Raw genomic sequence first — 72,089 nt, 5'->3', positions numbered from 1 at the left:
AGCAGTTGTGCTGAACGAGAAACTCTTGTTTCTCTTGGGTTCTGGGTCACAAATTTCTCAAAAATCAACAGTTTCAGGCCAAATCAGAAACACAAGCAAGGTATAATCAAAGGGATTCTTTGAAAGCTACTAAGATCTATCACAAGGATCATCAAATCATTTGTGGATCCATTGTTTAGATCATAGACAAGTCCAGCAATTGGATCAAAGCAACAACTTTCTACTTTGCATCCGGGAAAGATGCGGTTCGACTCTTGCTGTCAAGTCTATGATGCAAACAAATGATAGAAACACAAACAAAATGACTAAACAAATTCTCCCCAGTGGAGTCGCCAATTTGTTGTGGGGAAAAATGCCTATGCAGGATGATCCTATCCACCTAAGGTGTGACAGTGCCTTAGCAACAAACGAGTATAGCTATACTGGTTTCTTCCTTTATAAAATGTGAAAGAAGAGAGATCAATAGACTTACCGGTGTCTTCCGTTTGTCCCTCGATCCAATCTCCCTTCTCTTTGGGTGTTCACAGCTACTTGCCTTCTTGCTTATCCAGCTACAACTTCCTGCAAGATCACAAGAGAACACCTACTTGCGACAAGAGAACAGCTACTTGAGACAAGAGAAGAACACTACACAAAGATAGATGTTCACATTCATAACTAGTTTAGGATTAGAAATAAACCAAATACACTAATACATTTATACATCAAAATACATCAGCATATAGGAGAAACCAAGATAGCTTTATTAATGAATAAGAAGGTTCAGGAAGAGATACAACCCAGAGGGCTCCAATCCAGCATCTCCTTCCCAGCAAATGGAATTCCTATCTTCAGCCCCTTCAAAGCATTAAGCACCCAATGATTCCAGTCTCAAACCAACAACAATTCTTTGCAATAATAAAATTCGAGCCCCTAGATCTCATGGAGTAGAGATCCATATATAGATGTTTGGAGAGAGGATGAGTCAGCTTGAGATCTGACTAGTGTCCTCTCCCTCTGTCAGTTCTTGAGTCCACTTGGAGGTTCTTGCTTCCACTTGGAGATTTCGAACCTCTTACTCATCACCAGTCGAATTCCCTGAGGCAAGTGTCATTTTGGAAGCTTCCTGGGTTCTGACACCTTGAGGAATGAGTCTGCCACTTGTCCAATCTCGCTCAGTGCAGGTAGCCAGTGTTGGAGTTGACATTCAGCACAGGTAGCCAGTGGAGCCATTGACATTCAGCGCAGATGGTCAGTGGAGCAGTTGACATGATCCTGAATTGACTTGTTTTTGAGTAGTTTCAGGTGGAGAACTTTTGTGAATTGCTGTGGTTTGTTAGCCTTGTTCCTCTAGGGGTAGGAACAACATGTTTAGGGACTTTGGATCCCTTAGATTATGGACATTTCATGCTCAGTGCTGCAAGGCACAAAAATGTCTATAACAGTTGCCCCCTAAAGTATGAGGCTGTTTATCGAGCGAAATGCTTTATCAGGGGGATCCGAAGTTCATCCAATGCTGGGAGGAGACCTGTACTACAATACAATACAATACATTATTTTTCATACTGCTTTCATGATCTAGCTGAGGCGGGCATTCCCATGCTCAGCTTTATAAATACATTTTTCTGTACATAGAACAAACAATCGTCTGATGGTAGAATGATAATTTTGATGAAATTATCATCCTTTGAGTAGGATGATTATCTGTTGCAATGATGTACATGTCAATGTCTTTATCTTTCCTGAATATATATCGCAGCCCGGATAGATGAAACTAGATCCGGGGTCTTCAAAATCGTTCGATCTTCACTCTAAGTACAAGTCGATCCATGTGAGAATTGTTCTAAAGTCGAACATGGAAAGACATCGCTTGATTACCGGTCAATGATGTAAACCGTTAACAAGCGCGAGAGGAATCAACGATAATGATAATGACCCTACAGGTACTGCAGTACAATTCACGTGGTGTGAATAAAGGACATGGCGTTGAACACCACGCAAAATCTTTCGGTCGAAGGTCATTGATGTATACCTGTCGCCGGAAGTGAGAAAATTGCCATTGTGGCATGCAAGCTTCAAAGTACTGAAGGGGTTGTTCCTAGATCAACTTCTTGGATAATGAGCTGATGTCGACAAGAAGCGATCCGTCAAAGGAGGGCCTTAATGAATCCCACATCAGTGACATGGAACGGAGCTAATGATTTTAATGGAGGTGAAAATGATCTGTGACATATGATTCAGGGTGGCGGTCATGAATGGATGAAGGATAAGGTATGGCAGTGGATGGGACACGGTTGACTCTTTCTGAACGACTTCTCTTGAACATATGGTGACACTGATGCGATGGATCGGTAGCATTACCCCAAATATGGATGGTATGGCGAGACCATGGTGATGTGACCGGTGAATGAAACAACCCAACCCGATTGTGGTATGGAGGAAAAGTGTCATGTTCAAGAGTGATTTGCTACCATCAAATTTTTCTTTAGTTTCTCCCAATTTTTCCCCAGTCATTGCTGACCAGTACCTCTTTATTTTTGTCAAGCTTGAGGAGGATTACATATGCTTGTTCTATAACCTACCCTTCGGGCAAGCCCATCGCTATGTTTTAACGAGCTTAGTGATAGTGAAACTCGTTCTCGTTTAAAGACAAGTTTGTCGCTATTTAATGATTTTAACGAGTCTAACGACAAGGATAACTCGGTCCTTTTCATTTTTAGAGAGTCTGAAAAGGTACATAAAGTCAACTCCAAAATTCCTTTTTCGTCATCTAATCCCTTAAGTCCGAAAAAGTATAAAACAATACAGAAGGGATGAGTTTTCGATAGTTTTAACGAGCCGAACAAAACAAGCGCTCGATCTTTTTGTGCAATAATCCCTCAGGTCCAAAAAGATTAAAATCTAGAGGAGGGATAGCTCTTCCGGTCGCTTTAACGAGCTGGAAGGCCAAAACTCGGCAATCTTTTCATATTTTACGAGTCAGTTGAAAAGAACTTAAAGAAGACTCGTCTTTTGAGGAACGAGTGATAAACAGGGTTAGCAGCTGATTCCAGGTACAGGTTGGAATTTTCCAATCACGGCAGTGTCACAAGGATGGCTAGGTGAACTCACTCTTCGCAGCTGTTCCTCAAAATGGGTAAACAATCATATGGAGGTGAATGATCGGCCAATGGAAAAGTGGAGGTGACGGTGCAAACACGACCAAGGCTTTAATGGCTGATAAGGTTACATTCACAGTGGTTATTTACCGGGTAGGTTCATTTTTTATTTTAAAATGAGCTTAAACGCTGGTGGAAACACTTGCTCATTGCTTATGTTTATTTTTTAACGAGCATGAAGTCCGCGTTAAAACTGCTCGGATCTTGCGTTTATTTTTTAACGAGCATGAACTTTATGCTAAAACTGCTCGATTATACCAGTCATATGATAAGAGTGTCTCATCAAGATTCTATTTTTTATGGAGCTTCATCTCACTAAGCTTTGCTCCGGATCCTTTCTTTATGCAAGTTTGGAAACGACTAATCCTACGAGTTTAAAGGGTTAGAGGTCCTAAAAATTTAAAAAATAAATAGTTGCCCCTTGCTTGCACTCCAAAAGGTTTGCATGCCCCCAGGTATAAAGCACGATTTCAAGGTTACCTCTACTTCACTTCCGCCAAAACATTTGTTTTAACGAGAGAGGCTTACCTCTTTCAGGTTACCCAAAGATTGTCTCGTTCACGGAGCAAACAAAACATTTCTTCGGCGATGTCTACTGAAATAGGCAAAGGTGAGCGACGTAGCCCGCCAACTCACATAACTTTAACAAAAGAATCTTCTTCTAGAACAACCCTCTTCCTAGACGGACGAGGTACGGACTAGTCATATTCTCCCGCGGAAACCTACCCTATACCCAGAGTTTTTCTGCCGAAGCAGACCAAGACGCATGCCCCCTGGGTTTCAGTCATATCCTCCCGGATTACTCGCGCTCATCAGGAGGACGGACCGTGGGTTGAGACACTTCTTGCGTGAATAGACCATTTAGGGATGGTACATGACTATTTGCGATGCGTGATCCGGGAAATGAAAGTTGGTCCACGAGCTTGACCACTCTTCCTTCGTGCGGAAAACACATTACTCTAAAGAGTGAGGAGACGATGGCCCCCATGCAATATATATAGTCTCGTCCAAGGAGTAGGTTATAATCCAAGGGTCCTTGAACGACCATCATGTTCATTTGAACGGTCTTCCCTTTGAATGTTATGGGCACATTGGGGAGGATCCCTAAAGGTCGACTGGTTCCTTTATCAAAGCCTGATAGATTTCTCATTTCAGGCAAAAGCGCAAGAGAACCAAGTGCTTTCCAAGCAATAGAGGAAAGGATACTCACAGATGCCCCTTCATCAATGATAGTGCCAGCCATTACCATTCTGTATATTTGGACAATAATTCTGAATGGTATACTGGCTGGCAACCGGGGTCTGCCTAGTTGGTTCCAGTCGAACGAGACAACTAGGTTGCTTGGTGGTGGGACCGAGTAGACGGCCGGATATCGCTCTGATGAACTTCCTTCCTGCGATAAAGGAATGGTGGCATTGCCCCCTTGTTCATCAGAGTCAGTGCTGATGAAGAGAATTTGGACGGTGTCGTCTTTATTCTCCTCTGTGATGGTATCATCCGAAGATAGAGCTTCTGAAGGCAAAACCAGGTCAACTGTCGTATCAAACTGTTGACTTTCGTCAGGCATGGATCCAGACAGTTCATCTTCAATGACAGGTGCTTCGGCTGACCACCTGGGCGGGTCAGCCGGTTTCTCAACTAGCGAAGGACTTGGCAGGAGTCTTTGATATCCAGGAGGAAGTTGCGCTTGTAAAATCGGGCGATCTTCCAGAACTCTTTTTGCCTCGTCTAAGAAGGGACAACGGTGGATGGCATGATCGCCTTAAAGGAAGAAAAATGAAGGCATAGGTAGCACATGAGCACGTGACGGATGGGGAATTATAGAACTTATTTTCCTATAACTAATTTTTGGTATGTGACAATGAAGTCAGGTTCATTTTTGTATAATTATGACCATCTAGGGTTCTCATTCCCACAATATTGAAGAACTATTTTTATTGCCACAAATGTAGGTGGTAGTCTGTGACATTATTGGTGCTTCCTTTCTGGTATTTTATGTTTAAGTGGAATTGTTGCACACATGTAAAGATAGTCATTAAATAAGTTCACTTATGTCTTCATGAATTACAAAGGCCTATGATCAATGTGGATGATCATCTCCTTCTTAAGAATATAATTATTTCATTATTGACGTGTTAGCATGAAATATACATCTCATTTTCATAGGTGGTGTATATCCAAATAATATTAGAGAGTGTTTCAGAATGACAGGCCATTAGATGTCCTTCATAAGTAAGGAATACATTGATAACATTGTCAAAAGTGTTTGTCTCAGTTTCACATGGTTGTTGCGGGTTTGGTAGGGTGAGGATTGGTTTGGAGTAGAGCTAGTGTTTTAGATCCTCCAATGCTTTATATTGTGACTTAGTCTAGCAAACATTTTCTTTAGCTTCACCATTGGTCAGTTGACTTAAGGGCCAAGAAATGTGAGAGAATTTAACATGAACCTTTAGTAGAAGTTATTAAGGCCCAATAAACTACAAATTTATATCAAAGTCATTTGGGATGGCCAATCCAAAATGAATTGGATCTTTTCTTCATCTACATGCACTCCATGTTCATCCATGGTGTATCCCCAAATGGAATTTTCTACATTTTGAACGATCATTTTTCTATATTGGCATACAACTTGTCTTGTCACATGGTTCTATAGACCTAGTGATTGGCATAAAATGCCCATTCCACATCTCTGATTTTCCAAGGTTTCTATGTTAGTTATATAGTGAAATCTATCTATGGATCTTGATGACTTTTGATAAGTTATTGATGGGTTGATGAATAAATGGACTAAGACTGAGAAAGTTGAGGAGTGTGGAATTTCTTTATCTACACATGTCCAGAAAGGAAAATGGTATGTCGACAGTGGATGCTCTAAGCATATTACTAGAGACAAGAGTAAATTATTGTTTCTAAAATAGAAAATAAAAGGTGATTTCACATTCAGAAATAATCCTCTAACACAAATTAAAGGAAAGGGAATATTCAGTCTAGATGAAAATACAAAGAAAATAATTTCCTATATGTGGTTGGTCTCAAGCACAACCTATTGAGTGTAAGTAAAATGTGTGACAATTGGTATGATATCAATTTTAACTCAAAGGACAATGAGATATAAAAATATGAGAACGGAAAGTTGCTAGGAAAGGAAACCAAAACTCACAACAACATGTATATGCTTGATGATTCTATAGTGAATTTTTACTTAAGAAAAACAAATAAAAAATTGTTGTAGCACAAAAGGTTGGGGCATGTAGATTTCCATAGTCTAGTCAAAATTTGTACGTTAAGGGTAGACAAAGGCTTACCAAGTCTACTAAAGCTCGATAATGGAATCTAGAAGGCTTGTTAATTTCAAAAGTAGATAACGACACAATTCAAAATAAAGGAGTTATCATCTTCTAAACCTTTGGAGTTGGATCACATGAATATCTATGGTCCCACAACAAAAAATAGTCTAAGAGGAGAAATAAACTTTATTTTGTTTATTAATGATTCTACTGGGGTTACCTGTATAATGTTATTGAAAGAAAGGTTAGAAGCCATGAGTAAGTGGAAAATATTTAAGGCTCAGGTTAAGAATGAGAAGGAACTCAATATTAAATTCTTCAAATATGAAAGAGGAGAAGAATTCATATCGAAAGAGTTTGAACATTTCTATGAAAAACATAACATAAAGATGCAGTGTTCAGTAAAAAGAACACCACAATAGAATGGGGTAGTTTAATGGAAAAATAAAACCTTTCAAGAGATGTCCAAAGTAATGATGGAGGAAGGAAAGGTTTCACACACATTCTAGGGAGAAGAAACTCAAACAACTTATTACATAGAAAAGAGAACACAACTCAGGCCTAATAATGACAAAATCCCTTATGGTTTATAGAAAGGAAGACCAACATTTGTAAAATATTTTAAGTTATCGAGAGTAAATTTTAAATCAATGGAAACGATAAATACCTTGGAATGTTTGACTCTCGATAATATAAGGGTATATTACTAATATATTCGGTCAAGAACAAAGGCTACAAGTGCTTCAACAAGAGGACAAAAAGGGTTGAAGATTACATCAATCTCATAGTTGATAAACACTACCTGATCCTATGAATTGTAAAGAAAATCAAAAGTAAAATGATGAGGAGGATTTTGCACTAACATATGTAGCTCAAGAATAAGAAGAAGTTGTAAAATACAAAGAGGAAGAAGATTCGACACAAAGGCACAAGACTCCATAAAAGCATGTGCAATAATAAAACACAAGAAGTAAAATACTTTATGATGGAAGGTTTAGTGTCTAAACTACAAGTAAATTCACTGGAATTTATGGTCATGCCAATCTTACATTGATCTCACAAATCAATCCAAAAAATCTCAGTCAGGCTAGTGAAGACAAGTTTTGGGAAAAAGAATTGAATGAAGAATTGGACCAAATTCAAAAAATTGAAGCTTGGGAGATTGTACCAGACCCAAGGATAAAAATGTTATAGGCGCGAAATGTGTTTTCAAGAATAAGATAAATGAGGAAGGACAAGCTTTAAGAAACAAATAAAGGCTATTCAATAAGGATTATGCACAAACAGAAGGAATACAATTTGAAGAAACGTTTGCACCAATAGTAAGACTAAAAGAGATTAGAAATTTTCTAGCATTTTCTAGTTATACGAACATAAAAGTATATCAAATGGATGTGAAATGGAGATTTTTAAGAAGAAGTGTATGTAGATTAGCCAAAAGGTTTTTTGGTCCCAGAGAATGAAGATTATGTTTTCAGATTGAGAAAGGCTATGTATGGGATGAAACGAGCTCCAATATCATGATATGCCATATTAAACAAATATCTCCAGCTGTAAGGTTTTAAAAGAGGGATTGTTGATATAAATATGTACATTACTGAAGATGGTCACTTGCTAATTATTTTGACTTTTGTAGATGACATTCTCTTTGGAAATGATTTAGAACAAATGTGATAATATTTTGTTGAGGTAACGAGAAAGGAATTTGAAATGTCAGCGATAGAGAGTTGTCCTTCTGCATTAGATTGAAAATTACCCAATCTAAAAAGGGTATATTCATCTCTTAATCCAATTATCTAAATGAAACATTGAAGAAATTTGGGATGGGAGAATGGAAGCCATTTTGTACCCGCATGGTGACTAGTTGTAAACTAAGTAAAGAGAATGAATCTCCTCTTATGAATCAAAAACCTTACAAATCAATGATTGGAATAATTTTGTATCTAGATATTTCAAGGCTAGACATAATGTAAGCAATGGGCTTGGTATCCAGATTTCAATAAAGTCCTAGATAAATTAATGTCAATGCAATGAAGAGAATTTTCAAATATTTCCAAGGCGCAATATTCTATGGCTTGTGGTATGCAAGAGGTAAATATTTCAATTTGAAATATTATGCTAATCTTGATTGGGCTGGTAGCATTAATGACATGAAAAGTACCTCGAGGGAAGATTTTTTCTTATGGAACTTTATTATATCATGGGTGAGCAAAAAGAAGGACTCAATCTCTCTATCCATTTTAGAAACTGAAGACATAGTTGTAGCCACCTACTGAACTCGAATTATCTAGATGAAGTAGATCCTTAGAGACATCAATGTTGAATGCACCTATTCCAATCTTGTGTGACAACACTAGTTCTATCAACATCTCCAAGAATCATGTTATGCACTCAAGGACAAAACATATTTTGATCAAATATCATTTCTTGAGAGAATGGGTTATTTCTAAGGTTGTCTGTCTTGATTATGTGGGCACTAGTGAGTAGCTTATAGACATATTCACAAAGTCCCTATTACAACAGCTATTTGAATATCACAAGAAAAAAGTTGAAGTAGTATCTCCAACAGAAAATTGACTCAATTCAAGAAACAATTTGTAGCTACTTAAATAGTGATTAATTTAATAAATAGGTTGTAGGAGATGGCCATTAGATTTGGACATGGCTTGAAGGGAATATGACACTACCCTTTAAGATTGATGTTAAAGGGGGAGATGAACTGTTGGGGGTAGTGGCCCAAACAATGTGACATGAAAAATACCAAGGGGGAGCTATCGATGAAGAACATATGAACGTTTGATAGTTTAGGGGGAGTGTTTTTTTAAGGAGAAGAGTCTGAAAAATGTCTAGGGGAGTCTTCATATTTATTAGATCCATCAATATTATAACAATGTTTTCCAGTGTTTCCATCAATGGAAAAAGGGGAGATTTTTGCACCAAATGTTGACGTTGATGTCAAAAACAGTGCTTCCATGGAACCTTGTGGGGGAGTCCTTTAGTAGCTCCAGTTTTTAGTAGAGACCCATCATAGTAGCACGATTAATCAGGAAGCTAAAAATATTATGACTATGATGGTTTGGTGGCTTAGTTTTCAAGGAACTTATATCTTAGGAATTCTACTCATTTTCCTTTATAATGTGCTCAGATTAATAAACCTTGTAAATACCTTTCCAATGGCATAAGGCTACCTAAAAAACTCCAAAGGATGATGGATTTATTACCAGTTGAAGTCTTTTGCAGAGTTGTAGGCCTCAAGTTTCTGGATAGACCTTGTGTTTTGAAGAAATTTCTTTGTTAAAGAAGTTTCATGATTATAAGCATTTATGAAGAAGTCATGTTAGTGAGGTCTTTGGCCTAGTTAGGAGGTAGTCTTATCGAGGTAGCTACTAGAACATGGCATAAGACAATGTGGACCAATGATGATATGACACATTGTACACTTCCATTGACCGATGATGATGACTAAAATAATGAAGTGACAATAATGGTGGCAAGATGATGTCAACATAGTCTAACAAGGTATCCAATATTTGGGACACGTAACATGCAAATTTGGATTGTTTTAGGTGTTAAAGTGGCCTAGTTTCAGCTGACACATGGTACTATCAGCAAGTGACATGTTGCATAGATGGTCGCAACATGATGGTGTGGAAAAAAACTTAAATATTTTCCTATTGAGGTCATTTTGTTGAGTAATTCTCTCTATTTTATTTTTTTTAGAAATTCAACATTGAACAAGTTGCCTGCAGAAAATCAAAGGAAAAGGCATTTAGTCTAAGTATTCATACTGGTTGGGGCATGAATCAAAATTTTTGTTAACCTGGCTAGTAGGTGATTTGGAAATCAAACTATCCTCCCACTAAAAGATCTCCTCACCCATGAGTTATGGTTTTAAGCACTCTGCAATTAGGACATTGGTTTGAGCCCTTTGGGAATATGATGCCAAATCTTTCAGTATCACATAATGACATGTTTGGCATCATTCATTGAAACTAGAAGCTATACAATTTTAGAGATATAGCTATATCCATTGTTAGAAACCTCTCATACACCAAAATTTCTAAACTAAGTGGAGTAATTGTAATTCGACCCCAGAACAAAAAATACGACATAATTGAACTACACTTAATAAAGGTAGAAAATCCAAATTAATGCAATTGATGTAGCACATTTGTTTAAGTAATGGGCTTCCTCAAGTCTCGGACAAATTATATTGGAGGACAAGTTTCATACATTTCAGATTAAGAATGTAGTTTTTATTGAAATACTTTGATCATGTATTATGGTAATTTAATTGACAAAAGAAGCCATACTAAGAAATTAAAAATCAATTGTAACATGTAATAAAATTATCTATATGATTATGAGTATCGGTTTCATGCTCTAGTATTTAATTTCTTGCAAGCTCTAATGCATTTAATGTGGTTCTCTAGCTATGTGATAAAATGGGAGGAAACCCTATGTATAATGTTGTAGTGAAAATTGTATAAAGTGAGGAAAGTATGGTGTGTGTGTGCTAAGTGTTAGTGTCAGTATATGCATACTTCCATCAGGGATCACATTTTCTCTTTGCATTTTCATTTTAGGGGTCCCATACTGAAATTTTTTACATCATTTCATTAGGTCATGTCAAACTAATCCACTGATGGTTGTCTTCTCTTCAGAAAATCTAATTTCTCCCTCCTAGAGTATACTTTCTGACCCTTCCTCAGGTTGTTTTCAGTTTTTGTTTCATGGTTGATTTGTAATCATGCTTTCATTAGGTCATAGGGCATGTTTCATTAGGTCTCAGGGTTTCATTTCCAAGGTCAGGAGCATGATTTAAAGTGTAAATAAAGGGCAGCAAGGGTATGAGGATGATAAATAATTCAAGCATGATGGCTTGTAGGTCATAGTCACTATATATTTATCTTTTAAACTAATGTAATTTTCAACTCAAAAACATGTTTTTGAGGTGAAAACATAGTATTTTGACTTAATTTGTATTTCTTGTGTAGTTTTAAGTCACTTTATGTAATAAATGATTCTGGCTGCACCAAAGCATCTCTCCTTGCTGCAAGACAAAGAAACACTGAAAAATCAATTCAAGTTAAGCATTATCTTCCTGAAAAGAAACAAGGAAGGAAAGGAATTAAAAAACAGAGTTTTGAGAAAGGTCAAGAAACATTAGAAAGTGGGTTTTTCAACTGATAAATCAAAATTTACTCTTATATAAGGCCACACATTTCATTTTCAAGCTCATCATTCTCATTTTGCAAGCAAGGAGTCAAAAAGAGAGGGAAAGAGGAAAGGTTGAGTGAGTTTTTGGCAATGGAGAAGTGGCGTTACACTTCTCGAGGGTGGCGTTGTGCGTTTGGAGTAGTGGTTAAGTGGTGTTGTGTTTCTATAGTCTGGCGCTACACGTTTCAGGAAGGAGAGTTAGCGTTGCATGTTGAGAGGTTGGAATTGCATGTTTGGGCCCAGCGCTGCACGTCTGGGGGTTTCCACAGTCTAATTTTACACTGCATTGCGCATTGAGGGGTGGTGCTACACATCTGTGGATTGGCATTGCACATTGAAAAGAAGGGCCAGAAAGGCCTCAAACTTCATGAAAACTTCCCAAGGTGTCCTCTCCTCCTTCATACAAGTAAGTTGTTCTCCCATACTACATTGTTGGTTTACAATCAAACTTTTAAACATAATTCCCCATGGCAAATGTGAAACCATAAATTCTCCCTTGGTTATGCCTAAACCCTAAACCCCAATTATTCCTTCTATCACCTATCACTAAAACTCTGAACTCTTTCCCTATGTCATTCCATAAGATCCACATCCCTTTATCTATCTTCCAAAATAAAAATATCTCAAACAAACCAAGCCCTCCCTCTCATTTTTATGATTCCTACTCCCTCATTCATTTTCTAGCCCATAAGGTCACCTCCCATCCCATCACTCCTAAATCACTCTTGCTCATTCCCTTTCTCCCTTTTCTTGGAGTGTACAACCTTAAACCTTGTAAACATGGACAAAGAAGACAGAGACTATGAGGAGGAGGAAAACACTGGCAGTGACACTTCAGTAGATAGACCTAGGCATTAGAGAAAACCACATAAGGGAGGTAGAATTATTAGGGAGGAGACATCAAACCTGAGAGAATTGCAGGCCTCTTAGTTAGTTTTCACTTGTTTTAGACATCTAGGGTGCTATGAGTTCTGTGAGTAGGTGGAAAGAGTTCAACACCACCCTGAGCTCACCAGGCTTTTTGTGGCTCATCTTTAGGACAACAAGGTGACTCTTGTTGGGGCAACATTCATAGTCTCATCTTCCATTGTTGCGAATGCCACCAGGATTCCGAATGTAGCGGAGAAGTGGTACAAGGCATAAGACTTTGATGAACACTATTATGAGCCTTATATCAAACCTAGGTACAGAAATGACGCAAAAAGACTTTTTCCTTTCAGATTCCTTGTGGACAAGTATGCCACTATGATGAAAATCATCATGAAGTATTTCACTTATGAGGGTAGATTTTCCAGGCTATACACCTATCACATCAGGCTTCTCATGCATTTAACGAGGGTGAGGTTGTTAAACCTCCCTTGTTTCCTGTTCAGGAATATTTAGAAGATGGCCCGTTTTGTGCAGAAAATGCCATACCCTCAGTACATGAGCAGTCTTTATCATTATTCCCTAATCAAGATGATTGTGCTTCATCAAATTAGCCTCCTAAACATCTCTTGGGACACTTTTATTGCTCATGACATCTTCAGGGGTCCTCAAATTCCTTCACTAGTGTCTCAAGAAGTATGGAGACCTTCTAGTAGTGCTCAAGTGAAAACAGATGAGGAGGCCAAAGAGACTAGAGCTACTGAGGTGCTCGAGACTTACACGAAATATCAGAGGGGCACACGAAGATTGATTTTAGGTGATAGGCAAGTGTTTTCTCCATGGGATGTGGAAAGGACTTGCCTTCTTCATCAACCCATAACAAAATGCTTGCTCCATAGGATGTGGAAGGGGCTTTGCCTTCTTCATCAACACAGCAGGTATAGGTATAGCAGTTGCACAAAGGGAAGGAAAAGACACTAGAGGAAAGTCTTGATGATGAGGAGGAAGACAGGGACTTTGATTTGATAGAGCATGATGAGCCAGAGCAGTGTTATATGCATCATGGCATGGAAATAATTGACTTAGAGGCTCAGGATGAAAAAACAATGAAGCACATCATCATACAGGAAAAGGAGGATCAAGTCCAATTGTTGATGGAAAATTTGGAGAGAGCCAAGTATGTCATCACATATTTGGAACAAGAGAACAAGAAGTTGAGTGAAAAGCAGGTCCTCATGGAGCTGGAACTTCTCAAGGTAAAACAACAAAGTGACAAAGAGACACATGTCACTTTGACTCCTATTGAGAAGGAAATTGAAGATGATAGAGAGACTTGGTTTGAGAGAGTCAATTTGCACCTAGAGAAGTTGTTGTAGAAGGCCAATAGGGATAACTAGATGATCAAGCACATGGCCAACATTACAGGACGTGAAACAAAATTTGCAACATGAGGGTCAGAAAGATGAAATCTAGGCTAAGGCGAGCTCTAAAAGGAAAAAAAGAGGAGGATAGGCTTAGGTTGCTTGCTGAAGCTTCCTTGGCTCATCAAGATGCTTGATGGTGGTGCTACTTATCAATTTTGGTCAAGTTTGGAGAATATTTTCTTCTTTGCAAATTTTGGAAATTGCACACATAGAAAATCTGGCTCAATGTCCAGCAGCACTGGCGTCGTGCTTTTTGTAGGGGCACCGAATGGACAAATGGCTTGAATTTTTATATTCAAAGAAATTAGTACATTCACCATATGGATTTGCTAAGTGTTTGGGGCGGAACGGGTCCACCAAAAGGTCAAAAAACACCCTCAAAATGACCTTTCTGCCACTTTTTGGACACACAGAAGCAATCTTGGGAGAATCATGGTTTGAGGGGTCAAATTAGATTCAAATGAATAAATTCTAGATGTTTTGAAAAGTAGACATGAAGACCTTTCCAATGATGTATCATGAGATAAATTTGGATGCCGGGAAGATCTCCAAAAGGGATCTGAAAGTGGCATTGTGTGTTGGGCCAGTGGCACTGCGTGTAGGGAAAATTCTCATAGGAATGGCTATTTTTCTATTTTTTTACCCTGTTCATGGAGTTTCTCTCATGGAGGATGTTTAAATATGGTAAATGATGACTTGGCTTGTAAATATGATAGATAATTAGTTGTAGAGGATAAATTCATTACATTAAAAGTCAATTTGAGCTCAAATGAATCAGCTTTTCACTTTTAGAGGCAAGTTGTTAAGATGCCTATATTCCTGTTTCTTGTTCACTATTGGTTAGATTAGATCCTCATCTTAGGGATTTGACCCCTGAGGATGGGAGGAGGTTGAAACAATGCCCATATCTTGTTCTTCTTTCTCATTGTAAAGGGTTGGACTCAACTTGATGCTCAGACCTTGATTGCACATCATTTTTGTAGATGTTTAGTAGGAGATTAATAAGAATTGCAGCTATTTTTATGGGATCCATGTCGTATGGAGTTTTAGTACAGTTTCTTCTCTTGTGATCATATTTTAGTATGTTTGTGTATTTCGTTAATCACTTCATTACTTCTAAGTGAATGTTTTCAAGTTGATAAGCATAATTCATTACATCACTGCTCTTCTTTGCGAAAATATTCACCATTACATGTTTTCTACAGTTTGGGAAGGATCCATGATAATCACATGCTCTTCCTAGCCTCTCACCGGTCTTAAACACCTCACACATCAAGCCCTTGAGTGCTAAAACTTATGACTACCTTGCCCTATTGAACACCCTGCAATTCTGACCTAATTCCCTAGCCCTAAACTGTCCAGCTCCTCCTGATCTAGCAAAACCCCTTCAAAATCCAATAAAAATTTTGTGCTACTATACATAGCCTAAAATCCTTTTCCTGATCCAGTCATCTTGGCTAATATCCTTATGGAGAGAGCCCTCTCCCGGCCTAGTAGGGCTAGCTACTTGGCTAAGCGTGGTTTGTGGTTACCCTCGCATTACCTTCCTTCAGTCTGAGGTTCAATCCATGTGATAACACTATGTTTGTGAGAACTAGATGAGATGAAATAGAGCGCAACATCAAAGTGAGCTACACACAAGAATATGTATGGTTGTGCACCAATACTATATATGCTTAGTGAAGTGTCGAGAGTGTAGGAGACTAGAAGTAGATGTGGCAGGGACAACTGAATGTGTGTGGAGAGCAAAGGAGAGGGAATTGTAGAAATACAATAGTTCAAAGTTATAATTTGATTTCCTAATACTGAGGCAGGTTATTTTTTTAGTTTAAAAATTGTATCAAAAGTAGAACACTTGTCTAAAGAAGGTAGGGGCCTGAAATTATAAAAGGTTGGAGCCTCTAGTGATCCAGATGGATGTTGGTGGCCACCCACCTATCACATCTGGATCCCCACAACTGTTCCTTTCAGTTTTTCAGTTTCCTTAATTGTAGCGCAGTTTACTATTTTTAGCAGTTTTTCGGGTCCTAAACTTCAGGAGCTGTTTTAAGGCCCTAAACGACGTTTTTTGGGAAATCTATAGCCAACAATTTTTCTGTCAAAAAATCATCCTTTCCATCATAGTCCTCGGAGATATCTTTCCAACGGGCTATCATGCACGTCAAACGGAGATAATACGACCAATTCGTGACCCCGGGAAGTTGATTTACCAACTTACCCAAAAACGGGGCCCACAATTTGGCGTTTCATCTTCTAGGGTTATGTTTTGGAATGTGAAGGGTTTTCCATTGTTCTTCAACAATAAATAGGCCTTTGAGCCTCATTGTAACACAATTCAGAATAGTTTAGAGGCATGTAGCCACACATCTCTTCTCAGAGATAAGCTACCATTGCCCTAGTTGGTTTATTTCCATTTCTAGTTGTGAGCATATTTCAGTATTAATGAAATGAAGTATTATTTCCACTGCGTCTTTGTGTATATGGTTATCTCTATAATTTGTTGTGTTCCTGTGTAAATCCGGATCATCTAGGACAGTTGTGGATCTCTTCTATGATGGGGGTGTGGTCCTATTGTGAGTAGGTTCTCACAAACATATGATGTAATCAAATTTGGTTCCTTGATTATCATCATAATACAAAACAATCTTTGGTGGTTTCTATTGTCGAGGGGTTTGAACGTTAATCATTTTGTTTAGATGTATGTGAATGGTGGTATCTCATGTGTTCATTGTATGCAATTCAACATTTAAGTGCTCAACATAAAAAAGAAAAATGAAAAATTGTCAAATATTGATTCAACCCCACTATTGATAATTCATGGTTCCCAATAATTGGTGTCATAGCTAAGGGTCTTGAGTTTGAAACACCCTATCTCATGATGGGGAGGGGGGGCTGGGGGGGTGTTATTGGGCTTAGAAGTGCTCCACGTATGTTTCACAAGATGTGCTTAACCGCCTCTCGAGGATTTGTTAACTCTGATGATGCATTTGTTTACTAACCCCTCTGGGTTTTGGTGTAATTACAACAATAACCTCAATCGTTAATAAGGATTCATTGTTTTAGGGTGAAGAAGAAACTTAGACACTCACTCCTTTAAATGATGCCATGTAGACTACTCTAGTATTAGTAGTGCTTGAATTTAAACAAATTGTAGTCTTTGAATGTGATGCCTGAACTAGAGGTATATGGTAGCATTGATGTAAGCAGGGTTCCCCATAGTATCCACCAATAATCCATTTTGTGACTGCAATTTGGAAAAATTCACATACAAGGAGGAAATTATGGCTATCCTTCATGCATTTGACACTTGGTGACCATATCTCATAGGGGTTGTTTTCATCTTAGGATTTTCTATCATAGTCTAAAGCATTTTCTTGAACAATTGTTAAATTCACCACAAAATTATAAATGGGTCAATAAGATCTTGGGCTATGATAATAATATCATATATAAGAAGGGCAAAGAGAATTTTGTGGTTGATGCTTTATCTATTTAATTTGAGAAGGATAGGTCACTTCTTTCCTTATCATTGCCAAGCTTATTATGACTCGAGACATCCTATAGGAAATGGATATGAAAAAATTAATTTAAGGTAGCTCATCAAACAAATTTAGATATATCCCAACCCACCTAAAAGTTATGGCATGGAAACAATATATATTGTAGTAGAAAGGGCACACTGTTTTAGCACAATACTTGATCACATAAAAATGGTTCTTATAGGACATACATTCATGACCAACAACATGTCATTTTAACTTTTAGAAGAACTATGAAATAAGTATGGTTTCTTTCTTTTGAGAGTACATGGAAACATATATCTATAACAACATACTAGAACTTCCCTTCCTCATATATGGAAATAAAAATGAAAAATCAAATGACTTCATTCAATTCCAAATTTTAAGAGTTGGCATATGTCCTGATCACCCTTCAAGGTCAAAGATATGTTGCAAAGGGAGGGTTCCCGATCTGTAAAATACTATGGATATTACACTGGAATAGTTCATCACAATAGATATGACAAAAGTAGTCAAATATTTATTGTGAAGGTTAATCACATCTACATGCCATATTCTTAGAGTTCCTATTTTTTGGTTAAACCTATGAGATAGCTAAAATGTAAAAAATACAAAACAGATAAATAGACACACAACATCCACCAATAGACATAATATCTTACCTTGGGAAACCCTTACATGAGAAAATCAAACTAGAATATGAAGCTATTATGTTCTCTATTTTCTAGTATGCAAACATGTGAATAAAAAGAAAGATATACTCTCTATGGAGTTACCTGAGACATGCTTTGTATAAGTTTGTTATAGAATCCTAACCCCATGTTTTCTTATCTCTAAATTCTCACTCTTAGTTGTTGTGCTCATGTATGGAACAAATATAATAACATAGAATGCAACCCTTTCTCCTCCTAGTGTCATGCCACATTGCGTGATAGCAATATAGGGGTAATATTTTGACCACCTCAACCCTTAATTAATGTTACCATTTTAGATATTATTGAACCTTCTTGATATCCCATGTGTAGCTAACACCACATACATGAGTGATGGGTACTACGATTGCAGCCTCTCTTACCATGGCAGTCAACATGATAGGTTAGAATGTAGAAGAAATAATCTTTGCATACAAGCTTTGATTGATGTGATTCTTGCACCAATGGAAAGGTATTTGAGGGTGGATTACTGTTAGAGGATCTTGGTGTAAGTGGTAAGAGTTTTGACCCCTAAAAATTATATTTGATGCCTCACAATGGCTCTATAAGGTTTTAAACCACAATATTTCAATTTGGGACTTGTAATGAAAATTACCCTGAAAGCTAATCCTTGTGAGTTCTTCCTCTCTAAATACATTGAGATGGATGATAAATACTATAGTGATAGAATCCATATTAGTTCCTCAAATGGACTTCAATCAATAGGACGGGTAGATGAAATGATTTCTATAGGTAGGCTGATATGGGTCATAAATTTTCCAGCCAACTACAACAAACACATAAACCTTATTTTGAACTCCAAGTGCTTCTTGCAATAAAACCCCATGAATGCTTCAACATCTTTTCTCCATTCCTAAATTTTCAACATGTGCTTCACCATATCCATTAAATAAGGACACCTAGTCCATTGCTTATCTTTAATATGTTTTTTGTATTATTCCTTCCACTTATCCCGACAAATGGTAAGATTCGTCACAATACATTATGACTTTATTATCTCCTTTGAACATCACTTTACTGTCAAGCAAACACCAAACCACCTTACTTTATCTATCACTTGCACTAGGGGCTAAAGTTTGGAACAAAGATAGATAACCTAGACATATCCCCAACATTAGCCAAATAATCCCACACAGATGTCTTTTGTTATTGGATAAAAAACATGAATGTAGAAGAGAGTTAATAATGTAGGTTTTATCATAATTCCAAACCAAATAAACCCACCTGCATCTGCCATTAAACCAATTTGTCTATCATAACATTCTTAATCATAGACACCAAAAATATGAAGAAAAAAAAAATAATACTAATATATTAAATTAATATTAATTCAACTTTACAAAAAAAAATTGAACTAATAAGAACAATAAATAACTAACCCAATTTATTCCCCACATACCCATACCTTTTGCACTATCCCTATGTCTTTAAAAGTATTTAAACTTTATGTTACTGCTTTCAAACCAATAGAAATTTAACCAATGTAAATTATTTTTTTTAAATTACAAGTTACAGTTATAAAACATTAAAATTTTGGGTGCACACAATTTTTGGTGATGCTTATTGATTTCTGCCTGATCCATTTCTACTATCAAGAAAATGAGTTAAACCCCCCCACAATAAGATTTCTTGAAAATTTCTCCCCAATTCCAGCAAGAAATTGACAGTCCATACAAAAATTTTGGCCTTCTGACGAACTTGAAAAATTTCTGACCAATTCCGGCAAGAAATTGACAGTCCATACAAAATTTTGGCCTTCTAACGCCCTTTTAAATGTTTATTAGCTAATTAATATCCCTACTCTATATGGACATTCAAAACCTTAACCGTCTTTAGTCCTTTAAGATAGAAAACAAACCGACCTACCACCAGTTATGGTAGCCCTCATGCGAAAAGGATACACGAGAATGGAAATTACTCATAACTTGATTTACACCACGTTGAAACGTAATGCTGGTTGAATGAACTCTACCGTCTCCAATAGTGATGGTGATGTCCTCTTACTATTTGATGAACTCTACCGTCTCCGATAGCTGGAAACGCGTTATACAAGTGCGGTTGTTCGAGGATCTTACACGTCTCAATTTTTATCCAACCACGTGGAAACATTGTCCAAGGAAGAGAAACCTCGACTTGGCTAAGCGTTTACCGTTCAATGAATGCCGCTAGATTTTTCCATATGGCCTCCGCACCCTTATATATCTCACAATAACCAGCCCTGGAGTCTCATAACAGATCAATAGTGGCTACTCTTCTTTAGTTATTTCATCTGTTCATTATCTTCTTGTTCTCGATAGCGGCTATTCTTCTTTAGTTATTTCATCTGTTCATTATCTTCTTGTGATTCGTTCTCATACATAGTGTTCATTATTATATTGCGATCATGGCTGCTGTAAATGCATCAGTAATGGCGATGGATGGAACACCGCTCCTGCAACGCAGGCCAGCGGAGAGGTCAACAACCAGCAGGCAGCTTCGAGTAAAATGCATGGCAGGGGTTAGTAATTCTGTCACTGTTTCCGTATCCACGAATAGAAGGTTTTATGTTATTCTATAAGGTTTTATGTTATTCTATATATAACTTAATTTGGGTCATGTGGATCCACAGCCGAAGGAGTCAAGGAAAGCACCTTTTACCCCTCCTGAGACGGTAAGGGATTATGCAAGCGCCGCCAATTTTTGCATTAACATGCACTGCACTGCCCATGCACTGAACTAAATTGAATTGACATAAACAATAATGCAGGTGAGCACAAACTTTCAAGACGTGTTTGCTTTCAGCGGGCCAGCCCCAGAGACCATCAATGGGAGGCTCGCCATGCTCGGATTCGTCTCAGCTGTCGGGGTGGAGATAGCGAGCGGGAGAGACCTCAACTCCCAACTGGCCAGCGGAGGAGTTGCATTGTTTATTGGAAGTTCCCTTCTCCTCACGCTTGCTTCTGTGATACCCATGTTCAAGGGAGTGTCCAAAGAGAGCAAATCGCAGGAAATAATGTCTTCTTGGGCAGAGATGTGGAATGGTCGTTTCGCGATGGTTGGCCTCGTTGCGCTGGCCTTGACTGAATACCTCAAGGGAGGTCCTCTCATCTCATGATCATCATCAGCTCTATACCAAACCTCATGATCATCATCAGCTCTATACCAAACTTCATACCCCTCTTAGTGTATGATGTAATCCAACCCAACTTGTATTCACTCTGCTATCACGAGATGGCACTTGTTTTGGTAGTTTATGCTGTATTTGACACGTTCATCCACAATCTGTGTCATTTTGAGTAGAATATTTACAGAATCAACCATATGAATATATTTATGAGTACAACTTTGACAGAAACTGTGATAACAATTTGGCATTGTAACAAATTGTTTTGGAAGTTTATGCCATATTTGACACTTTCATCCACAATCTGTGTCATTTTCATTAGAGTATTTACGGAATCAACCATATAAATATATTTCTGAGTACATCTTTGGCAATAACTCTGATTATAATTTGGCATGCTAATCTTGAATGGATCTTAATTGACACCAACCATATCAAGTTTCTAACAGGCTGTGCCAACTTTGAAGGATAAAAATAAGCATAAAGATCTGTAACAAAAACAAACCTGTATTCATTTGGTAATTGTGAATTTCTAAATTCCATACTAACTAAATATAAAGCAATGTTGTCAACTAATAAACAAAATTGTCTTTTCCAATTTTTCTCAATTTTGTCTCAAATTTGATAGAGATTTTTAAGAAGCATAAGTTTAGGTTGCTTAATTTGTGAAGTTGAAATGCTTCATGGGTTTTGCAGGGCTAAATACAACATCTTAAACAACAAATATTCAAAACCTCCCTAAGAATTGTATTGACCATCCAAAAAACTCATTTCTTCTATTAGTTAGACTACCATATAACAAATATATTCTTAATAATAAATATATCCTCCACATACTTTGAATTTACATATCACAATAACAATATTTGGGTGACCATCAATATGGACCTAGATCATTCCTCCCCCTTAGGAAGCAATGATATTAGTTGCATTAAGTTTCATCAACATATGGGTAAACTTCTCCTAAATTTTGATTTTAGTAAACCACTTTCCTTGGTGACGATGTTGCCCTGCTTTAACAACATAGTAGAGTTGTGTGTGATATGTGAAGGTATTGTGTTGGTGTCTATGATATGATCTACTTTAGCTTGTTTAATGTAGTTAGGATTATGTTCTATTGGGGCTAATTGCTTGGTTACTTTTAAGGTGTCTAATAGAGGTGGAAAATATGGTTGAAACAACTACATATTAAAGACTAGATGTAAGCTAAGGAAAGAGGTAATATTGAATTCAAAATAACTTTCACCCGCAACCTTTTTGATTTTGTAACCCCCATGTTATAGTGGTATAATATTCTTGTGGTGCTATCAATGAAATCATAGCTTATCATCAACCTAAAACTTATGTGGATCATTTTGTTGGTGATGTCCCTATTGTACTTGGCATTAGCTTTTCGCAAGATATCATGAACCTATTTTTGGAGATGTTATATCAATTCAACAATTTTGAATTCTCTAGTTGTCTCAACTTGAGTATAGGAGGACTCTCCTCATGAAGATGGAAAGGGAATAACTATATCAATTAGGGCCAATGGTTGGAACCCTAGGCACACTTGAAAAAGATTGTAGCTAATAGAGCTTTGGAGGACTATGTTATGGTTATGCTTGATATATGGAATGATTTTATAACATGTACATGGATGGTTGGAGTTGTGGATATGCAAAATCATCACGTTGACCACTTTTATTTTTCCATTTGTTTGGGTAAGAAAGGTAGTCAATTTGGCCAACTTAGTATCCATGAAAGAGAACAAACTAAACTATAAGGTATTGAGGAACATGTTATCCCTATTTGAAATAATGGTTTGAGGTAGTCCAAAAATTAACCCAAAAATAGTTAAAGAAGAGTTTAGTAGTAGCTTTGACAATGATAATCATCTTGCAATGTGTCAAAATGGCCATCTTAGAGAATTGGTAAAAAAACACAAACACACAATGATTACTATGCTTGATCGAGGGCAAGCTTCACATGTAATCCATGTAAACTAATTCCCAAGGATTTATTGGGTTACATAGACGAGTCTACACCCACTTATTCTTGATGGTTGGTTTAGCATTCGTATAAGCAGTGCATGATCTCATACATCAATGGACATTATATCAAATCTTTGGAGAGTTAAAATACTTCTAAAGAAATGCTACTATCTTCTTCATACCAAAGTCCCTTGAAATTGACTTTAATGTTCCTCTTAGATCAACTAGAGACACTCAATTGAAGGAAAAAAATGGGGTGTAGGTAGCACTGGAGCACATTCTAGAGGTGGAATTATAGAACTTATTTTCATATAACCAATGTTTGGTATGTAACAATGAAGTCACATTCATTCCTTTATAATTATGGCCACCTAGGGATATCATTCCCACAGGATTTAAGAACTATTATTAGTGCCACAAGTGGGGGTGGTTGAGGTAGTCTCTGACATTATTGGTGCTTCCTTTCTGGTATTTGATGTTTAAGGGGAATTATAACACTTATTTGGAGGTAGTCATCACAAAAAATTTCTTATGTATGCATGAATTACAAAGGCCTATGGTCAATGTGGATGACCATCTCCTTCATAAGAATATAGTGATTCCATTGTTGACATGCTTGCATGACACACTACATCTCCTTGTCATAGGTGGTGTATATCCAAGTAATATCAAAGAGTGTTTCATGTGATAGGCCATTAGATGTCCTTCATATGTAAGGACTACATTGATAGCATAGTCAAAAAGAATTTGTCTCAATCTAGAACGGTTGTTGTGGGTTTGGTAGGGTGAGGACTGGTTTGGATTAGAGGTAGTGCTTTAGATCCTCCAAATATTTCTATTTTGATTTAGTCTAGGAAAAAATTTCTTTATCTTCACCCTTGGTCACTTGACTTAAGGGCCAAACAATATGAGAGAATCTCACATGAACCTTTAGTAGAAGTTAGTAAGGCCCAATAAACTACAAAGCTCTGTCAAAGTCATTTCGGATGGGCAATCCCAAATGAATTAGATCATTTTTGCATCTACATGCATCCCATGTTCATCCATGGTGTATCCCCAAATGAATTTCTCTATATTTTGAATGATCATTTTCCTAGATTGGCATACAACTTGTCTTGTCACATGGTGCTCTATACCTAGTGAATGTGTCGTAAATGTTTTTCCATGGCCTTATTAGTTTATCTTCCACCTTTATCATTGGAAAAAAAACCTACCTTTAGCTCACACTAGATGAGGGTTGACATGTCTCTCCCATATCCTTTTAAAAATTCATTTTGAAGCCTCATTACTCTCTATTCTTGGAAACTTAGTATTGCATTGCTACTTTCGAGTAACAATGGAATGATGCAACTCATTACATAACAAGTTGACTTCAACAAAGGGGAAATGAAGGGTCGAGACTTATAAAATTTGGTTTCCAAGGATGATCAACTTGAATTGGGATAAGATTACCTAGAAATGGATAAAAAATTGAATTCTTTATGCTAATTTCTCTTGCCCCTAGGTGTCTAGGTTCATCCTCCAGGAACTTTGAGAAGCTTATATAATGAGACTTTTCCATGGGTGGGAGGGAGATAAAAAATATAAATAGTGTTACACTTATGTTGGTGGAATTATGAGTGTTACTTCCCTATATTTTTGTGATGAGATTTATCATAGAAAGTAATACAAAGAGGATAAGGAATATAGGAAAGGGGTGTGCACAATTCAAATGTATATATAACCGATTCTTTCATTAATGAATATGTCATGAAGGATTTTCCCAAATGTTTGTCTCTTTATGTGTGATTTAATATTGCATTTTATTATTATATCAATTTACATACCACTAACATTAACAATTCCTTCTTTGGGAAAATGAATTTATTTATTTTCTCTATGATGTGTGTAGGTTATGAAGGTGAGAAATGGAAATTGGATCTCTTCGATCTAAAGCAGAATTTTCTAAAACATGGTCTAATTATATATCACATCCATTAGAGAAATTTTGAGGTCTAAAATGAGCCTCAAAACAAAAACGTACAAACAAAATCAAATTTATCAGAACCAATAGGATTCAATCTGATGATGTGAACGATGCAGGCCGATTTACCATTTTTGGAGTAAAAAAGTAAAAAGAATAAAAGATAAAAAATAAGAAACTACATTTTCAACCTGAATTCTCAACTTATCTCCTTGCGGTTTTGCTCAAAATTTAAGTGGGAGCACTCATTTTATGCATAATTAATTCCTCAACCAAGGAGTACCCATGTTGCATACTTTTAATGGAAATTGCTATAGGAAAAATGAGAAATACATGAAAAATGTGATTGCAATGACATTTTTCATGTATTTCTCATTTTTCATGTAGAAGAGTCCGTAAAAAATATGCAACATGGGTACTCCCTGGATGAGGAATTATATTTTTCATCCAACAAGTGCTCATACTCAAATTTTGTGTAAAAACTTAGGGAGATAAGTTGAAAATACAAGTTCAAAAATAAGTTTTTTCTTTTTACCTATAAAATTTGATGATGTAATCTAGTCTTCTTTTATTATTTCCACTATCATTTTATATATTCCATATGAGACCCATTTTAGACCTCAAAATTTCTCTAATGAGCAAGATAATGGAAAAAGGTACACACATTATTCTACTCTTTTCATCTATGTAATGTATCTTATGTGGTAGATGTAGGAGAATATTGTATGCTAGTTACACCATTCTCTAGCAAATCTAAGGGTAAGATTTGTGGAACAATACATTTATTGCTAAAGGGAAAGTTTTGGAAAAGTTTAACTTGTCACTCCACTAAGGAAAAAATATTTAATTTCCACTTCTCTTTCTTTGATTTAATTGTTCTCTTGATGTATTGGGAATTCTATGGTAATTGCTATCCCGTTTTTGCCATCTTGGGGCCAAATACCTCTGTGATTATTCATATATGAGCTCAAGTCCTTGAGAAATACCGGTTAGGAGCTCCATCACTCTCACTCCTTATACATAGAGAATTTTTATATCGTCATTAGATCCTACACACAACAAGGGAGGGACATGAAACTTGTCATTAAGAATCATCCACCTTGAACTAGTGATGAGTTCTATAGATGATTTTTTTGTTGATATATGAATTTGTAATTTCTTGTTTGAGTTTGTGTCTATATTCTCCCAGTGTTAGAAAGATATATCTTGTTGGGGACGTTTATTGTCTTGTTAAAAGTATTAATTCCACTTAACATAAATTATCAACCATGGAAAATCTTTTGTTTCAAGTCTATCTTGCACAATCTGTGTAAAAAACTAGTGAAGAACTAGCAGCACTAGACATCAAAGGAATTTTGTGGGCTAACATCAGTAAATCCATTACTGATATATGGAGATCTATTCAAACTATTTATGAGGAGATTGACTTGATAGCAGTAGCCCAAGTGGAAATTCAAAGGGCCAGAACTCTATTGGGACATATGCCCGAACAGGCCAACAGGCTAATCCATTTTTTGAACACTAAGACCAGTGAAGAACTAGCAGCACTGGACATCAAAGATAGGACATGCACTATCCTAACAATCAAAAGAGTTCTGACCAAGAGAACCCTAATGTAGAATCTGGAAAGGAGGTGCCAAGATATGCAAGTGGAGATAGACTCTTTTATAGAAAGATTTGCAGTTTTGCATGAAAGGGGCTTGCCAAGTCTATTGGGAAACAATGAACACCTCTTGAGACAAGCTGAGTATACACACAGGTTGAATAAACATGTTGTTGATCAAGTAAATGCATCATCAAGTACTTCAGCAGAGAAGGCCCTTCCATTTGGCCAAACTCTCTACAAAAACTTGGAAAATCTATTTTATATTGAACATGAAGTGAAACATCTTTTTACAATTCAGCCTAACTTCTTCAGGTACACAGACGCTGATGAGACTTTGAGAAAGCTACAAAGACATAACTTACCAGAAGAACAATGGTGGCAGATCATGTTGGAAATCCTGTAGGCGTGTTTCAAACTTTTATTTTTCCCAGGTTACAACAGATATCATAAAGCGAAGAATAGGAACGGATAAGAGCCTGGCGGGGCAACAATCTATCAAATCAAAATTAATACACCAGAGAAAGCTAAGGCAGCCACACGGAATATCAGTGGAAGCAGCCACCAGTGGACTCACAGAGCTTACAGTCAACACATCTCACCAACTGAGCAGCCAGCACAACAACATTTACTTCTTCATTTATTTCTCCCTATTTTCAAGATCATTTACTTCTCCTGTAAAAGTAGGTAGAATGAGTTATTACTAGATATTATCTCTTTGAGATATTTTGTAAACACTTTTGTATAAATACCTCCCCAAGCAAAGTATTTGGGGTTGGTGATACATTTATTAGACTGCGTTGTAACTCTGAAAAACTTCTGAATACAAAAGCTGCCGGAATCCATTGTTGCTGGACTCTCTGGATGTGGAATTGATAGCAGAGGACTATGTTACAAAATTCATGAATCATTTTATGGCTCAATAAGTCTCTCTTACTTGTGCTTTCAATTTCTGTGTTTACTATATCATATATGTTTCATGATCTGAATAATAGGGAAAAAGAATAACACAGAATTTTTTTGCATGCACTCTAAGTTCAATCTCTGCTATTATTAATGTTTTCTTCAGAATTAGCATAAAAAAAATTCTTAACTGCTCCGTAGCAATAAGCATCCACTTTCCCTCTGTCAACATGATGAAGGATTCTTAATTGCTCTTCACCCACTGACTCCATCCCACCTGATTCGAGCTTATAAATTGTTCCATGATTGATTACCTTTCTCTGTAGTACTACCGTCTATCAAAAAAACCATATTCAGCAGTTCATCCTCATAGACTCCATTAGCCTAATGGACTGAACTTCTCAAATTTATACCCCTGTTCTATTGAATATCACCATCCAAAAACCAAAGAAACCCTTTTGCTTCATAACTAGCCTAATATACCTTAAAACAAAGCTAAATTATAAAGAGAGAGCCCTCTCTGGATGCAGATTGGCTAGAACCTGCATCTAAGAGATTGGTCTATGGTTACCTCGGCCGTATTCCTTTTCTAAAACTTCTGGGAACAACCTGAGTGATAATATGTACAACCACTTATTCTTGATTGTTAGTTTAGCATTGGCATAAGCAATGCATGTTCTCATACATCGTTGGACATTATATCAAATCTTTGGTGAGTCAAAATCATTCTAAAGCGATGCTACTACCCTCTGCATACGAAATACCCTTGCCACTTGAATTTAATGTTCCTCCTAGATCAAATAAAGACACTCAATTAAAGGAAGAAAAATGAGGCATAGGTAGCAGATGAGCACATGACGGAGGGGGAATTATAGAAATTATTTTCCTATAACTAATTTTTGGTATGTGACAATGAAGTCAGGTTCATTTTTGTATAATTATGACCACCTAGGGTTCTCATTCCCACAATATTGAAGAACTATTTTTATTGCCACAAATCTAGGTGGTAGTCTGTGACATTATTGCTGTTTCCTTTCTGGTATTTGATGTTTAAGTGGAATTGTTGCACACATGTAAAGATAGTCATTATAGAAGTTTACTTATGTCTTCATGAATTACAAAGGCCTATGATCAATGTGGATGATCATCTCCTTCTTAAGAATATAATTATTTCATTATTGACGTGTTAGCATGAAATATACATCTCCTTTTCATAGGTGGTGTATATCCAAATAATATTAGAGAGCGTTTCAGATTGAGAGGCCATTAGATGTCCTTCATAAGTAATGAATACATTGATAACATTGTCAAAAGTGTTTGTCTCAATCTCACATGGTTGTTGCGGGTTTGCTAGGGTGAGGATTGGTTTGGAGTAGAGGTAGTGCTTTAGATCCTCCAATGCTTTATATTGTGACTTAGTCTAGGAAACGTTTTCTTTAGCTTCACCATTGGTCACTTGACTTAAGGGCCAAGAAATGTGAGAGAACCTAACATGAACCTTTAGTAGAAGTTATTAAGGCACAATAAACTAAAAAACTATATCAAATTCATTCGGGATGGCCAATCCCAAATGAATTGGATCTTTTCTTCATCTACATGCACTCCATGTTCATCCATGGTGTATCCCCAAATGGAATTTTCTACATTTTGAACGATAATTTTTCTAGATTGGCATACAGCTTGTCTTGTCACAAGGTTCTCTAGACCTAGTGATTGGCATAAAATGCCCATTCCACATCTCTGATTTTCCAAGGTTTCTATGTTAGTTATATAGTGAAATCTATCTATGGATCTTGATGACTTTTGATAAGTTATCGATGGGTTGATGAATAAATGGACTAAGACTGAGAAAGTTGAGGAGTGTGGAATTTCTTTATCTACACATGTCCAGAAAGGAAAATGGTATGTCGACAGTGGATGCTCTAAGCATATTACTAGAGACAAGAGTAAATTATTGTTTCTAAAATAGAAAAGAAAAGGTGATCTCACATTCAGAAATAATCCTCTCACACAAATTAAAGGAAAGGGAATAGTTAGTCCGGATGAAAATACAAAGAAAATAATTTCCTATATGTGGTTGGTCTCAAGCACAACCTATTGAGTGTAAGTAAAATGTGTGACAATTGGTATGATATCAATTTTCACTCAAAGGAAAATGAGATATAAAAATATGAGAATGGAAAGTTGCTAGGAAAGGAAACCAAAACTCACAACAACATGTATATGCTTGATGATTCTATAGTGAATTGCTACTTAAGAAAAACAAATAAAAAATGTTTGTAGCACAAAAGGTTGGTGCATGTAAATTTCCATAGTCTAGTAAAAATTAGTACGTTAAGGGTAGCCAAAGGCTTACCAAGTCTACTAAAGCTCGATAATGGAATCTAGAAGACTTGTTAATTTCAAAATAGATAAGCACACAATTCAAAATAAGGGAGTTATCATCTTCTAAACCTTTGGAGTTGGATCACATGAATATCTATGGTCCCACAACAACAAATAGTCTAAGAGGAGAAAGAAACTTTATTTTGTTTATTATGATTCTACTGGGGTTACCTGTATAATGTTATTGAAAGAAAGGTTAGAAGCCATGAGTAAGTGGAAAATATTTGAGGCTCAGGTTGAGAATGAGAATGAACTCAATATTAAATGCTTCAAATATGAAAGAGGAGAAGAATTCATATCGAAAGAGTTTGAACATTTCTATGAAAAACATAACATAAAGAGGCACTATTCAGTAAAGAATGGGGTAGTTTAAAGGAAAAATAAAACCTTTCAAGAGATGGCCAAAGTAATGATGGAGGAAGGAAAGGTTTCACACACATTCTAGGGAGAAGAAACTCAAACAACTCTTTACTTAGAAAAGAGAACACAACTCAGGCATAATAATGACAAAATCCCTTATGATTTATAGAAAGGAAGACCAACATTTGTAAAATATTTTAAGTTATTGAGAGTAAATTTTAAATCAGTGGAAATGATAAATACCTTGGAATGTTTGACTCTTGATAATATGAGGGTATATTACTAATATATTCAGTCAAGAACAAAGGCTACAAGTGCTTCAACAAGAGGACAAAAAGGGTTGAAGATTACATCAATCTCATAGTTGATAAACGCTACCTGATCCTATGAATTGTAACGAGAGTCAAAAGTAAAATGATGACGAGGATTATGCACTAACATATGTAGGTCAAGAATAACAAGAAGTTGTAAAATACAAAGAGGAAGAAGATTCGACACGAAGGGACAAGACTCCATAAAAGCATGTGCAATAATAAAACACGAAAAATAAAATACTCTATGATGGAAGGTTTAGTGTCTAAACTACAATTAAATTCACTGGAATTTATGACCATGCAAATCTTACATTGATCTCACAAATCAATCCCAAATTTCTCAGTCAGGCTAGTGAAGACAAGTTTTGGGAAAAAGAATTGAATGAAGAATTGGACCAAATTCAGAAAATTGAAGCTTGGGAGATTGTACCCAGACCCAAGGATAAAAATGTTATAGGCATGAAATGTGTTTTCAAGAATAAGATAAATGAGGAAGGACAAGCTTTAAGAAACAAAGAAAGGCTAGTCAATAAGGATTATGCACAAACAGAAGGAATACAATTTGAAGAAACATTTGCACCAATAGTAAGACTAAAAGAGATTAGAATTTTTCTAGCATTTTCCAGTTATAAGAACAAAAAAGTATATGAAATGGATGTGAAATGCAGATTTTGAACAAGAAGTGTATATAGAATAGCCAGAAGGTTTTTTGGTCCTAGAGAATGAAGATTATGTTTTTAAATTGAGAAAGGCTATGTATGGGATGAAACGAGCTCCAATATCATGATATGCCATATTAAACAAATATCTCCAGCTGTAAGGTTTTAGAAAAGGGATTGTTGATAGAAATATGTGCATTACTGCAGATGATCACATGCTAATTATTTTGATTTATGTAAATGACATTCTCTTTGGAAATGATTTAGAACAAATGTTATAATAGTTTGTTAAGGTAACGAGAAAGGAATTTGAAATGTCAGTGATAGAGAGTTGTCCTTCTGCATTAGATTGAAAACTACCCAATCTAAAAAGGGTATATTCATCTCTTAATCCAATTATCTAAATGAAACATTGAAGAAATTTGGGATGGGAGAATGGAAGCCATTTTGTACCCCCATGTTGACTAGTTGTAAACTAAGTAAAGAGCATGAATCTAATCTTATGAATCAAAAACCTTAGAAACCAATGATTGGAATAATTTGTATCTAGATATTTCATGGACAGACATAATGTAAGAAATGGGCTTGGTATCTAGATTTCAATAAAGTCCTAGATAAATTAATGTCAATGCAATGAAGAGAATTTTCAAATATTTCCAAGGCACAATATTCTATGGGTTGTGGTATGCAAGAGGTAAATATTTCAATTTGAAATATTATGCTAATGTTGATTGGGCTGGTAGCATTGATGACATGGAAAGTACCTCGAGAGAAGATTTTTTCTTAGGGAACTTTATTATATCATGGGTGAGCAAAAAGAAGGACTCAATCTCTCTATCCATTTTGGAAACTGAAGACATAATTGTAGCCACCTACTGAACTTGAACTATCTAGATGAAGTAGATCCTTAGTGACATCAATGTTCAATGCACCTATTCCAATCTTGTGTGACAACACTAGTTCTATCAGCATCTCCAAGAATCATGTTATGCACTCAAGGACAAAACATATTTTGATCAGATATCATTTCTTGAGAGAATGGGTTATTTCTAAGGTTGTCTGTCTTGATTATGTGGCCGCTAGTGAGTAGCTTATAGAAATATTCGCAAAGTACCTATTACAACAGCTATTTGAATATCACAAGAAAAAACTTGAAGTAGTATCTCCAACAGAAAATTGACTCAATTCAAGAAACAATTCGTAGCTACTTAAATAGTGATTAATTTAATAAATAGGTTGTAGGAGATGGCCATTAGATTTGGACATGGCTTGAAGGGAATATGACATTACCCTTTACAATTGATGTTAAAGGGGGAGATGAACTGTTGGGGGTAGTGGCCCAAACAATGTGACATGAAAAATCCCAAGGGGGAGCTATCGATGAAGAACATATGAATGTTTGATAGTTTAGGGGGAGTGTTTTTTTAAGGAGAAGAGTCTGAAAAATGTCTAGGGGAGTCTTCATATTTATTAGATCCATCAATATTATAAAAATGTTTTCCAGTGTTTCCATCAATGGAAAAAGAGGAGATTTTTGCACCAAATGTTGTTGTTGATGTCAAAAACGGTGCTTCCATGGAACCTAACCAGAAAATTCAAGTTGTGGGGGAGTCCTTTAGTAGCTCCAGCTTTTAGTAGAGACCCATCATAGTAGCAGGATTAATAAGGAAGCTAAAAATATTATGACTATGATGGTTTGGTGGCTTAGTATTTCAAGGAACTTATATCTTAGGCATTCTACTCATTTTCCTTTATAATGTGCTCAGATTGATAAACCTTGTAAATACCTTTCCAATGGCATAAGGCTACCTAAAAACTCCAAAGGATGATGGATTTATTACCAGTTGAAGTCTTTTGCAGAGTTGTAGGCCTCAAGTTTCTGGATAGACCTTGTGTTTTGTAAGAAATTTCTTTGTTAAAGAAGTTTCATGATTATAAGCATTTATGAAGATGATCCAGGTGGATATTGGTGGCCACCTACCAAGTCCACCTGGACCCCCACCATTGTCTTTCTCAGCATTTTCAGTTTCCTTACTTGTAGCACAACTTACTATTTTTAGCAGCTTTTCGGGTCCTGAACTTCCGGAGCCGTTTTGAGGCCCTAAACGACGTTTTTTTGGGAATCTGGGGCAACATGGGTCCATGGACCGATGTTGCCTCCCAAAGTGGCAGTGCTCGGATAGATCTTTCTAACGAGCTATTGTATGCGTCAAACGAAGATCGTATGCCAAAGTTACGACCATGGGAAGTTGGTGTACCAATTTACCCAAACGGGGCCCACAGTTTGGCGTTTCATCTTCTAGGGTTAGGTTTTGGAATGTTAAGGGTTTTCCATTGTTTCTCAACAATAAATAGGCCTTTGAGCCTCATTGTAACACAGTTCAGAGGCATGTAGCCATCACATCTCTTCTCAGAGATAAGCTACCATCGCCCTAGCTAGTTTATTTCCATTTCTGATTGTAAGCATATTTCAGTATTTCCTATTAATGAAATGAAGTATTATTTCCGCTGCATCTTTGTGTATATGGTTATCTCTGTAATTTGTTGCGTTCCTGTTTAAATCCGGATCAGTGGTATCAGAGCGGTCTGCTTTTTCTCTGTTTTTTCTTTGCATGTCCCCAACAAGGTCGGGATATAAGGAGTTAGGGCTCGAACTGGTTGAACCTTTGCAAGACCAGCCTCGCAAATCCCGACGGCCTCCCATGGCGGACGAGAAGAAAGACGAGGGGGCAGGAGATCCCATCAAAATCTTGCTCGAAGAAGCGCTCGAGCGACAACGAAACGCGATGATGGACAGCTTTGCGCAGATCCTTCAGCGGCTACCCAGAAGCGGCGCATCGGCTTCCAGCAGCTCCTCTGGAAACGCCACACCCTTTAAGGTACAAGTTAATTTTGAAATCCCCATATTCGAGGGTTAGATAGACGCCGATGCCGTAGATAAATGGTTAAATATGCTAGAGGGTTATTTTTCTGTTCATGAATTTTCGAGTCGGGAAAAGATTGTTTTTGCTCTTCTCAAAGCAGCCCCCCACGTCAAGGACTGGTGGGAAACCTACTGCGAGCAGAAGGATGAAAGTACTGGCTCACTATTTTCAGCCGCACCCACCTGGGATTCGTTCCGGGATGCCATCAAGGAGCAGTACTACCCTGTCGGGAGCTATGAGGATGAATACATAAAGTGGACCACGCTGCGGCAGGGAAGGGACCAAGACGTGCCGGAGTTCACCAATCTTTTCCATACCCTTCGCACAAAGTTGGGTATCAAGGATTCGGAGCAACATTTGATACTCAAATACCGTGGCTGCCTGCACAAGTACATTCAGGAAGAAATACAGTTCCTAAACATCCCCTCGCTCGGCGCAGCATACCGGTATGCCGTCAAGTTCGAGCAGAAGTTTAAACAAAAGAAGCGAGACTTTGGATCTGTGAATCCAAAGCAGGGGAAAGGTGCCCCTAAACCACAGAACAAAGGACAAAGCCAAGGCGGGACAGCCCAAGACAACCAGCCGAAGCTGCAAGCAAAGAACAGCGCCGCGAAGCCGAGAAAGGACACTGGAAAATGGTGCGAGTTCCATAAGAGCTCCACTCACAACACAAGTGAGTGTTGGGCCAAGCAGTCACTGGTGGCTGAGCTAAAGGTTTCAGAATCAGATGCATGTTCCGACTCTGAGTCAGAACCCGATAAGGGGTATGAAAAAGGGAAGCAGATCATTGATGCGGACCCCAGCGCCACTGTTGCTACCGCAAAGATCCAGAAAAATGAACCCGAAGATCCAGAGGAGGAGGAGCGTCTCTTTCACTCCCAGATGTGGGTAAAGGGCTCCCCGATACAGTTCATTGTTGATAGCGGGAGTCAAAAGAACCTCATTTCGGCAGAGGTCGTGAAGCGGTTGGGCTTACCGACCACAGCGCATCCACAGCCATACACCATTGGGTGGCTTCACCAAGGACGAGATCTTCGCGTGAGCCAGCAGTGTCGCCTTCCGTACAACATCAAGCCCTTCACGGATGAGGTATTGTGTGACATTTCTCCCCTTGAAGTTTGTGATGTATTACTAGGACAACCATACTTGTGGAAGCGACATGCTGTGTATGAATCAAGGCCCCGTGCTGTTATTATCACATTGGGAAATAAGTTGTTCAGGATACCAGAGGTAGCACCACCTGCCGCCATCTCTTTGATTACTGCAAAACAATGCAGTAAGATCATTTCCAAAACCAGGAAATTTGTTTTCCTGATGATACGCCCTCAAGGGAAGAAGAAGACAGTGGCCGCGGCCTCCAAACGGGGTCCCTCTGCACGGCAGCTGCAGATGGACAAGATTGTGGAGGAGTACGAAGACATCTTCACCTCCCCGGCAGGGGTTCCTCTGCACTGTCAGGTCGAGCACTCCATCGATCCGACCCCAGGTGCGCCGCTACCCAATGGACCAATTTATCGGCGCTCCGTTCTGGAGAACAATGAAATCAAGAGGCAGATTCAAGAGCTCCTGCAGAAAGGTCACATCCGTCCGAGTTCTTCGCCCTGTGGGAGCCCGATAGTGTTGGTACAGAAGAAGGATGGGACGTGGAGACTCTGTATTGACTATCGGGCACTGAACAAGATCACTGTCCGTAATAGGTACCCGATCCCGCGGATTGATGACCTCCTAGACCAACTAAAGGGGGCGAAATATTTCAGCAAGATCGATCTGAAGTCAGGATATCACCAGGTACCAATTGAACCCTCAGATGTGTGGAAGACTGCCTTCAAATCCAAGGAGGGCCTCTTCGAATGGTTGGTCATGCCTTTCGGATTGACGAATGCTCCTGCAACCTTTATGAGGCTAATGGATGACATCTTGCGGCCATTCACCAACTCCTTTGTAGTAGTATACTTGGATGACATTCTGATCTTCAACCAGAGTTGGGAAGAGCACCTCCACCACATCCGACAGGTTCTCCAAACACTACGGCAACACAAGCTATGTGCCAATTTGGAGAAATGCACTTTTGGCATGACCGAGGTTCAGTATCTGGGATACATCATTGATGAACAGGGGGTGCATGTCGATCCAACCAAGGTCCAAGTCATTCGGGATTGGCCCTCTCCAACCACTCTAACAGAGCTCCGCAGCTTTCTAGGTCTTGCCAACTTCTACCGCAGGTTCGTGTTGGGGTTTTCTCATATTTCTTGCCCCTTGAGTCAAGTCACCAAGGGCGGGGTGAAAGCAAAATTATTTTGGTCTGAATCTCAACAGAAGGCATTCAGGGAGCTGAAGGATCGCCTCTGCACGGCACCAGTGCTCGCGTTACCAGATTTACAACAACCATTTGAGGTCGAGACAGATGCCTCTGACTATGCTATTGGGGCAGTCCTTACTCAACATGGACATCCAGTGGCATATCACAGTGAAACACTTTCAGACACAGTCCGGAAGTACCCCACTTATGATAAAGAGATGTATTCCATTGTACAGGCCTGCCGACAATGGAAGCATTACATTTTGGGGAAGGAAACGGTCATCCACACAGACCACCGACCTTTGCAGTTCATACAGACCCAAGGGAAATTGCAGAATGATCGCCATCAGAAGTGGTCTACATACCTGCAACAGTTTCACTTGAATATCAAGTATAAAAAGGGCAGCACCAATAATGTTGCAGATTGCCTCAGTCGACCACCGATCATGGCGCTAACCACCGTGCTCAACTCTTGCGGGCACGAGACTTCTGATTGGCCACTTCTCTACAAAAGCAACCCAGAATTCGGCCACACATACCAGACACTCTGGGAGGGTCGGCAGGTTGCAGATTTTCACCTCCAGGATGCCCTATTATGCCACCTCGGTCACCTTTGTGTTCCTTCAAGCGAGCGTGCCAAGATGATTTGGGAAGCACACTACAGTCGGGCTGCTGGGCATTTCGGGGTTGAGAAAACAGTGGCAGTACTGCAAAATTACTTCTATTGGCCGAATCTTCGACAGGATGTTGGGAAGTACATCCAATCATGTACTGCCTGTGCCATTGCCAAACCGACCATTAAGAAGCAAGGCCTCTATACCCCGTTGCCTACCCCTAGTCGACCTTGGGAATCCATCTCCATGGATTACATGTCAGGCCTTCCTTCCACTAAGCATGGAAATGACTGTGTTTTTGTGGTCGTCGACAGGTTCTCAAAGATGGCCATTATGATGGCCTGCAAGAAGAATATCACAGCAGAAGCCACTGCTAAACTCTTCTTCGAACGAGTGTGGGTGCACTTTGGGATCCCACAGTCTATCATCTCAGATCAGGACAGTTGGTTTCTCAGCACATTTTGGTCTAGTCTCTGGTCAATGCTGGACACCAAACTCACAAAGTCCACAGCCTTCCATCCTCAAACTGATGGCCAGACAGAGGTTGTCAATAGGATGATTGTGCACATTCTGCGCATGTATAATTCAAAGCATCCACGCACATGGGACGAGAGCCTCCCCTATGTTCAGCACAGCTACAACCGAGCTCTTCACAGCTCCACTGGCCATAGCCCTTTTCAGGTGGGTTTGGGATTCCAGCCACTATGTCCCATTGATGTGGCCATGCCACTTGCAGCCACTCACATGAATTCAGCTCATGTCCAGTCCGAAACAGATAAGGCCACCAGCTTCATTGAGCGCATCCAACATATTCGCCAGCAGGTCCATGACATTCTTGAGAAATCAAATGCCAAGTACAAGCAACGACATGATCAACATCGGGTGCCACACAAGTTTCAGGTGGGCGACAAAGTCTGGTTGCATTTGCAAAAGGAACGCCTTACTGGAGCCTATCAGAAATTGAGACCACTCTGATATGGTCCTTACACCATTACTAAGGCTATGGGAGATAATGCATTTGAGCTCAGCATTCCCCCATTCCTTGGCCTGCACCCAGTGTTCAATGTGGACCGCCTTCGGCCATACTTTCCACCATTGCTAGACACATCCGACATTGCAGAACAACTCAAACCCACAGAATTAAATCCAGATTGCATGGAACAAGTTGCAACTGATCGGATCATGGACACACAGATCAAGAACACTCGCCAACAGAATATCCAACTGTATCGAGTTGTCAAAGCAGGCCAACTCCTTCAGCAGGGCAAGTGGCTCACCAGGGAACAAGTTCAGCAGAAGTTTCCTCATCTCATGGAGGAGCTCAACGCAATGGGGACCATTGCTTCCTAACGGGGGAGGAATGATCCAGGTGGATATTGGTGGCCACCTGCCAAGTCCACCTGGACCCCCACCATTGTCTTTCTCAGCATTTTCAGTTTCCTTACTTGTAGCACAACTTACTATTTTTAGCAGTTTTTCGGGTCCTGAACTTCTGGAGCCGTTTTGAGGCCCTAAACGACGTTTTTTTGGGAATCTGGGGCAACATGGGTCCATGGACCGATGTTGCCTCCCAAAGTGGCAGTGCTCGGATAGATCTTTCTAACGAGCTATTGTACGCGTCAAACGAAGATCGTATGCCAAAGTTACGACCCTGGGAAGTTGGTGTACCAATTTACCCAAACGGGGCCCACAGTTTGGCGTTTCATCTTCTAGGGTTAGGTTTTGGAATGTTAAGGGTTTTCCATTGTTTCTCAACAATAAATAGGCCTTTGAGCCTCATTGTAACACAGTTTAGAGGCATGTAGCCATCACATCTCTTCTCAGAGATAAGCTACCATCGCCCTAGCTAGTTTATTTCCATTTCTGATTGTAAGCATATTTCAGTATTTCCTATTAATGAAATGAAGTATTTTTTCCGCTGCATCTTTCTGTATATGGTTATCTCTGTAATTTGTTGCGTTCCTGTTTAAATCCGGATCAGCAGAAGTCATGTTAGTGAGGTCTTTGGCCTAGTTAGGAGGTAGTCTTATCTAGGTAGCTACTAGAACATGGCATAAGACAATGTGGACCAATGATGATATGACACATTGTACACTTCCATTGACCGATGATGATAACCAAGATAATGAAGTGACAATCATGGTGGCAAGATGATGTCAACATAGTCGAACAAGGTATCCAATATTTGGGACACGTAACATGCAAATTTGGATTTTTTACGTGTTAAAGTGGCCTAGTTTCAAGTGACACATGGTACTATCAGCAAGTGACATGTTGCATAGATGGTCGCAACATGATGGTGTGGAAAAAAACTTAAATATTTTCCTATGAGGTCATTTTGTTGAGTAATTCTCTCTATTTTATTTATTTTAGAAATTCGACTTTGAACAAGTTGCCTGCAGAAAATCAAAGGAAAAGGCATTTAGTCTAACTATTCATACTGGTTGGGGCATGAATCAAAATTTTTGTTAAGCTGGCTAGTAGGTGATTTGGAAATCAAACTATCCTCCCACTAAAAGATCTCCTCACCCATGAGTTATGGTTTTAAGCACTCTGCAATTAGGACATTGGTTTGAGCCCTTTGGGAATATGATGCCAAATCTTTCAGTATCACATAATGGCATATTTGGCATCATTCACTGAAACTAGAAGCTATACAATTTTATAGATATAGCTATATCCATTGTTAGAAACCTCTCATACACCAAAATTTCTAAACTAAGTAGAGTAATTGTAATTCGACCCCAGAACAAAAAATACGACATAATTGAACTACACTTAATAAAGGTAGAAAATCCAAATTAATGCAATTGATGTAGCATATTTGTTTAAGTAATGGGCTTCCTGAAGTCTCGGACAAATTATATTGGAGGACAAGTTTCATACATTTCAGATTAAGAATGTAGTTTTTATTGAAAGACTTTGATCATGTATTATGGTAATTTAATTGACAATAGAAGCCATACTAAGAAATTAAAAATCAATAGTAACATGTAATAAAATTATCTATATGATTATGAGTATTGGTTTCATGCTCTAGTATTTAATTTCTTGCAAGCTCTAATGCATTTAATGTGGTTCTCTAGCTATGTGGTAAAGTGGGAGGAAACCCTATGTATAATGTTGTAGTGAAAATTTTAAAAAGTGAGGAAAGTATGGTGTGTGTGTGTGCTAAGTGTTAGTGTCATTATATGCATACTTCCATCAGGGATCACATTTTCTCTTTGCATTTTCATTTTAGGGGTCCCATACTGAATTTTTTTACATCATTTCATTAGGCCATGTCAAACTAATCCAGTGACGGTTGTCTTCTCTTCAAAAAATCTAATTTCTCCCTCATAGAGTATACTTTCTGACCCTTCCTCAGGTTGTTTTCAGTTATCGTTTCATGATCGATTTGTAATCATGCTTTCATTAGGTCGTAGGGCATGTTTCGTTAGGTCTCAGGGTTTCATTTCCAAGGTCAAGAGCATGATTTAAAGTGTAAATAAAGACCAACAAGGGTATGAGGATGATAAATAAGTCAAGCATGATGGCTTGTAGGTCATAGTCACTATATAATTATCTTCTAAACTAATGTAATTTTCACCTCAAAAACATGTTTTTGAGGTGAAAACAGAGTATTTTGACTTAATTTGTATTTCTTGTGTAATTTTAAGTCACTTTATGTAATAAACGATTCGCGCTGCACCAAAGCATCTCTCCTTGCTGCAAGACAAAGAAAAACTGAAAAATCAGTTCAAGTTAAGCATTATCCACCTGAAAAGAAACAAGGAAGGAAAGGCATTAAAAACAGAGTTTTGAGAAAGGTCAAGAAACATTAGAAAGTGGGTTTTTCAAGTGATAAATCAAAATTTACTCCTATATAATGCCACACATTTCATTTTCAAGCTCATCATTCTCATTTGGCAAGCTAGGAGTCAAAAAGTGACGAAAAGAGGAAAGGTTGAGTGAGTCTTTGGCAAAGGAGAAGTGGCGTTGCGCTTCTCGAGGGTGGCGCTATGCATTTGGAGTAGTGGTTAAGTGGCGTTGTTTTCCTATAGTCGGGCGCTACACGTTTCAGGCAGGAGAGTTAGTGTTTCATGTTGAGAGGTTGGCGTTGCATGTTTGGGCCCGGTGCTGCACGTCTAGAGGTTTCCACAGTCTAATTTTACACTGCACTGCGCATTGAGGGGTGGCACTGCACATTTGTGGATTGGCATTGCACATTGAAAAGAAGGGCCAGAAAGGCCTCAAACTTCATGATAACTTCCCAAGGTGTCATCTCCTCCTTCATACAAATACGTTGTCCTCCCATACTACATTGTTTGTTTGCAATCAAACTTTTAAACATAATTCCCCATGGCAAATGTGAAACCATAAATTCTCCCTTAGTTATGCCTAAACCCTAAACCCAAATTATTCGTTCTATCACCTATCACTAAAACTCTAAACTCTTTCCCTATGTCATTCCATAACATCCACATCCCTTTATCTATATTTCAAAACAAAAATATCTCAAACAAACCAAGCCCTCCCTATCATTTTTATGATTCCTACTCCCTCATTCATTTTCTAGCCCATAAGGTCACCTCCCATCCCATCACTCCTAAATCACTCTTTCTCATTCCATTTCTCCCTTTTCTTGGAGTATACAACCTTAAACCTTGTAAACATGGACAAAGAAGACAGAGACTATGAGGAGGAGGAAAACACTGGTAGTGACACTTCAGCAGATAGACCTAGGCATCAGAGAAAACCACATAAGGGAGGTAGAATTATTAGGGAGGAGCCATCAAACCCGAGAGAATTGTAGGCCTCTTAGTTAGCTGTCACTTGTTTTAGACATCTAGGGTGCTATGAGTTCTGTGAGCAGGTGGAAAGAGTTCAACACCACCCCGAGCTCACCAGGTTTGTTGTGGCTCATCTTCAAGACAACAAGGTGACTCTTGTTGGGGTGACATTCACAGTCTCACCTTCTATTATTTCGGATGCCACCAGGATTCCGAATGTAAGGGAGAAGTGGTACAAGGAATAAGACTTTGATGAACACTATTATGAGCCTTATATCAAACCCAGGTATAGAAATGAGGCAAAAATACTTTTTCCTTTCAGATTCCTTGAGGACACGTTTTCCCCCATGATGAAAATCATCATGAAGTATTTCACTTGTGATGGTAGATTTTCTAGGCTATACACCTATCACATCAGGCTTCTCATGCATTTAACCAGGGTGAGGTTGTTAAACCTCCCTTATTTCCTATTCAGGAATATAGATAAGATGGCCCACTTTCTGCAAAAAACGCCATACCCTCAGCAGATGAGTAGTCTCTATCATTATTCCTAATCAAGATGATTTTACTTCATTAACTTAGCCTCCTAAACATCTCTTGGGGCACTTTTATTGCTCATGACATCTTCAGAGGTCCTCAAATTCCTCCACTAGTGTCTCAAGAAGTATGGAGACCTTCTAGTAGTGCTCAGGTGAAAACAGATGAGGAGGCCAAAGAGACTAGAGGTACTGAGGTGCCCGAGACTTACACGAAATATCAGAGGGGCACACGGAGATTGATTGCAGGTGATAGGAAAGTGTTTGCTCCATGGGATGTGGAAGGGACTTGCCTTCTTCATCAACCCATAACAAAATGCTTGCTCCATAGGATGTGGAAGGGGCTTTGCCTTCTTCAACAACACAGCAGGTATAGATATAGCAGTTGCACAAAGGGAAGGAAAAGACACTAGAGGAAAGTCTTGATAATGAGGAGGAAGACAGGGACTTTGATTTGATAGAGCATGATGAGCCAGAGCAGCGTTATACGCATCATGGCATGGAAATAATTGACTTAGAGGCTCAGGATGAAGAAACAATGAAAGACATCATCATACAGGAAAAGGACGATCAAGTCCAATTGTTGATGGAAAATTTGGAGAGAGCCAAGTATGTCATCACATATTTGGAACAAGAGAACAAGCAGTTGAGTGACAAGCAGGTCCTCATGGAGCTGGAACTTCTCAAGGTAAAATAACAAAGTGACAAAGAGACACATGTCACTTTGACTCCTATTGAGAAGAAAATTGAAGATGATAGAGAGACTTGGTTTGAGAGAATCAATTTGCACCTAGAGAAGTTGTTGTAGAAGGCCAATAGGGATAACTAGATGATCAAGCACATGACCTACTATTATAGGACCTGAAACAAAATTTGCAACATGAGGGTCAAAAAGATGAAAGTTAGGCTAAGGCGAGCTCTAAAAGGAACAAAAGAGGAGGATAGGCTTAGGTTTCTTGCTGAAGCTTCCTTGGCTCATCAAGATGCTTGATGGTGGTGTTGTTCATCAATTTTGGTCAAGTTTGGAGAATATTTTCTTCTTTGCAAATTTTGGAAATTGCACACATAGAAAATTTGGCTCAATGTGCAGCGGCACTAGCGCCGCGCTTTTTGTAGTGGCACCCAATGGACAAATGGCTTTAATTTTTGGATTCAAAGTAATGAGTACATGCACCATATGGATTTTCTAAGTGTTTGGGGTAGAACTGGTCCACCAAGAGGTCAAAAAACACCCTAAAAATGACCTTTCTGGCACTTTTTGGACACACAAAAGCAATCTTGGGAGAATCATGTTTTGAGGGGTCAAATGAGATTCAAATGAATAAATTATAGATGTTTTGAAAAGTAGACATGAAGACCTTTCCAATGAGCTATCATTAGATCAATTTGGATGTCGGAAAGATCTCCAAAAGGAATCTGAAAGTGGCATTGTGCATTGGGCCAGTGGCACTGCGCATAGGGCAAATTTGCATAGGAATGGCTATTTTTCTATTTTTTTACCATGTTCATGGAATTTCTCTCATTGAGGATGCTTAACTATGGTAAATGATGAATTGGCTTGTAAATATGATAGATAATTAGTAGTAGAGGATAAATTCATTACATTAAAAGTCAATTTGAGCTCAAATGAATCAGTTTTTCACTTTTAGAGGCAAGTTGTTAAGATGCCTATATTCCTGTTTCGTGTTCACTCTTGGTTAGATTGGCTCCTCATCTTAGGGATTTGACCCCTGATGATGGGAGGAGGTTGAAACAATGCCCATTTCTTCTTCTTCTTTCTCATTGTAAAGGGTTGGACTCAGCTTCATGCTCTGACCTTGATTGGACATCATTTTTTCACAGTTTAGTAGGAGATTAAAAAGAATTGCAGCTATTTTTATGGGATCCATGTCGTATGGAGTTTTAGTACAGTTTCTTCTCTTGTGATCATATGTTTGTATGTTTTGTGTATTTTTTTAATCACTTCATTACTTCTAAGTGAACGTTTTCAAGTTGATAGGCATAATTCATTACATCACTGCTCTTCTTTGCAAAAATATTCAACATTACATGTTTTCTACAGTTTGGGAAGGATCCATGACAATCACATGCTCTTCCTAGCCTCTCATCAGTCTTAAACACCTCACACATCAAGCCCTTGAGTGCTAAAGCTTACGACTACCTTGCCCTATTGAACACCCTACAATTTTGACCTAATTCCCTAACCCTAAACTGTCCAGCTCCTCCTGATCCAGGAAAACCCCTTCAAAATCCAATCAAAATTTTGTGCTACTATACCTAGCCTAAAATCCTTTTCCTCATCCAGTCATCTTGGCTAATATCCTTACGGAGAGAGCCCTCTCCTGGCCTAGTAGGGCTAGCTACTTGGATAAGCGTGGTTTCTGGTTACCCTCGCATTACCTTCCTTCAGTCTGAGGTTCAATCCATGTGATAAAACTATGTGTGTGAGAACTTGATGAGATGAAATAGAGTGGAACATCAAAGTGAGCTACACACAAGAATATGTATGGTTGTGCACTAATACTATATATGCTTAGTGAAGTGTCGAGAGTGCAGGAGACTAGAAGTAGATGTGGCAGGGACAACTAAATGTATGTGGAGAGCGAAGGAGAGGGAATTGTAGAAAGACAATAGTTCAAATTTATAATTTGATTTCCTAATACAGAGGGAGGTTATTTTTTTTAGTTTAAAAATTGTATCAAAAGTAGAACACTTGACTAAAGAAGGTAGGGGCCTGCAATTATAAAAGGTTGGAGCCTCTAGTGATCCAAATGGATGTTGGTGGCCACCCACCTATCACATCTGGATCCCCACAACTGTCCCTTTCAGTTTTTCAGTTTCCTTAATTATAGCGCAGTTTATTATTTTTAGTAGTTTTTTGGGTCCTAAACTTCAAGCGCTGTTTTGAGGCCCTAAACGACGTTTTTTGGGAAATCTATAGCCACCGATTTTTTTGTCTAAAAATCGTCCTTTCCATCATAGTCCTAGGAGATATCTTTCCAATGGGCTATCATGCACGTCAAACGGAGATAATACGACCAATTCGCGACCCCGGGAAAGTTGATTTAGCAACTTACCCAAAAACTGGGCCCACAATTTGGCGTTTCATCTTCTAGAGTTAGGTTTTGGAATGTGAAGGGTTTTCCATTGTTTCTCAACAACAAATAGGCCTTCGAGCCTCATTGTAACACAATTTAGAACAGTTCATAGGCATGTAGCTACACATCTCTTCTCAGAGATAAGCTACCATTGCCCAAGCTGGTTTATTTCGATTTCTAGTTGTAAGCATATTTCAGTATTAATGAAATGAAGTATTAATTCCGCTGCATCTTTGTGTATATGGTTATCTCTATAATTTGTTGCGTTCCTGTTTAAATCTGGATCATCTAAGAAAGTTGTGGATCTCTTCTATGATGGGGGTGTGGTCCTATTGTGAGTAGGTTCTCACAAACATATGATGTAATCAAATTTGGTTCCTTGATTATCATCATAATACAAAACAATCTTTGGTGGTTTTTATCGTTGAGGGGTTTGCATGTTAATCATTTGGTTTAGATGTATGTGAATGGTGGTATCTCATGTGTGCATTTTATGCAATTCAACATTTAAGTGCTTAGCATAAAAAAGAAAAAGGAAAAATTGTTAAATATTGATTCACCCCCACTCTTGGTAATTCATGGTTCCCAATAATTGGTATCATAGCTAAGGGTCTTGAGTTTGAAACACCCCTATCTCATGATGGGGTGGGGGGGCTGGGGGGCGTTATTGGGCTTAGAAGTGCTCGACGTATGTTTCACAACATGTGCTTAACCGCCTCTCGAGGATTTGTTAACTCTGATGATGCATTTGTTTACTAACCCCTCTGGGTTTTGGTGTAATTACAACCATAACCTCAATCCTTAATAAGGATTCATTGTTTTAGGGTGAAGAAGAAACATAGACACTCACTCCTTTAAATGATGCCATGTAGACTACTCTAGTATTAGTAGTGATTGAATTTAAACAAATTGTAGTCTTTGAATGTGATGCCTGAAGTAGAGGTATATGGTAGCATTGATGCAAGAAGGGTTCCCCATAGTATCCACCAATAATCCATTTTGTGACTACAATTTGGAAAAATTCACATACGAGGAGGAAGTTATGACTATTCTTCATGCATTTGACACTTGGTGACCATATCTCACAGGGGTTGTTTTCATCTTAGGATTTTCCATCATAGTCTAAAGCATTTTCTTGAACAATTGTTAAATTCACCACAAAATTATAAATGGGTCAATAAGATCTTGGGCTATGATAATAAGATCATATATAAGAAGGGCAAAGAGAATTTTGTGGTTGATGGTGTATCTATTTAATTTGAGAAGGATAGGTCACTTCTTTCCTTATCATTACCAAGCTTATTATGACTCGAGACATCCTATAGGAAATGGATATGAAAAAAATATTTTAAGGTAGCTCATCAAACAAATTTAGATATATCCCAACCCACCTAAAAGTTATGGCATGGAAACAATATATATTGTAGTATAAAGGGCACATTGTTTTAGCACAATACTTGATCACATAACAATGGTTCTTATAGGACATACATTCATGACCAGCAACATGTCATTTTAACTTTTAGAAGAACTATGAAATAAGTATAGTTTCTTTCTCTTGAGAGTACATGGAAACATATATCTATAACAACATACTAGAACTTCCCTTCCTCGTATATGGAAATAAAAATGAAAAATCAAATGACTTCATTCAATTCCAAATTTTAAGAGTTGGCATATGTCTTGATCACCCTTCAAGGTCAAAGATATGTTGCAAAGGGAGGGTTCCTGATCTGTAAAATACTATGGATATTACATTGGAATAGTTCATCACAATAGATATGACAAAAGTAGTCAAATATTTATTGTGAAGGTTAATCACATTTACATCCCATATTCTTAGAGTTACTATTTTTTGGTTAAACCTATGAGATAGCTAAAATGTAAAAAATACAAAACAGGTAGATAGACACACAACATCCACCAATAGACATAATATCTTAACTTGGGAAACCCTTACATGAGAAAACCAAACTAGAATGTGAGGCTATTATGTTCTATATTTTCTACTATGCAAACATGTAAATAGAAAGAAAGATATACTCTCTATGGAGTTACCTGAGACATGCGTTGTATAAGGTTGTTATAGAATCCTAACCCCATGTTTTCTTGTCTCTAAATTCTCACTCTTAGTTGTTGTGCTCATGTATGGAATAAATATAATAACAAAGAATGCAACCCTTTCTCCTCCTAGTGTCATGCCACATTTCGTGATAGCAATATAGGGGTAATATTTTGACTACCTCAACCCTTAATTAACGTTACCATTTTAGATATTATTGAACCTTCTTGATATCCCATATGTAGCTAACACCATATACATGAGTGATGGGTACTAAGATTGCAGCCTCTCTTACCATGGCGGTCAACATGATAGGTTAACATGTAGAAGAAATAATCTTTGCATACAAGCTTTGATTGATGTGATTCTTGCACCAATGGAAAGGTATTTGAGGGTCAATTACTGTTAGAGGATCTTGGTGTAAGTGGTAAGAGTTTTGAACCCTAAAAATTATATTTGATGCCTCACAATGGCTCTAGAAGGTTTTAAACCACAATCTTTCAATTTGGGACGTGTAATGAAAATTGCCCTGAAAGCTAATCCTTGTGAGTTCTTCCTATCTAAATAAATTGAGATGGATGATAAATACTATAGTGATACAATCCATATTAGCTCCTCAAATGGACTTCAATCAATAGGACGGGTAGATGAAATGACTTCCATAGGTAGGCTGAAATGGGTCATAAATTTTCCAACCAACTACAACAAACACGTAAACCTTATTTTGAACTCCAAGTGCTTCTTGCAATAAAACCCCATGAATGCTTCAACGTCTTTTTCCCATTCCTAAATTTTCAACATGTGCTTCACTATATCCATTAAATAAGGACACCTAGTCCATTGCTTATCTTTAATATGTTTTTTATATCATTCCTTCCACTTATCCCGACAAATGGTAAGATTCATCACAATACATTATGACTTTATTATCTCCTTTGAACATCACTTTACTGTCAAGCAAACACCAAACCACCATACTTTATCTATCACTTGCACTAGAAGCTAAAGTTTGGAACAAAGATAGATAACCTAGGCATATCCCCAACATTAGCCAAATAATCCCACACCCATGTCTTTTGTTATTGGATAAGAAACATGAAAGTAGAAGAGAGTTAATAATGTAGTTTTCATCATAATTCCAAACCAAATAAACCCACATGCATCTCCCATTAAACCAATTTGTCTATCATAACATTCTTAATCATATACACCAAAAATATGAAAAAAAACAAAAATAATACTAATATATTAAATTAATATTAATTCAACTTTACACAAAAAATATTCAAATAATAAAAACAATAAATAACTAACCCAATTTATTCCCCACATACCCATACTTGTTTGCACTATCCCTATGTCTTTAATAATATTTAGACTTTATGTTACTGCTTTCAAAGCAATAGAAATTTAACTAATGTAAATTATTTTTTTTAAATTACAAGTTACAGTTATAAAACTTTAAAATTTTGGGTGCACACAATTTTTTGTGATGTTTATTGGTTTCTACTTGATTGTAATAGTCCAAAGTAAATATAAAGTTAATTTCCTAATTAAAATCAGAATCAACAAATAAGTACATACCTATATTATCTGTGATCAATGTCTGCCAGATGACAACAAGGTTTTGGGGACGACTCTCCACCCAACCGTAGGATCAATTGGGCAACGTCTTGCTACAACTGGCCACCCCCGAGCCCTCAATCAACGTACTACTGCCAGTGACTCCTAGGTCTTAGTATACCATTCTCCCAAGAGAATGAAAGACAAAATCTCGAAAAGATGGAATGCAGGAATGCCTGTCATCTTCCTCACCATCTATTAAATAGAACAACATTGGAAGAGGAACCACATGCACACGCTCCATGTGTCTCATGCAACTTTCTTTTGATTTTTTTCTTTTTGATAGTTTTCTTTTCTTGTTTTATTTCCTTCTTTTTGATAGTTTCCTTTTCTTGTTTTATTTCCTTCTTTTTGATAGTTTCCTTATTCTTATCTAGAGCTTTAGTATGGTTATTACTATATTTATTTATTTTCTTTGTATATATTTTAATCTTATTTATTATTTAACATTGATGATTTATTATTTTTATTATTATTAAGTGATTTATTTATTATTTATAATTTATATTATTAATTATTAATTTTTTATTATTTATTATTTTTATTTATTATTTTTATTATTTTTATTTATTATTAAGGGGAGGGATATTACATACTCTCCCACTTTAAGGAACATTGTCCCGAAGTTAAGTTGAATTATTTATTATTTATTATTATTTATTATTTAATTTACTTCATGTTGCCAACACCCTCTGCTGAACTAGTATAACCAACAGGGATCGAAAGTCCCCAACACCCCAGGAAATCTCAAGGAATCTCTGTCCTTTTTCCCACTTTCGGCACCAAGCTAAGTCTGATCCGGTCTGTATCCTAGTCCAAGGCTGGCCCCAAGGCTCGCGCTTGACTCAGACCTCATCTGCCCCAAGGTAGGCATCCGGTCCGGTACTCAATGACCCCGGGCATCTCGCAAGGCTGGCCCACTCCCTCCATAACTACTAAGGCACACAGCCCCAGGCATCGAAGTCCTTTACATCCCTTCCAGACTTTGGCATCCCAATCCAATAATAGGCACCTAGCCTAGGACATCAGGCACTTGGCCTCCTCAAGATGATCCCATAGCTCTTCAAGAGCTATCCATCAAGAGCTATACACAAGACAAAGGAACCACTGGCATATGTAGTGTTGATTGAGATTTTCCCCAGCCCATATGGTGTTACTTATTCTATCTCATGCGTATGGGCTAGAACGAGATCATCGAATAAACCGGCCCTTTCGGCCCATTTGTGGAGTCCTGTGAATCATCACACCTCAACATGCAACCAATGCATTAGCTATACAATCATAGTATCATAGAAAATAATCCACATGCCAAGTATTGCATGTCATCATGAGAACATTCATCATTGTTAATCGCAAAAATAACGAACTGCATGCCCATGGATGTCATAAATTTGTATGCAGCTATCACATGCTTCACCTCATGAAATACCATCATAAGTTATAACATCAACATATTTGCATCAAAGATATATCATGACTTCACGTAATAAATGAAACACATGTTAGTATACATCTTATCATAAGATCATGATCTCTATGATTATCATACCCATTATGAGCATTCAACATCATTATATAACAGATAAATAAAGAAGCATCACATATACCCTTATACCATCACATCATGAAACATCATTAATATGATAGCCATCTCAATACTTATCAAATATAGAACAACAATGCACTTTAAGCATTATTATCATCAACTGATTTCATTTAATTATATAAACAATGAATACTAACTATGAATTAAGATTATTCAACATCCCTCTAAGATCTATGTTATCTCATAAATATTATTATTGTCATGTTTTCATCAAGATACCAATTGCTTTCCAATATTCATTTTCACTTCTTTCAACTAGGAAGTTGACAATTCATTAAGTACATCGTGAGCCTCATCAGCTTTGAAATTTAATCTCTCGTCATATTTTCTTCCTTCCTCAATATATTACTAGCCTTACAACATTCCTTAACTTATTAATATTGGAGTTTACATCAATTTACACCTTTGCCTTACTATCTCATTATATTCATCCTTAGTTCATCATTTGACATTCTCATCAATTACAAGTATTCTCAACTTCCAATTTAAACACTTTTAAATCTACCAATTTTGCATCTACTTGCAAAGTTATCCAATTCCCATCATACAAATATTCATGCAGTTATTACTTCTGTAACCCAATGTTACCATAATTTTATTATCGCCTTTATTAAAAAAAAAAATTGTGCATGCTATAGGGAGCATAAAAAAAATGTCATCATTCCTTGGCTTCTTCTTAACATATGGAATTTCTTAATGACATGAATTGCGTATTATAACCTTTTGATCTAACCACTAGGATGCCTACAAACTCTAACAAAAGATATTGAAAGAATTGTTTACAACTTTTGACCAATACAAAAAAAAAAGACGCAACCATAACTATCATTATAAACAAATTGGACAAGAAAATAATCTTCACCAAGACAAGAACTTGCATCCACTACAACTTAAACCATATTTCACCAAATTCATTATTAATGATTCTTATGAGATTTATGTATAACTTGATCTTTTTTTTTATTTTTCTTTTTTTTCTTTCTACCATATCCATATAAATTGTATTCAAATTCTGAAATAATACTTATTTGTAACCATATTGAATATCGTAATTCACTACTAAAATATAATAACTTATGGAATTTGACAAAATATTATGATTAATAACAAAATGCATGATTGGATTTTAAAATAGATCAGTAAAAAATCACTTAGTTTTAGAAAATATGGCTACTATTAAATTCCCTAACATATATATATATATATATATATATATATATATATATATATATATATATATATATATATATATATATATATATATATATATATATATATATAGATAATATAAACCATAATTAAAATATTATAATTTCTTATTAACTTATAATTCAAGTTCACCATATATATATAAAGTTATATATTGAATTTCACGCCTTTATGTTATAGACATTTTTGTGCCTTACAGCATGAAGCATGAAATGTCCATAATCTAAGGGATCCAAAGTCCCTAAACATGTTGTTCCTACCCCTAGAGGAACAAGGTCAGCAAACCACAGCACTGAATAACAATTCTCCACCTGAAAACACTCAAAAACAAGGCAATTCTGGATCATGTCAACTGCTCCACTGAGCATCTGCGCTGAATGTCAAGTGCTCCACTGTCTACCTGCGCTGAATGTCAACTGCAAAGAAGGCTACCTGCGCTGGGCGAGTTTGGACATGTGGCACAGTCATTCCTCAAGGTGTCAATGCCCAGGAAGCTTCCAAAATGACACTTGGATCAAGGACTTCGACTGGTGATGAGTAAGAGGGTCTAGATCTCCAAGTGGACTCAAGAACTGAAGAATAACTGAAGTGAGAGAGGACACTAGTCAACTTCATGCCAGCCTCAAGCTGACTCATCCTTTCTCCAAAACTCCTATATATAGATCTCTCTCATGAGGTCTAGGCAGGTTGGAATCTTGTGAATGTAAAGAATTGCTGTTGGTTTGAGTTTAGAACTATTGGGTGATTTGCTTTGAAGGAGGTGAAGAGGAGATTTCTCTCTGCTGGAAAGGTGATGTTGGATTGGGTCCCTTATGGTTGTATCACTTCCTGAACCTTACTTCTTCCATTAATAAAGCATTTGAGGTTCTTCTATATGCATGTGCTTCAATGGTGTATTGTTATACTTGTGTATTTGATTTATTCTAATCCTTGAATCAATTATGAATGTATGCTTCTTGTAGTTTCCCTCTCTTGTCTTTTTGCAGGATCTTGGTGTAGCTGGGCCAGTGAAAGAGCAAGGAGCTGGGAGCAAGCAGCAAGGAGAGAAGATTAGATCAACCATTAGTGAAAGACATCGGTTAGTGGACCTCTTTCTCCCCTATCTTACTTTCATAAAGAAGAAATCTTAGATAGCTTTGCTTTGATTGTTGCTGAGGTACTATCACCCTTAGAGTGGGATAGGGTCATTCTGTATTGGATATTTTTCCCAACAACAAATTGGCGACTCCGCTGGGGATCGTATCTTGTTGGTTGTTTGTGTTTTTGCTATTCATTTCCTAAACACAGGGAGTACCGAATCGAACTGCATTTGGATCTTTCAAATGCAAAGTAGAGGGCAGCTACTCTAGCTCAGTTTCTGGGCATGTTTATGATTTGAAGAGCTGATCCACAATGACTCTGAACAGCTCTTAGTGATAGCTTTTCATCCTCCTAATTACCCTTTAGTGTGTACTTGATTGATAGCTTTTGATTTGGCCAAAAACTGTGGATTTTTGAGCAATCTGTAACCCGGAAACCAAGAGAAACGCGAGTTTCTCTGTTCATTGCAGGCACTGTGAATGCATTCTGCATTTCATCGCAGGTCCCGAAGGGGCTACCTGCGCTGAATGTCAAACTGACAGTGTACTACCTGCGCTGAACCAATTTTGCCTTGTGCAACTGGGGTTCCCTGCTGTTTGTTGCCCTGTTTTCATCCCTGTTTTTGCAGCCTGTTATCAGTCAATGTACCTATCTGAAACCACTTTTCTTTGCCACTATTCCGCCTCGGTTGTATAAAGAAACTGTGTTTGTTCTTTGTGTATTTCTTATATCATTTGCAGTTTCCCATAACGAAAGTAAACTAGTCTTTCTGTGACCTCTTAGATCTAGACCTGTGATAAGTGTCGTTCTGATCTTAAGAGTTAGTTTGTTTGTTGCTCATAGCTGATTGAGCTTTTTCTTTCGTCATATGGTTTGAATTTATGTATTTCTAGTATTGAAACAAGTAAATCTTAAGGTGTCTTTTGATTTTGGACAAAAGCTTGTTTGCTTTCACTTGAAATTGAATTCAAAGTTATACAATAGCTTTCTTTTTGTAATACATCAACATTAAGAAAGAGAAAAGAAATACCTCCATTGTGCATGTGCATTTTGACAGCTTGCATGTTGATTTAAGAAAAAGTGCATTAGTGTGTGCTCTATGATCTGTGTGAAAAGATGATGTCTTTCTTTTCCCTCAGTAGTTAAGATTTTCAAAGTTGAAAGATTGAAAAGCTTTCTTATCATCTTAGACTGCATTTAGGAGTTGTACCATACATCTCATGGTGATCCATAAAGGCAAACTGCTAAACAAGATCAACCTAAAATGAATTGAATTTACATAACAACGCTTTGAAACATAACACAAACACATAGAGGTCTAAGCTAGAGACGTGTTCCGGCGTCGTTAAACGTGATATCTTAGCGTTGAGTGGTTGGGTGATTCCTCCACGGTGAAGCGATAAGTATCAATACGGACTTGTGCTCCCACGTACCGTCGTGTATATATTGGGAGACCCCTATAGGAACAAAGCCTTTATCCATAGGAAGCCGTGTCGGCCGCCCTACTGATCGCAATGCAGTGAACACAGCATTCACGAAGATTGACCACCCGTACCGTAAAACGTATTCTGTGGTTTTGCGAAAATTTTAGCACACCCTCTGCCTAGAACTCCAGAGTAGTTTCTTTTGGCCCTTTTCAAACTCTATAACTGAAGAAGTCCATCCGAGCATTTGTCACTTCGGGCTCGTTAAAACATCGAAGGAGACTAGAGTCATCTTTAGCTTTTTCTCGACTCTTAAAAAATGAAAAAGCAAGTTGTGTCTAAAGCGTCGCTATAAAATTTATTTTAAATGGAACATAATCACCTCCTATTCCTGCGTTGATCTGTAGGTTGATACCATGGAACGCCCCAACCAAGGAATTCCCCTTGATGGAAATCCTAGTCCTTTCTCCTCTTGGGGAGAAGTTGGTGCGCCCCACATGGCCACATTGTCGCTTCCAGGACTGACAATTGGCCTGCCAATTTGGCTATTCTCAACCAATGTAGTTCAGAACACCATGGTTCCTGAATAGTCGAGTCAACAGTTAGATCAGTCTAGAGCTGCCCACCAGCCTTCTACTTCCTATAACTCTTCCTCCGATCCTTCATCTTCGCAAGGTAGAGCCGGCAAAAGCCAAGCTCCCATGGAGAAGAAGGAGAAGAAGAAGAGAGAGAAGAAGAAGAAGGAGCCTAAGGCGACTGGGGGCAAGCAAAAGACATCTGACAAAAATCCACACACAGCACAGACCGGGCCTAAATCGCCATGTGTCATATGTAGAGGAGACCACATCCATAGAGATTGTCCCTGTATTCCCCGGATACTAAGGGACTGGTCCCCTCGTTTGCACAATTCGGGAGCATCAACCTCTGATAGCCATGTTGAATGCTTACCGTCAACCAGCAAAAGTGAAGGTTCAAGACAAAGAGGGGGAGCAAGATCCCCCTGCATACTGTGTGCAGGCGATCACGCCATCCACCGTTGTCCCTTCTTAGACAAAGCGAAGAGAGTTTTGGAAGATCGTCCGGTTTCACCGTTGAGACTTCCTCCTGGATACAAAAAACTCGTGCCAAGTCCTTCGTTGGTTGAGAATACAGCTGGCCCGCTCAAGTGGTCAGCTGAAGCATTAGTCATTGAAAATGAACCTACTGAATCTAGACCGGACGAAAGTCCAAAGGTCGACACGGTAGTTGACCCGGTTCTTCCTTCAGAAGTTTCATCTTCAAATGACACCCTCACCGAAGAGAATAAGGATGACACCATCCAGATTCTTTTCATCAACACAGACTCTGATGAGCATCAGGGCAATGTGCCCATTCCTTTATCGCAGGAAGGAACATCGTCAGGGTCATATCCGGCCGTGTATTCGGTCCCACCACCAAGCAACCTGGTTGTGTCCTTTGATTGGAACCAACTAGGCAGACCCCGGTTGCTAGCCAGTATACCATTCAGAATCATGGTCCAAATATACAGAATGGTAATGGCTGGAACTATCATTGATGAAGGGGCATCTGTGAGTATCCTTTCCTCTGTTGCTTGGAAAGCACTGGGTTCCCCGGCGCTTTTGCCTGAGATAAGAAATCTCTCGGGTTTCGATAAAGGAACCAGTCGACCATTAGGGATCCTCCCCAATGTGCCTGTTACATTGAAAGGGAAGACCGTTCAAATGAACATGATGGTCGTCCAAGGACCCTTGGATTATAACCTACTCCTTGGACGAGACTATTTATATTGCATGGGAGCAATAGTCTCCTCACTCTTTAGAGTAATGTGTTTTCCACACGAAGGAAGAATGGTCAAGCTCGTAAACCAACTTTCATTTCCGGGATCACGCATCGCAAATAGTCACATACCAACCCTGAATGGTCTATTCAATCAAGAAATGTCTCCACCCCCAGTCCTTCTTCCTGATGAGTGCGAGTGATTCGGAAAGATGGGACTGGAACCCAGGGGGCATGCATCCTGGTCTGCTTCGGGCAGAGAAAACCTTGGGTATAAGATAGAATTTCCGCGAGAGAATATGACTAGTCCGTACCCCGTCCGTGGATGGAAGAGGGGTTGTTCTGGAATAGGATTCTTTTGTCAAAGTTACGTGTTTGACAAGGGTCATCCACCGTTGTCTATTTAGGTAGACATCGCCGAAGAAGTGTTCAGTTTGAAAGATTAACAGAACAATCTTTGGGTAGCCTGAAAGAGGCAAGCCTCACCCTTTAAAACAAATGTTTTGACGGATAAGTAGGGGCAGCCTTGAAATTGTATTTTATACCTGGGGGCATGCAAACCTTTTGGAGTGCAAGCTAAGAGCGGTTATTTATCTATTTTTTGGGTTAGCCGTTTCCGAACTTGCATAAAGAAAGGATATGGAGTAAAGCTTAGTGAAAATGAAACTCCTTAAAAAATAGAGATCTCACGGGGGACATTTCTTATCTTATGACTGGTATATCGAGCAGTTTTAGCATAAAGTTCATGCTCGTTAAAAAATAAACGCAAGATCCGAGCAGTTTTAACGCGGTCTTCATGCTCGTTAAAAAATAAATAAAAGCAGTGAGCAATGTTTCCTCCAGAGTTTAAGCTCATTTTTGTCTAAAAAATGAACCTATCCTGGTAAATAACGGTTGTGATCGTAAATTTATCAGCCATAAAAGCCTTGGTCGTATGTGCACCTACCACCTTCACTTTCATTTGGCCGATCGTTCACCTCCATATGATTGTTTACCCATTTTGAGGAACAGCTGCGAAGAGTGATTTCACCTAGCCATCCTTGTGACACTGTCGTGATTGGAAAAATCCAACCTGTACTCGGAATCTGTTGCTATCCCTGTTTATCACTTGTTCCTCAAAAGACGAGCCTTCTTTGAGCTCTTTTCAACTGACTCGTAAAATATGAAAATTTTGCTGAGTTTTGGCCTTCCAGCTCATTAAAAGACCGGAAGAGCTATCCCTCCTCTAGATTTTAATCTTTTTGGACCTGAGGGATTATTGCACAAAAATGTTGAGCGCTTGTTTTATTCGGCTCGTTAAAATTATCGAAAATTCATCCCTTCTGTATTGTTTTATACTTTTTCGGACTTAAGGGATTAGATGATGAAAAAGGAATTTTGGAGTCAGCTTTCTGTACCTTTTCAGACTCTCTAAAAATGAAAAGGACCGAGTTTTCCTTGTCATTAGACTCGTTAAAATGATTAAATAGCGACAAACTTGTCTTTAGACGAGAACGAGTTTCCCTATCGCTAGGCTCGTTAAAACATAGCGATGGGCTTGCCCGAAGGGTAGGTTATAGAACAAGCATATGTTATCCTCCTCAAGCTTGACAAAAATAAAGAGGTACTGGTTAGAAATGACTGGGGAAAAATTGGGAGAACCTCATAGCTTTAATGGTAGCAAGTCGCTCTTGAACATGACTCTTTTTCTCCGTATCACATCGGGTTAGGTTGTTTCATTCACCGGTCTCATCACCATGGTCTCGCCAAACCATCCACATTTGGGGTAATGCTACCGATCCATCGCATCAGTGTCGTTATATGTTCAAGAGATGTCGTTTAGAAAGAGTCAACCGTGTCCCATCCACTGCCATACATTATCCTTCATCCATCCATGATCGCCACCCTGAATCATATGTCACAGATTGTTTTCACCTCCATTAAAATCATTAGCTCCGTTCTGTGTCACTGATGTGGGATTCATTAAGTCCCTCCTTTGACGGATCGCTTCTTGTCGACTTCAGCTCATTATCCAAGAAGTTGATCTAGGAACAACCCCCTCAGTACTTTGAAGCTTGCATGCCTCAATGGCAAGTTTCTCACTTCCGGCGACAGGTATACATCAATGACCTTCGACCGAAAGATTTTGCGTGGTGTTCGACGCCAAGTCCTTTATTCACACCACGTGAATTGTACTGCAGTACCTTGAGGGTCATTATCATTATCAGTGATTCCTCTCGCGCTTGTTAACGATTTACATCATTGACCGGTAATCAAGCGATGTCTTTCCATGTTCGACTTCAGTGCAATTCTCACATGGATCGATTTGTACTTAGAGTGAAGATTGAACGAGTTTGAACACCCCGGATCTAGTTTCATCCATCCGGTCTGCGATAAATATTCAGGAAATATAAAGACATTTGACATGTACATCATTTCAGCAGATGATCATCCTACTCAAAGGATGATAATTTCAGCAGAGAATTATCAGTCTACCATTAGACGATCGTCTGTTCTATGTACCAAAATGAATTTATAAAGCTGAGCATGGGAAGGCCCGCCTCAGCTAGATCATGAAAGCAGAATGAAAAATAATGTATTGTATTGTATTTTATTACAGGTCACCTCTCAGCGGTTGAATGAACTTCGGATCCTCCTCATAAAGCATTTCACCCAATAAACGACCTCATACTTTAGGGGGCAACTGTTATAGACATTTTTGTGCCTTACAGCATGAAGCATGAAATGTCCATAATCTAAGGGATCCAAAGTCCCTAAACATGTTGTTCCTACCCCTAGAGGAACAAGGTCAACAAACCACAGCACTGAATAACAGTTCTCCACCTGAAAACACTCAAAAACAAGGCAATTCTGGATCATGTCAACTGCTCCACTGAGCATCTGCGCTGAATCTCAAGTGCTCCACTGTCTACCTGTGCTGAATGTCAACTGCAAAGAAGGCTACCTGCGCTGGGCGAGTTTGGACATGTGGCACAGTCATTCCTCAAGGTGTCAATGCCCAGGAAGCTTCCAAAATGACACTTGGATCAAGGAATTCGACTAGTGATGAGTAAGAGGGTCTAGATCTCCAAGTGGAAGCAAGAACCTCCAAGTGGACTCAAGAACTGAAGAATAACTGAAGTGAGAGAGGACACTAGTCAGCTTCATGCCAGCCTCAAGCTGACTCATCCTTTCTCCAAAACTCCTATATATAGATCTCTCTCATGAGGTCTAGGCAGGCTGGAATCTTGTGAATGTAAAGAATTGATGTTGGTTTGAGTTTAGAACTATTGGGTGATTTGCTTTGAAGGAGGTGAAGAGGAGATTTCTTTCTGCTGGGAAGGTGATGCTGGATTGGGCCTCTTATGGTTGTATCACTTCCTGAACCTTACTTCTTCCATTAATAAAGCATTTGAGGTTCTTCTATATACATGTGTCTCAATGATGTATTGTTATACTTGTGTATTTGATTTATTCTAATCCTTGAATCAATTATGAATGTACGCTTCTTGTAGTTTCCCTCTCTTGTCTTTTGCAGGATCTTGGTGTAGCTAGGCCAGTGAAAGAGCAAGGAGCTGGGGGCAAGCAGCAAGGAGAGAAGATTGGATCAATCATTAGCGAAAGACATCGGTTAGTGGATCTCTTTCTCCCCTCTTTTACATCTCATAAAGAAGTAATCTCAGATAGCTTTGCTTTGAGTGTCGCTAAGGAACTATCACCCTTAGAGTGGGATAGGGTCATTCCGTATTGGATACTTTTCCCAAAAACACTTTAAACCTGTTCACAGATTCCAATTTTAATTTTCAATGGGAGTATTCTTTAAGCGCAGTTATTTTTTAGAGTTTTTATAAGTTGAATCTCCCGTTTCCTATAGACAGGATGGGCCATTAATTTTGTTCGTTACGGTGAGTATATTTCTTTGTTGATATTATTTCAATCAATCTTGTTGGCGTTTTCTTGATATAAATACATTTCAAACGATTTTCATTGAAACATTTAATTGCCTGCGCTTGGCATTCTTCTTTTCTCCAACACCTGGGGCCATTACTATGTTAGAAACATCAATTTATAACAAAGTCCGATTCCAGCGGTTCCCTAGAAGAAATTGGTTTATTGTTGTGCCCGTCACGACACCACATGAAGTAACTACACTAAGATAATGCGATGCATTACACGTGCATTAGTTTTTCAAGTTGAATACCTATTTTGGGACATTGTGTGGGTGCGCCCTGATCCAGGTATGCTTGGAATCTTATTTCGGGAAGTGTCATGTGCCTTAGAGCGGGAGGTAGCCTCACCCGGTGCCCGTTCCTTTAATGTTTTTGCAGTAAATGATTCCCGGGCACTTAACATTGTTACTTCTTTTCATTTACATTTGCTTTCCTGTCATGAGACAAAAGTTCACCATGAACGTTGTTGGATAGGGCTGATTTGACATTTATTGGCTCTTTTATTGCACAGTTTATTTTACTTTATGCTGGCTGCATGGGAAACTCCCGCACAGCCTCTGACATGTTACTTGACAACAAGCACAGATTTTTTTTTGCCAAAGTTATTTCACCTCAATTTTAAGCAAATTCCTAACTAGAATGTTGTGCAAGTAGATCCAAAAGTTTTACATTTTAGTCTAATTTAGCCACATGTGATGGACCTTACTTAACCTTAACCTTATAGATATATTAACAGATTGCTGCTGAAATGAATAAAAATTGAGGAAGAGCTTATCATAGTTATCTATCTTTGTAACACTGAACCTTACTAAATTACTAATACCATTTGGAACTTGGAAGTATAAGTCTCTTTGAAACAACAATTATCATTTGGAACTTGAAAGTATAAGACTGTTTGAAACAACAATTAGTCAAACTTTTGTTGATGGCTTTTTACTAATGTTACCAGTAATAAGAAGTGCAAAACGAACAAGAAATGAGTTTAGAATGGGATACCAAAATTCTCATCTTTCATAATGAGGAAAGTTTTCTGTAAAAATATTTCTGTCTTTATAATTATACTTGCATGCATTTGATTAGCTAATTTAAGGATTGTAAAGTAAATATATCGATTCTTTTAAGCTTTGTTTTCTAAGATTACATCTGCTCCAGTGAAATTCATGAATTAGTTTCAAAGCGTTTTCTCATTTGCTATTCAAGTTGATCCTTCAAATAAAACTACAGTTAACAAGATATTTAAGGATAGACATTTAAGGGAGTCCAGACTTTCAAAATAAACATTTTACTCTTGCATCTTATCTGTACGCACACAGAACAAAATTATCGCAGTTTTGTGATTAAGTTTTGAGAGCATCAACATCGGGGCACTCGTCCCATTACTACTTCGGGCAAAAACCTAACAATAACGAACACCGTTCTGTCAACCATTCAAGGATTTTGAGTTGGTTCCTTTGGCACCTCATCAAAATCAGAGACCACGCAGTTGTCACGATTTTATACAGTAACCAGACGTAACCATGGCTGGAATAACGGAGGTGTACCCTTTGGCCACAAGCTTAGAATCTTACTGAATAATATGCTGATTAAGGGTTGGGTTTCTGTACACATGCAGGCAATTTTATGAATTATCCAAGAAAATTTTATGGCTAAATGTATTGTAATTTAAGGGATTCAAAACGGTGTTGCCTTCGCAGGTGCGCTTGCACGCAGGCCATATAATTAATAAAACGATTATTTTTTTTTGTTGGGGAGGAATCACCTTCCCAGTCATCCGATCCAGTTCTGGGTCGGGTGGCAGTGTCTTTTCTTTATGGTGTGGAATATTTTTATGCTTGATTCATAAATTTTCTTACACGCATTTTAGAACAATCCATTTATTTTTCTACATAAGTAATGATTGCATAAACAGATACTTAAAGTCATGAATCTGTAGAATTAATTTGTGACATATAATGCCTTACTCATTCAAATTTTGTTTTATTTTACATGGATCCATTTCTCTAAAGTTTTATGGCTTATACTACAAAATTGTGATTATTGATGAACTCATAAACTCCATGTTTTTTTTATACACTTCGAAATTTGTGATAAATTATGGTTTAAGTATTATACTTCAATTGAGTAACTAAATGTATGTTTTAAATTCAAACGTATTCTAAATCTGTTGTAGCTTTTGGCATAAGGGTAATGTATAGATCCACTGAATGTTACAGGGTAGATCATGGCTCCTAAACGTCGAAGACAAACCCAAAACAACCTTGGAGTAGAAACACCACCTCCCGCCACTTCAGAGATAGGAACCCCAGCTGAGCAAGCTATATTACATTCCCTTGGAGAAATGACCAATATCTTTAAGGACTGGGTCTCAAGCCAAGGACGAGATCAAGGAAATGTGCAAAAGGAATTGGAACAAAAACACAGACAAGATCTAAATTCTCAACTCAATATCAAAGATGGACAAGTAACACTTGATATTATGAAAGAAGTCCAAAAATCCAAATTACCAGAGTTTATGGGTCTGGAAGGGGGTTCAAAAGCGGAAGCATGGGTAATGGCTGTCAAAAGAGCGCTTAGTTTTAAGGCATACACTTCTACGGAAAAAGCCCAGATATCAATGAGTCTACTAAAAGGAGATGCCTTATTATGGTGGGTAAATGAAGAAATGAAGATGCAATTCACCCAAGTACAAGTTACTTGGGAAATGTTTGAGGAAGCCTTCCGAACTAGGTACCTATCAGAGGAGTACAAACACCAACAAGTAGGAGCTTTCCATGAAGTACGACAGAATGGTAGATCTATCGAGGACTATGAAGCTGAATTTTATTTGTTAGTCCATCACGTGGACTATATGGCTGATGATAGATGTCAAGCTGAAATATTCTTACATGGACTCGACCCCTTAGTCCGAGCAGAAGTCGCCATGTGGAGACCCACCACTATGGCAACAACCACTAGTTTAGCCAAACAAGTCTTGAGGAAAATCAATATGAAGAAACAAATGGTAGTTGATGAAAGTTCAGGAAAGGAGCATTCCACAATGAGGCTGAATAAACCATGGGGGCAGCCATATAGATTCCAGGGAAGACAAAACACTATTTCTAGGATCGCTAGCGCAACTTCTCGACCGCCTCCAAGAGGACGTAAGGGTCAACCCTACTTGATTAATGGGAGGAGTACAAGATTTGGTGACTGGGACAAGTACAACGTGAGAAGCAGGGACAAGTAGAATGTTGGCATTGTAAAGGTCCACATTATAGAAAAGATTGTCCAAGTTATCAAACAAGGATTAAACAACAGGAATACAAAGCAAAAGGAGAAAGACCACAAAACCCACATCGAATTCATGCAGCTACAAACCATCGCCAGGCTGAGCACCAAGCCACTATAGTAGAATCTGCAGGTATGATCAATAACATCCCTCTATCTATGTTAATTGATCCAGGTGCTACTGATAGTTTTATTTCACCTCCAACAATACTTAGATGTGGATTGACAGCTCATGAGCAAAGTAACTTTAGAATCGTAGAAATGGCGTCAGGCTCTCAGCAATCAGTAGGGTCAATGGTAAGAGATTGTAGTGTGAACATTGGGGGGTGTGATACCAAGATGAATCTATATAGTACAACTCTCGGAACGCATGACTTAATCGTGGGAATGGATTGGCTTGAATCCCCTCAAGCTATACTGGATTGTTATAATAAGACAGTCCTCATAAAAAATGACCAAGGAGAAACCAAGGTAATAAAATGGATTAGATGTGGTGTTACATTACGCCTCATATCAGCCAAGAAAGTTAATAAATGTATGAGGAAAGGGTGCAAGATTTATGCGGTAGAAATGTTTTCTACCAATGAGAAGTCCTCGGATAAATTGCACCCACTACATTCCGAATTTGCAGATGTATTTCCTCTAGAGTTACCAGGTTTGCATCCAGTTCGAGAATTTGATTTCTCCATAACCTTGAAACCAGAAGTGGAACCCATATCCAAAGCACCTTATCGAATGACTGTTCTAGAGCTTAATGAATTGAGTATACAACTCAAAGAACTTCTTGATCAAGGTTTTATAAGACCCAGTGTGTCACCTTGGGGTGCATCAGTAATTTTTGTAAAGAAGAAGGATGGAACTCTTAGGTTATGTATTGATTACCGAGATCTAAACAAGGCCACCATTCGCAATAGGTATCCAATGCCTCAAATCGATGACCTCTTTGACCAACTAAAAGGAGCTTCAATATTCTCCAAGATAGACTTACGGTCAGGTTATCATCACCTAAGAATCAATGAGGAAGACATACCTAAAACGACATTCAGAACGCGCTATGGACACTATGAGTTTATTGTTATGCCATTTGGGTTGACTAATGCCCCAAAAAAATAAATATCTAATTTAACATTAATTTAAATGGGAGTGGCACTTACCTAGCCGAATAAACATGTAATTAATTAACTAAATTCGAGTTGAACAAATAAGTACATACCTATATTATCTGTGATCAATGTCTGGCAGATGACAACAAGGTTTTGCGGACGACTCTCCACCCAACCGTAGGCTCAATTGTGCAACGTCTTGCTACAACTGGCCACCCCCGAGCCCTCAATCAACGTACTACTGCCAGTGACTCCTAGGTCTTAGTATACCATTCTCCCAAGAGAATGAAAGACATAATCTCGGAAAGATGGAATGCAGGAATGCCTCTCATCTTCCTCACCATCTATTAAATAGAACAACATTGGAAGATGAACCACATGCACACGCTCCATGTGTCTCATGCAACTTTCTTTTGATTTCTTTCTTTTTGATAGTTTTCTTTTCTTGTTTTATTTCCTTCTTTTTGATAGTTTCCTTTTCTTGTTTTATTTCCTTCTTTTTGATAGTTTCCTTATTCTTATCTAGAGCTTTAGTATGGTTATTACTATATTTATTTATTTTCTTTGTATATATTTTAATCTTATTTAATATTTAACATTTATGATTTATTATTTTTATTATTATTAAGTAATTTATTTATTATTTATAATTTATATTATTAATTATTACTTTTGTATTATTTATTATTTTTATTATTTTTATTTATTATTAAGGGGAGGGATATTACATACTCTCCCACTTTAAGGAACTTTGTCCTGAAGTTAAGTTGAATTATTTATTATTTTTATTTATTATTAAGAGGAAGGATATTACACTGATCCATTTCTACTATCAAGAAAATGAGTTTAAAAACCCCACAATAAAATTTTTTGAAAATTTCTCCCCAATTCCAGCCAGAAATTGACAGTCAATACAAAATTTTGGCCTTCTGACGAACTTGAAAAATTTCGGACCAATTCCGGCAAGAAACTGACAGTCCATACATTTTGGCCTTCTAACGCCCTTTTAAATGTTTATCAGCTAATTAATATCCCTACTCTATATGGACATTCAAAACCTTAACCGTCTTTAGTCCTTTAAGATAGAAAACAAACCGACCTACCACCAGTTATGGTAGCCCTCATGCGAAAAGGATACACGAGAATGGAAATTACTCATAACTTGATTTACACCACGTGGAAACGTAATGCTGGTTGAATGAACTCTACCGTCTCCAATAGTGATGGTGATGTCCTCTTACTATTTGATGAACTCTACCGTCTCCGATAGCTGGAAACGCGTTATACAAGTGCGGTTGTTCGAGGATCTACGTCTCAATTTTTATCCAACCACGTGGAAACATAGTCCGAGGAAGAGAAACCTCGACTTGGCTAAGCGTTTACCGTTCAATGAATGACGGTAGATTTTTCCGTATGGCCTCCACATCCTTATATATAACACAATAACCAGCCCTGGAGTCTCATAACAGATCAATAGTGGCTATTCTTCTTTAGTTATTTCATATGTTCATTATCTTCTTGTTCTCAAAGTCCATATAAATTAGATTCGTTCTCATACATAGTGTTCATTATTATATTGCGATCATGGCCGCTGTAAATGCATCAGTAATGGCGATGAATGGAGCATCGCTCCTGCAACGGAGGCCAGCGGAAAGGTCAACAACCAGCAGGCAGCTTCGAGTAAAATGCATGGCAGGGGTTAGTAATTCTGTCGCTGTTTCCGTATCCACGAATAGAAGGTTTTATGTTATTCTATAAGGTTTTATGTTATTCTATATATAACTTAATTTGGGTCATGTGGATCCACAGCCGGAGTCAAGGAAATCACCTTCTACCCCTCCTGAGACGGTAAGCGATTATGCAAGCGCCAATTTTTGCATTAACATGCACTGCACTGCCCATGCACTGAACTAAATTGAATTGACATAAACAATAATGCAGGTGAGCACAAACTTTCAAGACGTGTTTGCTTTCAGTGGGCCAGCCCCAGAGACCATCAATGGGAGGCTCGCCATGCTCGGATTCGTCTCAGCTGTCGGGGTGGAGATAGCGAGCGGGAGAGACCTCAACTCCCAACTGGCCAGCGGAGGAGTTGCATTGTTTATTGGAAGTTCCCTTCTCCTCACGCTTGCTTCTGTGATACCCATGTTCAAGGGAGTGTCCAAAGAGAGCAAATCGCAGGAAATAATGTCTTCTTGGGCAGAGATGTGGAATGGTCGTTTCGCGATGGTTGGCCTCGTTGCGCTGGCCTTGACTGAATACCTCAAGGGAGGTCCTCTCATCTCATGATCATCATCAGCTCTATACCAAACCTCATGATCATCATCAGCTCTATACCAAACTTCATACCCCTCTTAGTGTAGGATGTAATCCAACCCAACTTGTATTCACTCTGCTATCACGAGATGGCACTTGTTTTGGTTGTTTATGCTGTATTTGACACGTTCATCCACAATCTGTGTCATTTTGAGTAGAATATTTACAGAATCAACCATATGAATATATTTATGAGTACAACTTTGACAGAAACTGTGATAACAATTTGGCATTGTAACAAATTGTTTTGGAAGTTTATGCCATATTTGACACTTTCATCCACAATCTGTGATCTTAATTGACACCAACCATATCAAGTTTCTAACCGGCTGTGCCAACTTTGAAGGATAAAAATAAGCATAAAGATCTGTAACAAAAACAAACCTGTATTCATTTGGTAATTGTGAATTTCTAAATTCCATACTAACTAAATATAAAGCAAAGTTGTCAACTAATAAACGAAATTGTTTTTTCCAATTTTTCTCAATTTTGTCTCAAATTTGTTAGAGATTTTTAAGAAGCATAAGTTTAGGTTGCTAATTTGTGAAGTTGAAATGCTTCATGGGTTTTGCAGGGCTAAAAACAACATCTTAAGCAACAAATATTCAAAACATCCCTAAGAATTGTATTGACCATCCAAAAAACTCATTTCTTCTATTAGTTAGACTACCATATAACAAATATATTTTTAATAATAAATATATCCTCCACATACTTTGAATTTACATATCACAATAACAATATTTGGGTGACCATCAATATGGACCTAGATCATTCCTCCCCCTTAGGAAGGAATGATATTAGTTGCATTAAGTTTCATCAACATATGTGTAAACTTCTCCTAAATTTTGATTTTAGTAAACCACTTTCCTTGGTGACGATGTTGCCCTGCTTTAACAAAATAGTAGAGTTGTGTGTGATATGTGAAGGTATCGTGTTGGTGTCTATGATATGATCTACTTTAGCTTGTTTAATGTAGTTAGGATTATGTTCTATTGGGGCCAATTGCTTGGTTACTTTTAAGGTGTCTAATAGAGGTGGAAAATATGGTTGAAACAACTACATATTAAAGACTAGATGTAAGCTAAGGAAAGAGGTAATATTGAATTCAAAATAACTTTCACCCGCAAACTTTTTGATTGTGTAACCCCCATGTTATAGTGGTATAATATTCTTGTGGTGCTATCAATGGAATCATACCTTATCATCAACCTAAAACTTATGTGGATCATTTTGTTGGTGATGTCGCTATTGTACTTGGCATTATCTTTTCGCAAGATATCGTGAACCTATTTTTGGAGATGTTATATCCATTCAACAATTTTGAATTCTCTAGTTGTCTCAACTTGAGTATAGGAGGACTCTCCTCATGAAGATGGAAAGGGAATAACTATATCAATTAGGGCCAATGGTTGGAACCCTAGGCACACTTGAAAAAGATTGTAGCTAATAGAGCTTTGGAGGACTATGTTATGGTTATGCTTGATATATGGAATGATTTTATAACATGTACATGGATGGTTGGAGTTGTGGATATGCAAGATATGCAAAATCATCACGTTGACCACTTTTATTTTTCCATTTGTTTGGGTAAGAAAGGTAGTCAATTTGGCCAACTTAGTATCCATGAAAGAGAACAAACTAAACTATAAGGTATTGAGGAACATGTTATCCCTATTTGAAATAATGGTTTGAGGTAGTCCAAAAATTAACCCAAAAATAGTTAAAGAAGAGTTTAGTAGTAGCCTTGACAATGATAATCATCTTGCAATGTGTCAAAATGGCCATCTTAGAGAATTGGTAAAAAAACACAAACACACAATGATTACTATGCTTGATCAAGGGCAAGCTTCACATGTAATCCATGTAAACTAATTCCCAAGGATTTATTGGGTTACATAGACGAGTCTACACCCACTTATTCTTGATGGTTGGTTTAGCATTCGTATAAGCAGTGCATGATCTAATACATCAATGGACATTATATCAAATCTTTGGTGAGTTAAAATACTTCTAAAGAAATGGTACTATCTTCTTCATACCAAAGTCCCTTGAAATTGAATTTAATGTTCCTCTTAGATCAACTAGAGACACTCAATTGAAGGAAAAAAAATGTGGTGTAGGTAGCACCGGAGCACATTCTAGAGGTGGAATTATAGAACTTATTTGCATATAACCAATGTTTGGTATGTGACAATGAAGTCACATTCATTGCTTTATAATTATGGCCACCTAGGAATATCATTCCCACAAGATTTAAGAACTATTATTAGTGCCACAAGTGGGGGTGGTTGAGGTAGTCTCTGACATTATTGGTGCTTCCTTTATGGTATTTGATGTTTAAGGGGAATTATAACACTTATTTGGAGGTAGTCATTACAAAAAATTTCTTATGTATGCACGAATTACAAAGGCCTATGGTCAATGTGGATGACCATCTCCTTCATAAGAATATAGTGATTCCATTGTTGACATGCTTGCATGATAGACTACATCTCCTTGTCATAGGTGGTGTATATCCAAGTAATATCAAAGAGTGTTTCATGTGATAGGCCATTAGATGTCCTTCATATGTAAGGACTACATTGATAGCATAGTCAAAAGAATTTGTCTCAATCTAAAATGGTTGTTGTGGGTTTGGTAGGGTGAGGATTGGTTTGGATTAGAGGTAGTAATTTAGATCCTCCAAACATTTCTATTTTGATTTAGTCTAGGAAAAAATTTCTTTATCCTCACCCTTGGTCACTTGACTTAAGGGCCAAACAATATGAGAGAATCTCACATGAACCTTTAGTAGAAGTTAGTAAGGCCCAATAAACCACAAAGCTCTGTCAAAGTCATTTCGGATGGGCAATCCCAAATGAATTAGATCATTTTTACAGCTACATGCATCCCATGTTCATCCATGGTGTATCCCCAAATGAATTTCTCTATATTTTGAATGATCATTTTCCTAGATTGGCATACAACTTGTCTTGTCACATGGTGCTCTATACCTAGTGAATGTGTCGTAAATGTTTTTCCATGGCCTTATTAGTTTATCTTCCACCTTTATCATTGGAAAAAAAAACCTAGCTTTAACTCACACTAGATGAGGGTTGACATGTCTCTCCCATATCCTTTTAAAAATTCATTTTGAAGCCTCATTACTCCCTATTCTTGGAAACTTAGTATTGCATTGCTACTTTCTAGTAACAATGGAATGATGCAACTCATTACATAACAAGTTGACTTCAACAAAGGGGAAATGAAGGGTCGAGACTTATAAAATTTGGTTTCCAAGGATGATCAACTTGAATTGGGATAAGATTACGTAGAAATGGATAAAAAATTGAATTCATTATGCTAATTTCTCTTGCCCCTAGGTGTCTAGATTCATCCTCCAGGAACTTTGAGAAGCTTATATAATGAGACGTTTCCATGGGTGGGAGGGAGATAAAAAATATAAATAGTGTTATACTTATGCTGGTGGAATTATGAGTGTTACTTCCCTATATTTTTGTGATGAGATTTATCATAGAAAGTGATACAAAGAGGATAAGGAATATAGGAAAGGGGTGTGCACAATTCAAATGTATATATAACCCATTATTTCATTAATGAATATGTCATGAAGGCTTTTCCCAAATGTTTGTCTCTTTATGTGTGATTTAATATTGCATTTTATTATTATATCATTATACATACCACTAACATTAACAATTCCTTCTTTGGGAAAATGAATTTATTTATTTTCTCTATGATGTGTGTAGGTTATGAAGGTGAGAAATGGAAATTGGATCTCTTCGATCTAAATCAGAATTTTCTAAAACATGGTCTAATTATATATCACATCCATTAGAGAAATTTTGAGGTCTAAAATGAGCCTCAAAACAAAAACGTACAAACAAAATCAACTTTATCAGAACCAATAGGATTCAATCTGATGATGTGAACGATGCAGGCCGATTTACCATTTTTGGAGTAAAAAAGTAAAAAGAATAAAAGATAAAAAATAAGAAACTACTTTTTCAACCTGAATTCTCAACTTATCTCCTTGCGGTTTTGCTCAAAATTTAAGTGGGAGCACTCAGTTTATGCATAATTAATTCCTCAACCAAGGAGTACCCATGTTGCATACTTTTAATGGAAATTGCTATAGGAAAAATTAGAAATACATGAAAAATGTGATTGCAATGACATTTTTCATGTATTTCTCATTTTTCATTTAGAAGAGTCCGTAAAAAATATGCAACATGGGTACTCCCTGGATGAGGAATTATATTTTTCATCCAACAAGTGCTCATACTCAATTTTTTTGTAAAAACTTAGGGAGATAAGTTGAAAATAGAAGTTCAAAAATAAGTTTTTTCTTTTTACCTATAAAATTTGATGATGTAATCTAATCTTCTTTTATTATTTCCACTATCATTTTATATATTCCATATGAGACCCATTTTAGACCTCAAAATTTCTCTAATGAGCAAGATAATGGAAAAAGGTACACACATTATTGTACTCTTTTCATCTATGTAATGTATCTTATGTGGTAGATGTAGGAGAATATTGTATGCTAGTTACACCATTCTCTAGCAAATCTAAGGGTAAGATTTGTGGAACAATATATTTATTGCTAAAGGGAAAGTTTTGGAAAAGTTTAACTTGTCACTCCACTAAGGAAAATATTTAATTTCCACTTCTCTTTCTTTGATTTAATTGTTCTCTTGATGTATAGGGAATTCTATGGTAATTGCTATCCCGTTTTTGCCATGTTGGGGCCAAATACCTCTGTGATTATGCATATATGAGCTCAAGTCCTTGAGAAATACCAGTTAGGAGCTCCATCACTCTCACTCCTTATACATAGAGAATTTTTATATCGTCATTAGATCCTACACACAACAAGGGAGGGACATGAAACTTGTCATTAAGAATCATCCACCTTGAACTAGTGATGAGTTCTATAGATGATTTTTTTGTTGATATATGAATTTGTAATTTCTTGTTTGAGTTTGTGTCTATATTATCCCAGTGTTAGAA

The 72,089-nt window shown here is 37.8% G+C and overlaps 1 protein-coding gene across 2 annotated transcripts; it reads left to right on the top strand.

The window, feature by feature from the left end:
- The first annotated feature begins 20,384 nt into the window (after positions 1–20,384).
- LOC149148496 (early light-induced protein, chloroplastic-like) lies at positions 20,385–67,283 on the top strand. Of its 2 annotated transcripts, none has more exons than XM_089438396.1 (3): positions 20,385–20,666; positions 20,778–20,819; positions 66,696–67,283. In XM_089438396.1, exons 1-3 carry the CDS (start codon positions 20,553–20,555, stop codon positions 67,041–67,043), a joined length of 504 nt encoding a protein of 167 aa, XP_089294522.1. In that variant the 5' UTR covers positions 20,385–20,552; the 3' UTR covers positions 67,044–67,283. The 2 variants fall into 2 exon arrangements, with proteins under 2 accessions (XP_089294522.1, XP_089294521.1); XM_089438395.1 differs by lacking the exon at positions 66,696–67,283 and adding an exon at positions 20,916–21,503 and having other exon boundaries at positions 20,386–20,666.
- The last annotated feature ends 4,806 nt before the right edge of the window (positions 67,284–72,089 follow it).

Source organism: Pinus tabuliformis, chromosome 9 (genome assembly GCF_031772625.1).
Source record: "Pinus tabuliformis cultivar Carrire ecotype Pingquan chromosome 9, CPIR1, whole genome shotgun sequence".
Taxonomy (NCBI): domain Eukaryota; kingdom Viridiplantae; phylum Streptophyta; class Pinopsida; order Pinales; family Pinaceae; genus Pinus; species Pinus tabuliformis.
The sequence above is the reverse complement of the archived record's forward strand: the minus strand, read 5'-3'. Positions and strand labels throughout refer to the sequence as shown.

Excerpts from the sequence above, each read along its gene's own strand:
- LOC149148496 (XM_089438396.1), top strand. The coding sequence starts at position 20,553 with ATGGCTGCTGTAAATGCATCAGTAATGGCGATGGATGGAACACCGCTC. Across the intron at positions 20,667-20,777 it reads GAGTAAAATGCATGGCAGGG|CCGAAGGAGTCAAGGAAAGC; the intron begins GTTAGTAATTCT and ends GTGGATCCACAG. Across the intron at positions 20,820-66,695 it reads CTTTTACCCCTCCTGAGACG|GTGAGCACAAACTTTCAAGA; the intron begins GTAAGGGATTAT and ends ACAATAATGCAG.